The sequence below is a fragment of the Myxocyprinus asiaticus genome, chromosome 26, assembly GCF_019703515.2.
Source record: "Myxocyprinus asiaticus isolate MX2 ecotype Aquarium Trade chromosome 26, UBuf_Myxa_2, whole genome shotgun sequence".
NCBI lineage: Eukaryota > Metazoa > Chordata > Actinopteri > Cypriniformes > Catostomidae > Myxocyprinus > Myxocyprinus asiaticus.
Window position 1 is genome coordinate 27,065,125 of NC_059369.1, and position 72,089 is coordinate 27,137,213.

Here is a 72,089-nt window from a genome sequence, read left to right on the forward strand (position 1 = left end):
AGACTCGTACTGCATTCTTTATCCATTCCCATTTTCACTCAATTGTGTTTTTCTCCTCACTGTTTAATCTCATGAGGTATGATTTATTTATTTCTTTATTTCAGGCACATTCACTTTTTCTCATATCATGGAAATAAAGCTGTATAGTTCATACAATCCTTCTTGGAGCATATCACCCTCTGTCATTTTTGTTAATGCCTATTCTGGATTTTAAGCATGGTAAAAGTTACTTTTTTATATATATACAAATGCAGGGTTTATCACTCAGATGTCAGCCAAATATGTGTCATCTGAGCACATAGCTTTAGCAAGCCGTCTGTTTGCCCTTGCACCCCCTCTCTTTCTTGTCCTCCACCATGTCCAGCATCCGGCTGTTCTAAAGTCATTCTCTGGGTGAAAGCCTATCCCTTGGAAACTAGCAGATCAACGTAAAAGTGATTACCCTTCAAGCATCTGTCATTTTCATACGGACATTGTCATAGCATTGAAAATAGAATGTGTACACAACCATGTAACTATATTAAGTCAAGGTGCATTTTAGGTTGCCAAACATTTATGATTGCCAACAGCCAGGCTGATCAAGGGTCTTAAATGCTAATTCTCATGTGCTCTTCTGGTACAAGTACATGACTCAGAGCAGCCAGTTTTGGTTCTAGCACTTACTAGGTTGAGTTACTTTCTGGATCTCTGCCACTTACATTTAAATTGTCTAATTATATTATCAGTGTTTTGACTGCTTTTAGGGTAAGGTTGCATCATGTAATTACACCCAACAATAAACAAAGTCTAGCTGATACAATTCGTTTGCAAGACATGTTTTGTTACCATGTACAGTGCCCATGTTACACATACTATACTGTTACACATACTATTTTTAAATACAATAGGAATAGTATATACACTACTGGTCAAAATTTTTGAAACACTCATTCTTTATTATTATTTTTATTGCTATTATTATTATTATTTTCTTTACATTTTAGAATAATAGTAGTCATCAAAACTATGGAATAACATAAATGGAACTATGGGAATTATGTTGTGACTAAACAAAATCCAGAATAAATCATAAATGTGTTATATTTTAGCATCTTCAAAGTAGTCACCCTTTGCCTAGAATTTGCAGACATGTACTCTTGACATTTTCTCAACCAACTTCTTGAGGTATCACCCTGTGATGCTTTTTAAACAGTATTGAAGGAGTTCCCATCTATGTTGGGCACTTATTGGCTGCTTTTCTTTATTATTTCGTCCAAGTCATTTTTATTATTATTATTATTATTATTAAATTTTATTTTTATAATGAAATCAATTAATATGGTGGCACAAATATATTTTTGTCTACAAAACTAATTTAAAACATTTAAGCAAACGCCTTCAGATCAAAAGATTTTTAAGATCATGAGAAATATTTCAGTCAAGTGCTTCAAAACTTTTGACCGGTAGTGTATATATAAATAAAAGCCTATTTTAGAACTCAAATTCCTCGTTAGGGTGACATCAAACGTAATCTTTTTCATTTATATTTCAGGCTCGATTTTAAAGACATACCCCAGCATTCATTACATGGCAGTGAGAGGAGTTTTGAGACTGCAGCAGCGTCAAGCAGCGCTGATCATTGTATCATACATTCAAACTAGTCATTTAACAACACTGAGGCGTGGAAACCAGCCAGTGCCATCAACAGTGCTTCCCGGAGGGCTCTTCCTACTAAAGTCCTGAGAGTCAGAGAGAAATTTGAGAAAAGAGCCGAAAAATGACAATCAATTCAAAATATGCGAGGTTTTCTTTTTTATCGTCTGTGTGTCACTAAACTGGTTGACGGATGCTACCTTCATTCAAGAGACCGATGAAAAAAACATCAGACACGCAAGTAAATTAGCAGTCCTTAGATAAAGACCTATCTCGCCATTAAAATGATCGGCTAGTGTCATAAACGGCAAAGGGGACATCATGCAGGGTCGACAGCAGTGTTTCACCTCAACTTTAACAACGATGCTTTGACTTCAATAACATTTCGGATTACTAATACAAAACACGCTTGCACGCGCTGCAATCCGGATTCTACCCACGAGCTTCATCCCGGTTTCGGAAAGAAATACAACCCCAAAGTGTTGAAAAGCTCCATGCATTCGAGAAGGTGGGTAATCGGTTATATCTTATCTACAAATAACTTCTTTAAATGCATACACTCTGTAGCGGTTATTTTATTTGAATAGCTGACTTGTCATCGTCAGCCACTCATCAAATTATATAGCCAACGATAATGTTCACTGCATCATCGGGTTGCAATTTTAAGAGTTACTGATGGTTTGTTTTCAAGTCTGCCTAACATCAAGTAACCCAAACGTTTGGCTTTAAGATGCTTGTTATTGTTATTTTTAAGGATGATTTGTTATTGAGTTAGAAGAGAATGTTTATATATATATATATATATATATATATATATATATATATATATATATATATATATATATATATATGTATGTATGTATGCATATTACCATCACTAAATGTTTTACTATATATTATATAACCTACCTTTGCATTTTAATATTTTAGTCCCTGTCTCTGCCAAGCTAGAAATCATACTTTAAGTTAAATCCACATATGGTTAGACTATATCTGTGTTGAGTTGACATCTGTTAAAACCAAACTGTCTACCTCATTAAAGGTGGGATATCTTATTCTCAATTTTGGCATTATGCATTCAATTCATCCCAGTTATTTTCTCTAACCTTAATAGAAAATGAAGACATTACAGTTATAAATGCGAGAACTATATAATAATGAGAGTGGTGCTTTCAAAACCTAATGCACGAGGACGCATCTCTGGAGATTTTAATTCTCCTCCACTGTGCAAGCGCCATCTATTGGATTGCAACAGCTGATTCTGAATTGTAAAATTAAATTCTGTCATTATTATAAAAATAAAAAAATAAAATCCATATGTTTTATTCTTGGTGGATAGTATATTTACATTGTAGCTTTATACATAAAATGGGAAGCATCCATCATCTCACGTGCATATTAAAAGTTAGTCCTATCAATTTGTTTTGAATAAATGTCTTAGTAATAGGTGTATTAAATATACATTTCATAAGCTTTAATAATGCAACTTATTAAGAATGAAAAGTGATTTGTCAGGCAGACTGAGTGTCAGTGAAGGAAATGTGGTGTGGCACACAGCTGAATATATCTCTTGACTGGGTTACAGCACATTTTATATTCTAAAAAGATTTGTAATGCACATTACTTATAGTAAGTTATCTTACAGAGATTACAATGGACTATTGCCAACAAATCCTGCAATACTGCAATATTTTGTTGGAAGAATAAAATCCTTTAAATAGGGTTGGCTTTGGAGGTTGGCACTGATGACAATGATGCTTTGGGAGGATGCATTTATGTTAACAGAGATAGACCTATGCATGTAACAGGTATGCATGAATAATGGTGTTGCAGTTTAATTATGGGTGGAGTGGCCTTCTCTCCCACTTCTGATTTAAGGTATTTGTTGGGATTATAGATAGAAGCATTTCGCTTATCCCATGCACTCCCTAAAATCAATCTGTTGTTGGTCTACTGCAGTGGTACTCAACCAGCAAGCCAAGGAACACTAATAAGGGCCTTGGCACACTCCCAAGGGGGCCATGAGATGACTTGATATTATTTCATTAGTGATATTGTAACAATTTAACTTAATTAAAATACTAAAACAGCCAAAAATCAAGATGTAGACCTACAACAAATTGCCAGTTCCTGAAATTTCTGAAATAAAAAAATTAATTATTTGAATCTATCGACACTCCTAGTTTCTGGGGAACCTTCGAATATTGTCTTGTACAATGAAGGGGCCTTGGAGTCAAAAAGGTTTACACCACTTGTCAGTTTTCCAATGAAGCCTAACTTGCAATGTCTGTTAATAATCATTTAACATGTTACTTAACTACATTTAGCTCTTTTTTATTGATGAAATAAACTTTGAGAGTCAGATGAATGTTAGTAATTGCACTGATGATTTAAGCAGTGATGAAGGCTCTTTACATTTAGCTTGATTTAAACTTATGGCCTACTATTATGAGTTTGTCCGAATTGAAAATGCATGCTCCTTGCAAAGTAGGCTATTATTCACTTATTATACTTTAGTTATTATTTTGTTATGTTTAAAAGTAATATGTTCAATTTCATGGGTTATCTGTCTACAAGGCGAACGGGCGAACTACTTTTTCAAAGCTCAGGCGTAATTTGAAACTAGTGAAGGGTTGGTGGCGAAACAGCGACTTCTTATTGGTGCGCTTCGCAGTATAGGCTGCACCCTCTTGACACTAGCGAACTGGAAGATCGATGGCACGTTTGTAGTGAGGTTTGGGGAATGTGTGAACACGGAGAACACCTATGACAAAAGCAATGATCTTTGTGCGAAGGAAAGACGGCACGATTTTTCAACAACTCATACTCGAGCGGAAAGTCGCAGCATTGCTCTAATTCGCCTACCTTCACCTTGATGGTTTGACTAGGGAGAGGAGAGGAGCGCTGTCCCGTGCTGGATGGATGGTTATGGGGAAAGGAGCAGGACCATCGGCGCTAGAAGTCAGCGAGTTCCTTGTGGTGTTTCTCTGTCTGTTTCCAGCAGGTAAGAAAAGACATTTGCCATGAAGAATATAATGAATAAGAGTTTGTGGTGTGGAAAATGAAGATATGTTGCATTTAGTTTTAAAAGTGGGGTAGCCTAGTGGCGAACATTCACAGTAGTTAAACAGGTATTATAAGGCCGACAAGCACACTTTATTAGTTGCAAATTAAACACAGTTGGGTGTATTTTTAGTCATCATGACCCAGTTATGTCTTGTAAAAGTTATTTCACATCTAAAACGCATCAGTGTTGAGGAGGCTATAGTGCTTTATAAATATCGTTGTTTTTCTAAATAGTATCATTTCATAGCTTTCGAGCTGTTTCCTACAAATAATGATTTGAAAATGCATTGAAATGGCGCTAAATCGGTCAATATTTCTATCTAAACAGTTTAAAATAAAAAACAAAGAATTGCTGATTTTTGCCGTTTCGTGTGCAACGCGAGACTGTTTATTTAACTGTTTAATTTAGTTGTTTAATAGAGCAGTTGTTCAAGCCGCATGATAAAAAAGCGTTCTAATGATTCGAAAGTTGGGTTCGGTTCTTTTGCACTATAGTGTTTCCCACAGCTCTGGCGGAGACGTGTTGTGTTTGGGGGAGGGGAGGCGAACCCGCTTTACTGGCGCTTTCTCAACATAACATGCCTTCACCGTACTTGTGAAGGCCAAATTTGCGAAAAAAAAAACACAGTAAAGCCTCTTCAGACGGACTTTTGGAATGGTTCATAAATGGGCCAAATAATATAACCTAATCTTACAATCTAAAAATGTCTCTAAGCAATCAAGTTCGGGTGTTGTAAGGTTGTAATTATCATTAGCATACTTAAGTAGAAGTCTATGGTGTGAGTGCCTATAAGCTTATCTCACAAAAACCTTCCTGCAACATTCTGTGGGAAGCTTTTGTGTTAAAAGCAGGCTGGATTTGTTAGGCACTCTCACATGATTATGGGTCGCCAGTGTTTTTGAGAATGTGATAACTGATTCATGTGTAGCTCCCTATAATGGAATTTACAAGTGTTGTTTTTTTCTGTCAAGGTTCTGGTCAATTGTAGGCAGCCTTCAGTTTGATTTCACACCCCTTGTCTTACCCTCTTTCAAGTTATTTAATGCTAATTAATAGGCAATCATGCAAGCGCTAGATGTTGACATCTTAAATTAGCTTATTGTCCCTTATCAGATGGATGATAAATGCACTTTGTTGCTGTTAGGTGGAAGGTGTGTGACAGAGACAGAGAGATATATGAAAAATAATTTGGAAACAACAAAAACAGCTTTCTAATACAGTCTAACAATTGTACTGTGCAGAGTTTTTGGAGTTAAGTAGCATAGAGGGTTTCACACAGAAAATGTAAAATTGTAAGTTTTGGCATGTCTTAGCAAATCTATTCAAATCATAATTATATCAAACAAAAGAGGTCTTCTTTAAATGATAAAAGGATTCAAAAGCCTTCTGCCTTCATTTGAGCCCTTGTAATCCAAGGAAGGGGGAATGCGCTTGAAATTGCTTTTGCCTTTGATTACGGCCTTTTGCTCTGGACAGGTGGCTATCTCATATCCAGTTTGACCTGTAGAATGGTGAGACCTACTCTATGTTCCACCCATTGGTCCTGGAGCTAGTTTCTCTCCAGATATCCTGTTTCTTTAAGGCAGTCCTCAGCCCCCTTCTCCCCTGCCCTGCATGGCTGATGAAACTCTACCTAATCCCTTTACACAGGGCTAATTTATGACTCCGCTGGTTTCTTCTCAATGGCAAATTGCATTGTCTTCTTTCAGAGTCCTAGGAGTACACTCCTCCCACACACACACTACACAAACAGCTACCCCCTTCTGTGAAAAGCCCTAACATTTGCCCTAACTCCTAAGAGGAGGTTGCTGACACCCACAGGGCTTTACTCAAAAGCTGTCTGTTTAGCAATGCAAATAGAGCACCAGGTGTGAATGTGTGTGAATTTGATATGAGATGATTTGCACTTTTAAATTATTGACTTTTGTCATTGTGAATGTCAGTTTACAGACTTTCTTTCCCATTTGTCTTAATGCCGTTCATTTGGGTTGCACATCAGACAGTGTGAAATTACTAATTATCCAACCAAAATTTTGGAATCAATCAATCAAGCTTTCTTTTTTTTTTTTTTTTCAAAAAAGCATACAGTCCATTTGCTAATACAAAGTGATGTAACTCATGGTGCGGTAATGAAGATATATATAAGTCTGTCGAGGGTTCAGTACTTTGTAATGATGCCTATTTAGATGCTTATTGCTTTAGGTTTTCGTATTACAATAGTTGTTGTGTTGTTTTTTCATCCCCTGTTATATAGACATAAAACATTCCATTATCATTTTTGAATGTTTCACATAAAATAAACAAATGTTAATTGGCCTACTTTCATATTTTTGTTTAATTTCTTTTTGAAAAGACAACAAAACAACAACAGCCTTGCTTTATAGGACTACATTAAGACCACTTAGACTTGATGGAAGTTGGCAAAACACAGAACCTTGGAGCTTAGTTTGGATTTTTTTATTTTTTATTATTACTGATGAAATTAAAGCCTCACTTTGTCCAGATGTAGAGAGAATTTATTTGTTAGAAGGGACTGGAGCACTTATAATACACACACACACACACACACACATATATATATATATATATATGGGCATTTATAAACAGAACATTAACTGACCTTTATTTAAAGTTCAGTACTGAAAATAATTTAAAATGTGTGATTATGTTTATATGAAAAGTGTTAAAATGTGCATAAAATTTGTTTTATTTTCTCTGCAATGAGAATAAAAGAAAAACTATAGGAAATTAAAATGAACTGTTCTTGATTGAGTGTAAAAGAAACCTGAAATGTTTTTTTGTTTTTTTTTCAATTTGGAATGCCCAATTCCCAATGCGCTCTAAGTCCACGAGGTGGCGAAGTGACTCACCTCAATCCGGGTGGCGGAGGACGAATCTCAGTTGAGACCATCAACCCGTGAATCTTATCACGTGGCTTGTTGAGCGCGTTACCGCAGAGACATAGTGCGTGTGGAGGCTCATGCTATTCTCCGCAGCATCCATGCACAACTCACCACGTGCCCCACCGAGAGCGAACCACATTATAGCGACCACAAGGTGGTTACCCCATGTGACTCTACCCTCCCTAGCAACCGGGCCAATTTGGTTGCTTAGGAGACCTGGCTGGAGTCACTCAGCACGCACTGGATTCGAACTCGTGACACTAGGGGTGGTAGTCAGCATCTTTATTCGCTGAGCTACCCAGGCCCCCCAAAGAAACCTGAAATTTAATAAAATGGTTTCTCAAATGCCTTTTTATTTAATTTTAGGTTAATGTTTAGTTTTCCGTTTAAAAGCTAAATCAGTTTGTAAGCTACTGCAGTTAGTGCTTATTACGTTACAGATTATCGTAAGCTTTATTTGCTCTTGCCAGTATGTTTATGCTATCTCTCTTTTCTCTTCACAGCAACTCTGCAGTGTAAGATCCTCAAGTGTAATTCTGAGTTCTGGGCCTCCACCTCCAGTTCTGGCCCAGAAGAGGAGTTCTGCACTGCTCTGCGAGCATACAACAACTGTGTCCGACGCACTGCCCGTACATGCCGGGGCGACCTGGCCTACCATTCAGCCCAACATGGTATAGAGGATTTAATGAGCCAACACAACTGCTCAAAAGAAGGGCCCACTACCCAACCTCGTGCATGGACACCCCCTCCCCCAGCCCAGCCAGCACCCCAACCAGACATCCACGTTCCCTCGGATGGGCCAGAGGTGTGCCACTATGAGCGGAGTTTACCACGTCATGCCGCAACTCCCAATTACACACATTGCGGCTTTTTTGGAGACCCGCACCTCCGCACATTCAGCGATGACTTTCAGACCTGTAAAGTTGAGGGAGCTTGGCCACTGATTCACAATAAGTACCTGTCTGTGCAGGTTACGAACACTCCCGTTCTGCCTGGGTCTTCTGCTACGGCGACTAGCAAGGTAACATTTTTTTTTTTTGGCTAACATAAGCTATTTCAGCATTGACAGTAATGAAAAACTCCTTCTCAACCATAAATCAACCAAAGATAGTTGTTGTAAGTTTTCAGCAAGGAACTAGTTAATGGTGAAAGTGTGGTTTTACCAGTGGGAAGAGAAGGCAGGCTTTTGAGTGCAGATGCAAGTCTGCACGTTGTATCTACATTTGGATCTATTTCACAACAGATGAAGACGTGATAAGTGACACAATTGATGAAAGTCTGATAAACGTTTTTAAGGAAATGCCAGCAGTAAAAGAGAGGTAATAACTTAGAATGTTACTAGGCTCCAGCTCCTTCATTTATGTCAGACTACCAAGACTAATGTTACAATATCTGTGGCAGTCCTCACCATTGTTTGCATGCGATTTAAGAGCCTTGTTGTTTTAACTAAGTGCTAAGTCCATACAGGAAACTGCCGATATTTTCTCTGCATTAGCTGGCCCTCATACCTCATAAATTACAGTACATTGGACAAACTAGGGAGCTGCCTTAGAACTGGCCCTCTGTGGAGTTCAAGGTGAAAGGTCTACAAGTTTATGTGTCTGATTGTAGAATCGTAAAATATTTCTTTTGTTCGTCTGATGTCCTTTTTGGCTGCTCTAATTATGTGACCGGGGTTGACCGGGTTTTTGCTTGTGGTCAGTGTTGAGCAGCAGTGAGGATAGGAGGAAAACACAAGAAGTTACTTACTCGCATTTAGAAACAGACCAATTTCCCATCATCAGGTACCTCTAATGATTCACCATTAAGTACAGTTGAAGTCAGAAGTTTACATACACTTAGGTTGAAGTCATTAAAATTCTTTTTTTAACCACTCCACAGATTTTCATATTAGCAAACTATAGTTTTGGCAAGTCTACTTTGTGCATGACACAAGTAATTTTTCCAACAATTGTTTACAGACAGATTGTTTCACTTTAATTGACTTTATCACAATTCAGTGGGTGAAGTGTGCCTTTAAGCAGCTTGGAAAATTCCAGAAAATGATGACAAGCCTTTAGGCAATTAGCTTCTAATAGGCTAATTGGAGTCAATTGGAAGCGTACCTGTGGATGTATTTTAAGGCCTACCTTCAAACTCAGTGCCTCTTTGCTTGACATCATGGAAAATTCAAAATAAATCAGCCAAGACCTCAGAAAAAAAAATTGTGGACCTCCACAAGTCTGGTTCATCCTTGGGAGCAATTTCCAAATGCCTGAAGGTACCACGTTCATCTATACAGACAATAGTATGCAAGTATAAACACCATGGGACCACGCAGCAATCATACCGCTCAGGAAGGAGATGCATTCTGTCTCCTAGAGACGAACGTAGTTTGGTGCAAAAAGAGCAAATCAATCCCAGAACAACAGCAAAGGACCTCGTGAAGATGCTGGAGGAAACAGGTAGACAAGTATCTATATCCACAGTTAAATGAGTCCTCTATTGACATAACCTGAAAGGCTGCTCAGCAAGAAGGAAGCCAGTGCTCCAAAACTGCCATAAAAGAGGCAGACTATAGTTTGCAAGTGCACATGGGGACAAAGATCTTACTTTTTTGGAGAAATGTTCTCTAGTCTGATGAAACAATAATGTAACTTTTTTTTGCCATAATGACCATCGTTATGTTTGGAGGAAAAGGGTGAAGTTTGCAAGCCGAAGAACACCATCCCAACCGTGAAGCATGGGGGTGGCAGCATCATGTTGTGGGGGTGCTTTGCTGCAGGAGGGACTGGTGTACTTCACAAAATAGATTTTATCATGAGGAAGGAAAATGATGTGGATATATTGAAGCAACATCTCAAGACATCAGCCCTGAAGTTAAAGCTCAGTCGCAAATGGGTCTTCCAAATGGACAATGACCCCAAGCATGCCTCCAAAGTTGTGGCAAAATGGCTTAAGGACAACAAAGTCAAGGTATTGGAGTGGCCATTACAAAGCCCTGACCTCAGTCTGAAAGAAAAGTTGTGGGCAGAACTGAAAAAGCGTGTGCGAGCAAGGAGGCCTACAAACCTGACTCAGTTACACCAGTTCTGTCTGGAGGAATAGGCCAAAATTCCAGTAACTTATTGTGAGAAGCTTGTGGAAGGCGACACAAAATGTTTGACCCAAGTTTAACAATTTAAAGGCAATGCTACCAAATACTAACAAACTGTATGTAAACTTCAGACCCACTGGGAGTGTGATGAAAGAAATAAAAGCTGAAATAAATCATTCTCTCTACTATTATTCTGACATTTCACATTCTTAAAATAAAGTAGTGATCCTAACTGACCTAAGACAGGGAATGTTTTCTATGATTAAATGTCAGGAATTGTGAAAAACAATGTATTTGGCTAAGGTGTACTGTATGTAAACTTCTGACTTCAACTGTAGATTGACCTACAGTGGGGCTGAGAGATAATTATATTTTTGTTAAGTTGACTGTGCTTAAATAAATTAGTGGCTCAGAGGTTATTTAGCCAGGACTAAGGCAAAAACAATATTGCAGGCAGATGACACCTGTGCAAACAAGACGCCCTTTGCTTTAAACAAGCCCTTGCTGTACTGCGAAGAACTAGCCTTGGGTGGGGATAATAAGGGGCAGATCACTGACCATTAGCGATTATAGGATGTTTTGGTTCAACTGACTGTCCTCTAAACTCGGACATACACACACACATGCACACAGCATTCCCCTCTCTTCACGAAGATCAGAGCAGCCTGGACATCCTGAGGTCACATATGTATCAGTACCCTGTTGGCCTCCTAATGGCAGCTTGCTGGAGGAGTTAGTAGTAGGAGCAGCCTTCTCTAATTAGCCCCTGTGCAGGCTGTGCTTTCTCTAGCTGGCGCAAGTCCACTCCCTGGAGCTGAATTTGGGGTTCACAGGCTCAAAGCAGCATGAATGGATTGTCTTTGTGTCTGCATACTAAGGCCTACTGTTACATAGACTGGACCTGTGTTTCTCCAGAGTGCGTTTACATTGGCCCCCTGTATCTTGAGCTGCTGATGAAATGTGACATTACGAAAGCTGCTGGGCTTGGAGGGTCTGCACAACACAATCCTCTGGTTTTATAAAGACAAGACTCAGTTATGCAGTACTTAGCCACCATCTTTTGCCATATGCAGTGGTGCATAAACATGTACTGTCCCTGGCTGTTCTTTGTTTATTGAACAAATGTGGTGTGGTTAAACAAGTCAAAACCTTGTGCACTTTATTTTTGTATTTTATTTTTCTAGATTTCCATTACAAAATGCTGATGTTAAAAATGACCTATTTCTACAACTGAATGCGTTTAGTTATTTTTCAGTTCCTGAATTATTGCCATCTCTGTGTTTTGTTGTATTGTTATTATATTTTCAATAGTTTATGGACAAAATAATGATTGCTCTTAATAGAGAGCAACATTCTGGTTCTGGAAGTAAAAAAACATTTTTTTTTTTTTTTATGGGAATTGATTATGAATGATAACTTATGAATCTTTAAAGGTGAACTCAGTAAATTTTTGTTTGTGTCATCTTGGACTTACAGTGATACCTGGTGGTGTGGATGCAGAATCATTTAAAATCAATAGTTTTCATTTAAAGATGCCATTGTAGAACTTTAGTATTCACAGTCAGCCATGATTACTTTAATCAGTGAGTGAAAGTGTCAAATAACAGGACGGTTACTTAGATTAAAAGAGTAGAATTCAGCTGGTCATGTGATTCTAACATGGCAGCCCCTATGTGCGGACCCTCTCTATGTAGAATAAAACAGCTTTTATAAGTTTACTGATATGACTGCAGTCATCATTTTAATGTGAGTGGCTATGATTTCCTACATATATTTGAAAATCCCAATTCATGTCTTTAGGAGTTAAACCTTTTTTTAATGAGGAAAAAAATTACTGTGCATCTTTAAATACAGACCTACCATGAGCTCTGAGGTTGTTAATCAATGGTAGCCTATGTATATGCTTCTGCTGAAGCCATCAGTCCATGGTATTTTAACTTTATTTTATAAAACCCATGTTTAATAGTGGATCTCCTGGTGAAGAACTACACTACCCATTATCCTGAAGGGAAATGTTCCACTAATCAGAGAATCACGGCAAACAAACTGAGGCAAAAGAATCCAGTGGTGACTGCCCACTCCCATGATTATGTAATCTGGTTTTAATGCAAATAGTGCAATCGAGTTGTTCTCCCTACACTCTCAAACTACTTATATGTTTGTGTACATCTGAATATTTTGTAATATACTTTCAATTTATTTGTTATATAGTTATAATGAACAAATATGAAAAAAATAATGGGAAAAACATTTCCAGAACCAAGATGGCTGAAAAAGTGGTTGGGCACTTTTGTGCTCTATACTGCCCAATTTAAATAATCTTACAAATGGTTTATTTTAACTTCCTCTATTTTTCTCTTTACCACAGCTAACAATCATCTTCAAGAACTTTCAGGAGTGTGTAGACCAGAAGATGTACCATGCAGAAACTGATGAGCTTCCAGCTGCTTTTGCTGATGGTTCAAAGAATGGTGGTGACCGCCATGGGTCCAATACCCTACGTGTTGTAGAAAAGGTGCCTGGACAACACGTGGAGATCCAGGCACGCTATATTGGCACCACTATTGTAGTTCGGCAAGTTGGCCACTACCTAACCTTTGCAGTGCGGATGCCCGAGGAAGTGGTGAATTCGGTGGAGGACCAGGACAACCAAGACCTTTACCTCTGCTTGCATGGTTGCCCTGCCAACCAGCTAATTGACTTCAGGACTTTCAGAGTACGGGCTACGGAGAGCTATGGCTTAGGCAGGGGACGGCCAGGCAGCCCTGCCCATGGCTTCACCTACCAGTCAGCCATGGCCAAGTGCAAAGAACGTCTACCAGTCGAGGATTTGTATTTCCAGTCCTGTGTTTTTGACTTGCTGTCTTCTGGGGACATCAACTTCACCCTGGCTGCCTACTACGCCTTTGAGGATGTTAAAATGCTCCATTCCAACAAGCACAAGTACCATCTCTTCGAAAGGGATACAATATTCAACTCGGTCTCCAAAAACATTGGTTTTAGCTTCTTTGTCCTTTTCAGCCTTGTTACCGCAAAGTTGTTGACTGACTTGTGTTCCATTTATCTGTAGTCCCCATTGGACATCCTCATTGTATTAGATGGTTGTAAGAAGCTGTGTGCATGTTAAATGCTGCTCTCATCGTGTTGCGTTCCATCTACTGGAGGCTGGGTTTCTCAGCTAGAACCTAAGTTTCTGCCGAGAGCTTTCACTCTTGTGTGTCTTGTCACGCTTATCTTAGCCATGGACTCATCATGTACGTTTGTTCATCTGGCCAGAGAAGGAGCATTTCTGCAGCTCCACCCATCACTGTGGTGATCATAACTGCACAGTAAAGGAGAAGGCAGTGCTAAGAGGTCCTGAGACAAGGCTCAGATTAAACCCTCAACACTGAAAGGAGAGAGAGGAGGATGATTCTTTGCAGAAGAGTTTGGAGATGTTCTTCAGTTTACTTGATGCCAAGTGAGTGGTGAAGTATGTCTCCCAGAGCAAGGCTGGAGGACATGATAGGAGCTTTTATTAATGTCTCCTAAAGATGGAGGGCTGGCAGGTGTTAACTCCTTGAAGAAGCTCCATCATTGGAAAAACATTAGCTTTCTAGAAGAAGCCCCCTGGCCAAGGCTATGTCAGACTAGTAAGTCATGTTGTCTACAGTGGAGATTAATAGGCCATAACACCACGCCTTTTGTGTAGTTGTCTGTGAGTGTGTGTGAGTGTAAGAAAATTGTGTATTATTGTATGGGTGATTATATGAATGTTTGTGTGTGTGTGTGTGTGTCTGGGTCAAGTGTTTTCTAATAGTTGTATACTGCACCCTAATGTAGCTCTGGTTTGGTGGTCCATGGGTCAGTAAGACGTTTTACTGCCTACATAGAGCTCTTTGCTACATTTTATATAAAAAGTGTGTTCAGTATGTCAATCAAACTGTCAATCAGACTTGCATCCACACTGCTTAGGTGTTATAATCTTGAAAATATTTATTGTATTCTCTCTGTTGTCATATCGGTTGTTTGAATTCAGCCCAAATGAATTTTCAGGCACATAGAAAATTACCCTTTTTACTTTGAGTTTTCGAAGTAAATGCCATTGTTCAGTTGAAAAATGAATTCAAGCCATACAATGTTGTGGTCCACGACAGAGTTGTCTTGCTTCCAAAAAACAATTACAAAATGTAAAAAATAATCATGTCTGTTTGCAGCATGTAACCTAAAAATCAACATATATCCAAGAGAGAGCCAAGTTCCTGATACGTTTCTTCACAAGCTCTGTAGGTAGATCCATCATTCATCCTAACTGCTTCTTAAAGAGTAAGCATCATTCTCAATTTCAAAAGGGTGTCGACATGGCTGTGCTGTAGGCCCTGTTTAACTCACAACTCTGCAGATCTGTGAATTTATGGTGGAGGCTTTTTGCCAAAGAACAAGCCCTAGTGCCAGCAGTTTCCCAAACAGCTGAATTTTTCCTCTCTCACTTTCAAATGGGACCTTTGTGGTTCTCTTCAGTATCTGGGCTCAAACCAGATGTGTATAATAATGGAAGGTGCTGCTAACTACAGTGTGGTGGATGGACTTTAGTGCAGGGAGCTATAGGGGACAGTCTGCCATGCATTTCTTATGACAGTATGAAATGGTGGTATTCTCTTCAGCCATTAGCTGGCTCATGCGTATTGGCACTCAGTATTGTCAATAGCAGTAGCCGTATTGGCTCTCTAAACACATGCTTACACAGCACCACTATTTTGAGGGATGGGGGGGATACTGAATATGGACTTTTTGTCACATCATGAGTAATTTCTCACATCAGTTAACATAAGAAGTAGACTTTTCGGTTCAAGAAATTGTGAAATTTGCAGATATATCATTCTAAAGGCTAAGCACAGAAGTGTTTGCTTTAGTGTAACAGAGCTGTATCAACAGTAATGTTCAAACAAGGCTGATTTGGAAACAACACACTAACTTCACGCTTGGTATTGTCATAGTTTTAAAGAGACTGTTGGAAAAGACTTTGTAAATGAAGCCCAGATCACTTCTGCATGTGGCCTTCATGTCGCATTTTCTCTAAGAACATCTGTCACATTCGTCTCTTAACAGTGTTCAAGTTTCTCTAAATAAGTAGTTTGAATTATGAAATTATGGTTTAGATATTAATAATACTTAAAATAATTATTTGAGAGACATAATTGCTACACGGTAATTTATTTTTACACTGTAAATTTTTTGCGAGCCTTACTACTGCTAAGAAAGCTTGTGTTTGGTCCAGTTCATGGCTTTAAAGAGAAATTTGAAACCATACAAAATTATTGTAATGACGTGTTTAAGTGTGGTTGTATCGTCAGTGCTTTTTGGATTTAAACGTGTAATGTGACATGTATATAAGTTTGTGTGAGTTTTTGATTTGGCAAATAATATTTTGTGTTTTTTTTTTTTTTTTTTTGGTACAGCAGAGGGTATGGTAAATTTAAAGAGATATTGTATACACAAATAGCACAACAACATAGAATAAGGGAATAATTATGACCTAATTTGGTACAAGAGTAAAAAGGAGATATGTTCTTCAAGGTATCTAAATAATACGTAGGAAACGTATGACTTGTGTTCATGTGTTGTTTATTACAAAAAGCACTTTATGTTTCTGTTCTCTTTTAACTTAGCTCTTACTTGATTTTAAATTGATGGTAAAAGAGGTTATCAGATTTGTAATGCTAAAGAATGAAAATGAATAATAAAATTTGTATGTATTAACATTGAATGGGAGATGCCAGTCTGTTTTTGTATGTAGGACTAAAGAGGTGCCACACACCACCTGTATATACTGTAAATTATTTATTGCAGAAAAAATAAAGTGTCTTGTTGATTTGATGTGTGTATTTTTGTGTTCCACTGTTTTTTTTTTTTTCTTCATACAAGTGTTCAAGGCTACACAATAAGGCTTAAGTGCACGTTTAGCGAAGAGTGCCATCTGATGGTACAGTCAGTAAAAACCCATTAGATTGCTGATTTTAGGCAACAACTATAGAGATATCTACAGAGAACACGATTCCTGTTTCTGTATTTGAATATTATATAACTTTGATTGCAGATATTAAAAATTATGTTGTTTTCCGGCAGGACTAGGAACTCATGAGGTAAGACATGGTTTTTTTCCAATACAAGTTAAAGGAATATTCTGGGTTCAATACAAGTTAAGATCAGTCAATAGTATTTGTGGGGTAATGTTGATTACCATATATATATATATATATATATATATATATATATATATATATATATTTCGACTCATCCCTCCTTTTCTTAAAAAAAATAATAAGAAATTGAGGTTACAGTGAGGCACATACAGTGGAAGTGAATGTGGCCACTTTTTGGAGGGTTTAAAGGCAGAAAGTGAAGCTTATAGTTTTTTATAAAAGCTTACATCAATGGGGGGGGGGGCGAGTAAAGACGCTGACCCCTGGAGTCGTGAGTTCCAATCCAGGGCATGCTGAGTGACTCCAGCTAGGTCTCCTAAGCAACCAAATTGGCCCGGTTGCTAGGGAGGGTAGAGTCACATGGGGTAACCTTCTTGTGGTCGCTATAATATGGTTCACTTTCGGTGGGGCGCATGGTGAGTTGTGCATGGATGCCACGAAGAATAGCGTGAAGCCTCCACATGCGCTATGTCTCTGCGGTATCGCGCTCAACAAGCCACGCGATAAGATGCGCGGATTGACGGTCTCAGACGTGGAAGCAACTGAGATTTGTCCTCCGCCACCCGGATTGAGGCGAGTCACTACGCCACCACGAGGACTTAGAGCACATTGGTAATTGGGCATTCCAGATTGGGGAGGAAAAAAAAAACCTTTCATCAATTCTGTTAAATTCAATGCTCGAACTGGCTCAGAGCCAGACTACATTAATAACTCAGGAGATAAGCATCTCTTCACTCAAATATCCCAAGATCTCTTCATTACACTTGCTACAGGAAGTAATCAAGATACAGTACTCAACAGAACTGGAAAGGATGTACTGCAACTCTGTCAAACCCTAGGTCTGTATATTTTCAATGGCAGAATCAATGGAGATTCTTGTGGATGCTTTACTTACAGTTCAGATCTGGGGAACAGTGTAGTAGATTATACCCCTCCTACTTTAATGCATTTACCATCAAAGCTCAATCACCCTTTTCTGACCATAGTCAGATCAATGTTTTCATTAAAAATGAAAACAAATCAGAAGCCCCCCCCCCCCCCCGTATAACCTTAAATCAAACAAATGGACTCATAGTACTGCTGATACATATATTAAAGCATTAAATTAAACTGAAATAGTCAGTTCTATCAGAACATTTAATAACTCAACATATACTTACAATCAAGAAGGATTTGATTTGGCTATCAAACACATTTATGACATTTTGGAAAATACAGCAAGAAAAGCAGAGTTAAGGGAAACAAAATCAAATGAGTACAAAAGAGACACTAAACAAAAACCTCCCAAAAAATGGTTTGACCGTTATTGTAAATCATTTAGGCAAGAACTAAGACTGATTTCAAACCAAAAACACTAAAATCCAGACAACAAGGAGTTAAGTTTAGAACACTCAAAACTTCTTAAACAATACAAAAAGACACTGAGACAGAAAAAACAAGAATACTACAACAAGACCCTAAAGAACATTGAAAACACAATAGACCAGAGTCAATTCTGGAGCCAATGGAATGGCTTAGGCACTATAAAACCACATGAACTAGCCATACAAGATGGCAACGTTTGGAAAGATTATTTTGAAAACCTCCATACCCACCAAATTGGCTATTTAAATTGCCCCAATCAAACAAAAATCCTTGAAAAGTTGAATACTCTTGAGTCATACATCAAAAACAACCAAAATCCACTAGATTATCCAATAACCCAACAAGAATTAATCGAAAAACTGAAATCCCTTAAATCCAATAAATCCTGCGGTCCTGACAACATCAGAAATGAGATGCTAAAAAACAGCTCTCATATATTACAGCATGCATTGCTGAAACTTTTTAACATGATTCTGATGTCAGGTGTTTTCCCTGATGTGTGGAATAAAGGGCTTATCTCTCCAATCTTTAAAAGTGGAGACAAAACAGATCCCAATAACTACAAGGGAACAAGTAACTTAGGAAAAATGTATGTTCCATTATCAACTCACGACATTCATCTTTCATTAATGAACATAATGTCATCAGCAAATCTCAAATTGGTTTCCTTCCTGAACATCAAACCACTGAATATATATTTACACTAAACACATTAATTAACAAACATGTACACCAAAAGAAAAAGGGCAAAATATGTGCATGCTTCGTAGATTTCAAGAAGGCTTTTGACTCCATTTGGCATAAAGGTTTATTATATAAAATTACTCAAAGTGGCGTAGGGGGTAAGGTATATGACATAATTAATAATATGTACACCCAAAATAAATGTGCAGTAAAAACCGGTTAGAAAAGAACAGAATATTTTTCCCAACATCGAGGGGTAAGACAAGGCTGCTGCCTCAGCCCGACTTTATTTAACATTTATATGAATGAATTAGCAGACCTGCAGGACAGATCCGCGAGTCCAGGACTAGAGCTACAAGACATGGAGGTCAAATATTTACTGTATGCAGATGATCTATACATTTTATCTAAAACACCAGAAGGTCTCCAAAACAATCTAGAGATCCTAAATCAATTCTGCTAAGACTGGGCCCTAGAAATCAACGTCCAAAAAAATAAAATTATGATATTTCATAAAATAAATAAAAATCTGGAACAAAAATATAAATTTACTTTAAATGATACCACACTTCAACATACCTCACAATATACTTACCTAGGACTTGCCTTAACCCCATCTGGACATTTTAATTCGGCAATTAAAACATTAATTACAAAAGCCTGCAGAGCAATGCATGCCATAAAAATGAAATTATTCAAAATAAACATTCCAATCAGAGTTTGGACAAAGATATTTGATAGTGTCATACTCCCCATTGCTTTATATGGAAGTGAAGTCTGGTTACCATTAAGTAATTACAGCCATAATGCTTGGGACAAGCAACCTATAGAAGGTCTACATGTAGAATTTTGTAGAAGTGTCCTTCATGTCCACAGAAAGACACCCAATAATGCATGTATAGCAGAACCCGGTCGTCTACCTCTCAACTTAAATATTTAAAAAAGAATGTTAAAGTTTTGGATTCACTTAAACTCTATTTCTAAAGATACACTTTATTATAAAGCACTAAAAACACAAGAACTCAATCCACAAAGTCCTCTCTGCCTATTAGTGTCACAACTCACAAACAAAGCACCCAAAATCAACTCAAAACAACTAATAAGAATAAAAAGAAATAATGAATCTCCAAACTGATATATACATGGAACACTGGAGGGAACAAACAAAAACACAAAGTCGCCTACAACATTACCTTCAACTCAACAAAGGGTATAGACTTGCTGAATATCTGTTCTTGGTCAGAAATATCAAACATAGACAACTATTATCCAAATATAGACTAAGTGACCACCAACTGGCCATTGAAATGGGAAGGCATAAAAAGACATGGCAACTTAAAGAAGATCGAACATGTGTCCATTGTACATCAGGTGAAGTAGAGACAGAGGTACATTTCCTCCACTGTGAAAAATACTCACACCTCAGAGATTCATTACATATAAAATTACAACAACTTATCCCTCAGTGAAAATGACAAACTGAAAATCTTACTTGGTGAAGGACCTAATTCACCCTTAGTGGCCGATCACATTAACAAATGCCACAAACTACGAAATTAACACACATCCAGCACCTGTTTCAGCAGTTTAGTTTAACTACTGTTATTTATTTATTATCATTTCATTTATATATATTTTACTGTATATGTCGAGCACAATTACATGTCTTTGTTTCCTTAGTTGTTTCTTGTCTAGTTTTGTTTTGTCTTATTGTTCATGTCCATTTTACTGTATTCACTTATTTGTTTTTCTTGTAACGCTTTGGCAATATGTACTTACTGTATGTCATGCCAATAAAGCCATTTGAATTTGAATGGAATGGATATGAACCCCTGGTCTATAATAAAGTATAGAGATAAGTGATATGAACAGATGAGGTGTCACTGTCAAAAAGTATTGTGACGCAGTAACACTGGCACAAGTAATACACACTGATGGTTCTGCATCACACAACAGTTATGTTCAAAAATAAGATGTATTACATATTATCTCCAAAACAGCTCCACGTGAGGCATTATAAGCATATAGAACCATGTTTAAAAATAAATAATAATAAATAAAAAAAACATCCCCAAAACTACACCGCTGCCTCCCCCTGGTTGCTATTTCTAGGATAATTTTGGACTTTGTCATTGTTCAATAATGTAGTTTAATTACAAAACAAAATAAATAAAAACTAATAAAAATAAATACATAGAAATTCCCACTGTCTGAATGTCTGACAAGTTCAATTAGTGATAGCTAAATGATTAGTGGTTAAATACTAATTGTTAAATCATTAGTTTAATTAAAAAACAAACAAACATATGGTTCTACACCTTTAAAGAATTGCCATAGCTTTTTACGCCAATCATTTACATATGTAAATTTGACGTCTTACGTACTAAATTCTAAGGCTGCATTCGAAGAGTCCTACTCGCTTTTCTGAAACGAGACAGCTTCGATGACGTATGCGGCCGACAAATGCGACCGCCGGAGGACGTATCCTTCCAAACGAGACAGACACAGCCTTAGCTACATTTCAGCGAGCCTTTGGCGACCTCCCATGAGACATCGGTAACACTTGGAGACGTATTATATTTGAATATTTGAAGAAACCTCACCTTTAGATTGAATATCATTCAGGAACCTAACGGTCATCTCTAAAATATCGGCTTTTTCCAGTTTAGAATAGCAACGGTAAGAACAAACGTAAATAATAATAATAATAATAATAATAATAATGTTGGAGTTCGGCTATTTAAGTATAATTTGTTGCGTTTCTATAATAACAACTTACATATTTGCCTGTCAGAGGGAGAATGAGCGCTTTCAATCGGCTGAGGTTTCGTTGATGCGCGCTCGTCGTGAAGTAAAAATGACTCGTCTCAGAAATTCGCGCCTTTCCAGTCCCAATGCATGCGCCGCTGTAGAACGCGTACGGCGAGCGACCAGATAAGCACACGATAACCATTTAATTTTCCAAGTCCATTCTTTTCCTAAATATCCCATTAAAAACATATTAAGTTTGCATCACTGAGGAACAAGACACTGTCCATGATGTTGTAATGTTTAATACACTTAGGTTTGTATACATATGTACAGTACGATTAAACTGAACAGTGGCTTTTCACAAATTATTTTAAATTGGCTTGTCTCAAAGCTCAACACACATCTATGGTGTGTGAGCAGGAGCTTGAGTGGGAAGGGGAGAAGCATCTTCAGTATTTCAGAGCAGACGTACCCAGATTTCTCACCAGCTCACTTACTCTCGTATTCCTGCCACCATGATCTTTTGGAATTCAGCACAACACATTGCTGCCCACTCACCAGATCTGGCTTAACATGCATCTAGTTAAAACTCCATCCTGGCAAATAGTTTAAATTGTACACAACAGCATAATACTGCATTGTTTCAGACAGCAAGACGTTGTTATCCCAAACCGGTGTTTGAATCTACACAAGAATAAGGCACAAATGGAGAAACACATGACATGAACAACCAATGTATGGTATTATTTACCAGCATGCTAGTCTGTGATTTTTTTTTTTTTTTTTTTTGCCACAAAATCTGGTTCAGCAAAAATTGCTTGTGACACCCAGCCACTCCCTGAACACGCATATGTCCGTTAATACAGTACTCTCATTTCCACTTAAAGGTCAGTGGTATTTACATTTCGGCATACTCATACTGGGAATAGAACTAAACAAAACATAAAAATCAAATTCAGGTAATGTCTACCATTATTACATACTCAAAAAAAAAAGTGCGAGTACTGTCCTTTTTAGTGCAATAAAAAGATGCAACAGTACCAATCATACAAGCACTGATCATAAAGTGAGCTTAAGTGGTGCCATGCATTACAGTCGTAAAGAAATTAAGACAAATATAGCTTATGAGTTATGATTATCTAGTGTTCTGACAAGAAGATCTACACAGAGCCTGAATATTGTTCAGCCTCTTCTTTTAAATAAGACTACTATCCTCTGACAGGGTGTCTGAGCATTACATTATCAAGAAACAGAGGGTCTGCAAGAGCAATGACACATTTAGCTAATTCAAGAAATTGAGGAAAAACAGTAATTCTGTTGAAGTTGATGCTCGTCATCACAAATATTTGTGACTTTTACATAACTGTACATCAAAGACAAAAACATCAATGTAATTACTTGTCTTGACCATTTTGTCCCTCAAAATGAAGTATGATTACGGGAAAAGGGGGTCTGAAAGTTTTGGAGAGCACAATCTACGTGCATAACAATGAATTCACATCTGAAGGTGCAAATAAAATCATTCCTTTTTCCCCCCACACAAAGGCTACTTGCATCAAATAATCTTTTACACAAACCAAAATAACACAAAATAAATGACATGAACATCGATGTAAATTTTTCTTCCAGGACAGTTCTTTTCTGCTAATGATTCTCACAAAAGACCAAATACATGAGGCACTTTCTAACTTCAGGCATATTACAGCACTCAGTCACATCATAGTCCATAGGACTAACCATGCCTTGTTCTTTATTCTCAGTCCAAAATTGCAGACTTAACCTGGTCGCTGAAACCTACAAGAGAGCGGAGGAGACAGTAGATAGGAAGAGCTCCAGAGTTTGGGCCTCATCTTGTGGCTTTGAGGAGGATATGGTGGTGGCTGGTTATGTCCCCTCCATTTATTGCCTTTCTGCCATGTACTCTGGCAGTACGGACTGTCTCTGCTCTTACTACCTATTCACCTCACGTCTTCCTGTTGTTCCAATTAAAGTCTGTCACAGGTTTCTGCCCAGCAGTTCTTTCTGCAGGTGAGATAGGCTCAAGGGGGGATTTCTGGGCCTGAGGGGAACGGGGGTCTATCAGGGGTGGGGGTTTGTCAGGGTGGAAGGGGCGGTAGTGATCAGGCCCAGGTGGGCCATGGTTTCCAAGGGGTCCCCTATGATCAGACATTCTTCTGAAGTCCTGAGGGTGTCCTCCTCCCCCTTGGTGGTAGTTTGAGGAGCGGTATTCATCTGAGCGCCGCCTCTTAGGGTCTGGATGTCTGAAAACAAGAGCTAAAACTTAATGCTACTGCTCTACACAACATTGGGGAAAATGTCAAAGTTTTCGGCAAATTACAAGTCTGAAGGCCACTACTCAAGTTAAAGAGTTTCAATATTACAGTACTGTCTGCTCACCTGTCATAATAGTCTCTATGGCCCCGATGATCTCTATCATTACCATACTGGTCATAGGGTCGTTTGCGAGGTGAGCCACTGTTACGGTATCCTCCTGAGCTGCGATAGTCACCATGTTGCCGGCGGTCACCATAGTGATGGTCCTTGTACCTGTGACTGTCATAGAGGTGATGCCGATCCCCTTGCCATGGCTGATTGCTGTTTCCTGGGTAGCTGTATTTACGGTCCCTTTGCCAATCTCCCCTATCTGCCAAAAGATGAGATGTCACTCAATGTCTGATCATAGAACTAATGATTGAAATCATAATTCAGGTCATTTGTGGTTGTTGAACATCTCCAGCATTTTAGCCAATCAAACTCTTAATAGTTTCTCCTCTCACCATCATTAGGAAAGTGCCTTTTATTGGGCTGGTTGTATTGCTCTCTGTTGTGGCCATGAGGGGGAGGTCCAGGCGGGTGGTTGGCAGGAGGATGGGGCTTGGTTGAGGGCTGGGTGCCTGTTGAATCCCGGCTTGACCCAGATGGTTCAGGTCTGAAGGGCTTCTTTTTGGCAGGATCATCCTTCTTCTTATGCTCTTTCTGTAACAAAATGAGTGAGTGAGTGGTACATGAGGACCAATGTCATTGATAATTGTGGCTAAGTTGGCTTTAAGCTTAGCTTACCTCTTCCTCCTGTGAGCGCTTCTTTTGAGCCATCTTATACAACTTATGAAGTTTCCGGGCACCAAACTCAGTAAATTTGGATACAAAAATCCAGAGGTTTCTAATGTATTAAAAAAAAAAAAAAAAAAAAAGATTTGAATGTAACATTTTGTATAGGTGTTCATAAAGTCTGCATCAATATAAAGCCATGGAAACTTAAAGAGATAGTTCATCCAAAAATGAAAAATAATTTTTTCAAAATCATTGTTTAAAACCCATATGACTTTCTTGAAACACAAAGACCTGTTTACACCTGGCATTAAAATGCATCTCTGGTGATCCGATCACATGTGGTCAGGTGAGACGCTTCAATGTTTACACCTTGTCGTTTAAATGCGTCTCCTGTGACCACTTGTGTTCGGATTTGGAGGGGATGGGCTCTGTTTCATGATGACATACATCAATCACTGTCAGTGTGTCACTGCGTAACATTAAAGCACAACAAAGTCGGAAAAGACAAAGAAAGCACGAAAAAAAGGCATGCTAATTCTACCAGATGCATCTGAAATTTAATCTAAGCACAAACGCAACAGAAATTGAGCAGAAATGCCAATTAATTTAGTGGATTACCTGTATTAATCTGAGCTGCATGTTCCTGCTTCTCGTAACTGCATGTTGGTATCAAACAAACTGAAGAAGATCCGTGAAGTTCTCATGCTTGTGTATGTATCCGCTTTTAAAATTTTCCGATCGGATGTTTTTTTCCCTTTTAAAGCTGCTCGTAAACGGCAAAGTTTAAACTATTGCTTTAGTTCAGCGGTTGATTGACAGGTGAGGAGTGGCACTTCACTGCTGCCAGGACGCATACAGAACAGATTAGCATTTACTCCTCAAATGTGATGCATTTTTGACCACATTCATATGTGATCCAATCACAAAACAGTTTAGACCCAGTTTAGTCCTGTATTTAGTGCTGACCACATGTGACCCCATCAACAAAAATGCATCTTAATACCAGGTGGAATCAGGGTCAAAAGATGTCAGGCAGTATGTCAGTCTCAGTCACCATTCACTTTCATTGCATCTTTTGTTCATACAATGAAAATAATCATCTTCCACAGTACCAGAGAAGAAAGTCATATTGGCTCAGAACAACATGATAATTTTTGCGTGAACTATCCCTTTAAGAGTGGACAATGAAGTCAGATATTTAGTGTGTATATGAGATACCTGCGCCAGTTCTTGACGTGCTCAGGGTCATTGTACGATTTCAGACACTCAGTGATGCGGTCTCCAATCTTCAGCAGGCAGGTACGAGTGTGCTGTAGCTGTTCCTGCACGGACAGACCCTCATCTGGTTTATCCAACTGCTTCAGAGCCTTCTTCACTGGCCTCATCCTCTCCTTACACTGCGCACACACACATTACTCAACATATCATGTTTCAATCAAATAAAAATTACAGTTGACCAGTATTATGTCTTTTCTGAATAATCCAAAAATATTTATCACTTACAATTTTAAAAACAAAGTATTTCTTATGCTACAGTTTAGCTTGAAGAATGACAAAAGAAACAAAGCAATGTGATGGAAAAACTAAATTTAAACACTTACAATGCTGAATGTTTCCTGGTCCAGCTCATCATCTTCCTCTCCAATTGGTATAGGCTCACTTCCTGCCGTGATGTGCACTGGGCCCTGAGGTTTCTTCACTTTACCTCCTAGTTTAGCCTGAAAATTCGAAAGAATATGTTGAGCTGATGAGAAGCATCACATGTAATAGTCCTTTATATCCTACACATGTAGTACTGGGGTTGATGAGCAACTAAATTCTCAAAACGAGTTAAAAATTCTTATATTCATAATATATTGAATTTAATTCTAATACCAGTATAATTTAAGCCTGAATCATTGGTTTGAGTCAACCTGTTGATCCAAGAAACTAACAACTATTGTGCACAGGATGACAGTGTAATATAATACTTAAGTCAATTTTCTAAAGGAAACTTTCTCATGGTGAAACTTAATCCTGAAGTCTCTGAGATACCTTCTCTTTTTTGGACTTGGAGCGCTTTTTGTCTTTGTCCGCCTCCCTTTCTTTTTTAGGAGTTCCTGTTTTTTCTTTGTTCTCTTTGTTATCCTTCTTCTGTTTCTTCTTTGTGGGAGATTTTTCAGCTCCATCGTCCTGGAAAAAAAAAGAGAATTGTTAAAATGCAGCCTGACTGGTTAGTGCTGTGGATTCTGTGTCTGTATATCCCGTAAACACATTTACGCATTAAAAGCAACATACTTTCACTTCTCCTTCTTCTGAAGGGTTGTCAGAGAGACGAGGAGAAGAAATCTCATTCGTCAGTTCATTGTTAGGCGTCTTATTCTTCATTCGAGGTTTCCTCTTTCTGATTTTGGGCTGGTAGGTGTTCAGACAGAGACTTGAAATCAGTCACAAAACAAAGCTTTATATAAAAGTAGAATAAAAAAGTGTTTATATATTTTTATCTTGAAAACCTTTGATTTACTTTAGTTTGAGCTTACATAAACTTTCCTAATCATGATTTGTCTCATTGAATTTTGATAATTTTAAAATGTATATATTAATTTTCTATAAGCTTCAGGCCAGAAATGTGTATTCATGAAAAGTGAGTTAAAAAGTTGACAAGCATGTTAGTAAGCAATGCAGCAATATCCCTGGATCTGCAAAAGTGTGATACTGATGTATCTGAAAATGACCTAGAGTCCTATGATCACCTCATCTCCTGCTTTACCAGCATCTTGGCTTTCCTGTTCTTTCTTCAGCATCTTGAGCAAGTAGTCTGCTCGCATCTGCAACTGCTTTGCCTGAGGTTTCTTATTAGGGTCATCTAGGAGAATCTACAATTAAGGACAACAAGCCATTTGAAGTCAATGCAACTTGTGATTTCGCTCCTTGAACTGTCAGGAACCCTTTAGTTCATTGGATTCAATTTACCTTCTCAGATAGTTTGAGATCTGTATCGGTCTTGATCAGGTCCCAGTTGCCATAGCCATGCTCATAGATACCCAGTAACAACTGTGTGTCATCATGAATATCCCACTCCACATCAAAGTGGGGAGTCTTCACCCGACAGGTTAGCTGAAATCTGGCCATCAAAGAAAGGAAAAACGTCAATCAGTCGACTAGGAAAATCTTTGGTCGGGGGCAGCCCTAGGGGGCTTTCACACTGGGCACGTTTGCTGTGGTCCGATTCTGTTCCCGGTGCCCCCCGCAGCTTTGGTCTGGTTTCACACTCACTTGATTCTATCGAACCCCGTTCCATTTGTGTTCATCTTACGTCATCACAAACACGCATGGAGAACACAATGCGACTCATCATACTTTTAGTTTTTTTGGTGCCATTATGCACAGCAGAGTGAACGACAACTGCGTATATGTGCACTTCCTGGTGTAACTCATCAGATGTCCAGGGGAAGGCGGCTTGCTGCTGCTCGCAAACAGCATTTTTTGAGGAGACAGCTGATTGCTTCCAAGGAATTAATTTGCAATTTTGTTTACAATGCACGCTTACTCACACTCGTGTCCAAGGTGAAGTCATCGCCACTGTCATCTCCTATTATACCCTATATTTATAACCTATAATGGTATTTATATATAGTATTTATAAGGTGTATAGATAGATAGATAGATAGATGTCGTCATCGGCTAAAACGCATGCGCAGGTTACTTTACTTCCTGAACGAGTGCGCACCCGAGTCCGAATTGCTTTCACATTCACGCGAATCGCGCTACAGTTCCATTGCAACCGAATTCAGACCACCTCCTACAGGTAGTCTCGGGTTCGGTACCACGGTGCGCTCCCCGGTCTGCATGACAGCTTTCACATTACCAATTTTTCATGCGAACCGTGCTGTGTTTCGAACTAAACTGCCAGTGTGAAAGCACCCCTAGCTTACATCATGAAATTGAGCACAGTGCTGAGTCAGGAAATATTCTCAAGTGTCACAATTGAAGGAAATACTAAATTAAACAGGAATCAATCTGTAACGCAGATTTAACACCTTTAATATGGACTTACTTGCTTCTTTCATCAGGATTTGAAGGCACAGCTTTATGTAGTGGTTCAAACTCCTCCTCATGCTGGATAATGGACTTGGCATTGACCTGAACTCCCGAGATCTTTATGTTAATGCCTCGTCTTTTCCCTGGGCCTTTAGCTGCAACAAAGATATTACACAAATTAACAAATAATAAAAAATAAATAAATGAAGGGAAAAAATGAAATCACTCATTTTAATCATGACTGCTGTGGTAATATACACACCTTCCACAGGGTTCTCCTTCATGTGCTCCTCATGCTCCTGTACTGCAGTCACACAGCTGTTGTGCACCAGTTCTCCTAGTCGCTTCAGGTCTGCAATGGACTTTTCTACCAGCTCAGAGTCACGGGCAATCGCCTCCAACCTGTATAAAGCATGGTAACAGTTCACTATAGCTTTCACTGGACTACATAATGACAAAGAATGTGAAAATAAAGCAATATATCATGAAACCAATACTAGCCAATAAAGGCAAAATGCAGAAAATACACCCACACTAAAACCAAGAAAAATGGCTTTAAAAGGTTTTTTGTTTCAGTGTGGATTTTATTACAGCAAAATTCAAACTCCGTTTTCTATTCTCTGAATCTGAACATTGCCAAACCCATCTTTCACAGGACAGATTACAGTCTAAGAGACCTAATTTCGGTCATAACTCAATTTTGACTAAATGTGTAGTTAATGCATTTTGCCTTTACATGGTAGAATAAGTAAACCAAATAAAAATATTACAGCTTTTTAAGATTAGAATTACATATTCTTAAATCACAATGAAAAATGGCATGATTCTTTATCATTTCAAACAAGTCACAAACAAAAGCGGTGCATTTCTTACCTCTCAAGTGGGGCTCCAAATTTCTTGTACGCCTTTATGAACCTAGAATGAATCGACAATTAAATGCATGCAATGGTGCAAGAAATGTCTAACTTAAAGGAATATTCTGTATTCAATACAAGTTGAGCTCAATCGGCAGCATGTGGCATAATGTTGATTACCACAAAAATAAATTGACTTGTCCCTCCTTTGCTTAAAAAAAGAAGCAGCAAAAATCGAGGTTACAGTAAGGCACTTACAATAGAAGTGAATGGAGAGTTTAAAGGTAGAAATGTGAAGCTTACAATTTTATAAAAGCACTTACAATTATTCTTCTGTTAAAACTCATGCATTATTTGTGTTGTAAAGTTGTTTAAATTGTCATTTTTACAGTCATTTTAGGGTTTGTTGACTACATCGCCATGGCAACGAAATTGTAAAATTGGCTAGAACTTTACACAGAAAATGTTAGTGATTTTATAACACTTCAATCATGTTTACATGCATATTGTTTATGTTTTGTGGCTATAGTTTTGAAACGGAGTATTTTTAACGTTAAAAAATTGGCCCCCATTCACTTCTATTGTAAGTGTCTCAGTGTAACCCAGATTTTTGCTTTTTTAAAGAAAAGGAAGGGCAAGTCAAAATAATTTTTTGTGGTAATCTATAGTATGCAAGAAATGCTGTTGATTGAGTTTTGTATTGAACCAGGAGTATTACTTCAAAGACTTTTTTTTTTACCGGCGGATCTCTGCATCAGTAAATCCCTCCACGTTGTTTTTGCGAGCTCTCGGTCGGCCTCGCCGCTTGGGCCGTTTGTCATCCTCAGTGTCATCCGTTTCACTGTCAGAGCCTGAGGATCTGTGCTTTAGTTTGGATCCCACATCACTATCGCTGTCATTGGCCTGTGCCTAACACAAAACATCATAATACTCCTTTTACACAACATTTTATAAATGATGTAGCCTTGCAGATTGTACTTCCAAACTACTTCTACATTCAAAATATACTCAGTGCTTTTATCTGTCATCTGCATGCAGAGATTCTCAAAAGCAGCTCTAGGAATATTAAAATAGTGGTTTCACTGGATATTTTATGGACGCCCCAATTCAGCTTTGGTTTAAATCATCTGTGGCAGAAAGCAAGAGTAATGAGCATGTGGCTGCAAACACACTCGCACACAGAACCTTATCGCTGGGGAGTCCACCTTGCTGTAAAAGTTAATGACTCATTTCCAAAAGCTATGATGCCACATACTTGCACATGTGCTGCTATCAGAGGGGAATGCAGCGTGCGGCTATAAAATCTAATGAGTCATTACAGTCTGCGTAAGATATTATAGATTCTGCTCGTGGGAGAGGATGAAAGCGTTGAAAAGCCACAGGGAGCACTTCACACTGCCGTCTGCTACGTACATACTGAATATTAATAATGTACATATAAATGTATGCTGATAAGCACTAATGTACAGTATAAATACATGCTGATAAGTGGATAATTTTCTGTTTACAGTACTATTGCATAAGTAAACTGAAAAAAAAAAAAAATGACATTGGCAAATGTCATTAGATAATCCCACAACATGTACTGTATGTGTAAAGTGCCAATTTACTTTCAGGACGTTATTTTCCTGCTGCTCCAGAGAAATTAGACACACGGTTCAAGGGGTGCACATGACCAGAAATGGCGGCAAGCAGGTTGTGTACTTCCAGGGCTGTGTGTGCCAGGTGAGCAAATGCTATTGAGATGAATGAAAATGCTAACAAATAGCTCTCTCCAAGTATTATAGACTTCCTTGAAAGTGTGATACATTTCTAACTTTATCTTATGAAAGCAGAATTAACATTTTGTTTAAGGGTAATATTGTATTTTATTGGTGCTGAAGAGTCATGGTTTGAAAAGCAATAAATGCGGTACAATAAACGCGATACAATAAACAGCCAACCAACTGGTACTATATTGCTATCCTGCACTACTGTGGGTTCCATAAAAAGTCTGTTGTTTATCACCTTATTACACAATTTGAGCTGGCACAATCCTAGGCAGCACATCAAAATACAGGCTAAGGGTTACCTAGAAGCACTTTCTCACCCTCTTGTTGGAGCTTCTGCTTCTGGGCAGCATGTAGATGTCCTCCATTTCCTTCTGTTTCTGCTCTTCCTCTATCTTGCGCCGCTGTTCCTCTGGAATTATATCATCCCAATCTCTCATAGGCTTCTCCTCAAGCTCTGGGGTGCTTTCATCCATGGTGAAGTTAGCCACCTGCCAGAAAACACACACACAGTTCATGCTTCAGACTAATCATTTGGCTACACATCTGAATTCAAAAATTTAAGAGCTGGTTATTAAAAGCCTACACAAGGAACAATCCTGGAATAAGATCAATTTTCAGTATTTCAAGTACACTACCAGTCAGTTTAGAAACACTGAATTTATTTTTCTCATGATCTTTGAAGGGCTAATGCTGAAATGCTTGATACTAGTTTTGTAGACAAATGTAAATTGTGCCTATATTTGAATTTCTTTAAAAAATGACAATTTTAATTAGATACATAATATATTTATTTGGACCAGATAGTAAAGGAAAAAAGCTAACAAGTGCCCAGCATACTGTATCTAGGAACACCCTCAATACTGTTTAAACACATCCAAGGTGGATACCTCATTAAGTTGGTTGAGAGGGCGCCCAAAGTGTGCAGAGCTGTTATTAAGGAAAAGGGTGGCTACTTCATGATTCCCATCCTTTCATTTGTGTTATTTCATTTTGATGACTTTACTGTTATTCTAAATTTGGAAAATAGTAAGTAGGTAGCAAATAGTAGTAGGCATGTCCAAACATTTGACTGGTAGTTTCTTGCCCATAGACTCTTGTACCTTGAACTGTGACAGCAGCTCATCGGTGGCACTAGATCCCTGATCACTCTCCCTGGTTTCAGCAAGCCGCAAGATCTCATCAATATCCATTTCCTGTGAGAGGGAGAGTTGACTCAGTACTCAAACTATATTCACCATAACTCTGTCTTCGATAAATGTTAAGTTAAACCACCATCTGTTTTAGATGATTACCTGTGGTTCTGATTCCTCCCCCTCAGGTTCCTTGAACAGATCCTCCGCTCCAAACTTCAAGATTGCTGTCAGTTCTTCCTTATTGAAAGGGTTTGAACTGGAAATAGCAAACACATGGGCATACATGTTATTTGTTATATGCTCAGTAACCACAGTACAAAATTAAACCAAATAATGACCAGAAAAATAAGATGATTTTTTTTCCCCAGTCAATTTATTCTGTCTTTTTAGTTCCATTTAAAGGTTCTCACTTTGAATTTGCCGAGCTGTTATCCAGTACAGTTCGTCCAGTGGTGTCCATTCTCTGAATGACTAAATGATCTAGAACCATCTTCTTTTTGGCCCTTTCAATAATGTCCTCCTCAACTGTGCCTTTTGTAACCAGACGATAGATATTTACCTATGCAAGGAACCAAAAAGGATTTCTGAATAAATGTTTCAAATAAATATGCTGTGCTGTTATTTATGAGCTTATGAGTGAGGTTCATACAGTAGGCTATACAGTTGAAGTCATTAAAACTCATTTTGTAACCACTCCACAGATTTAATATTAGCAAACTATAGTTTTGGCAAATCATTTAGGACATCTACCTTGTACATGACGAGTAATTTTTCCAACAATTGTTTACAGATTCACTTTTAATTGACTATATCACAATTCCAGTGGCTCAGAAGTTTACATACACTAAGTCAGCTGTGCCTTTAAGCAGCTTGGATAATTCCAGAAAATGATGTCAAGCCTTTAGGCAAATATTCAATTAGCTTCTGATAGGAGGTGTACTGAATTGGAGGTGTACCTGTGGATGTATTTTAAGGCCTACCTTCAAACTCAGTGCCTCTTTGCTTGGCATCATAGGAAAATCAAAAGAAATCAGCCAAGACCTCAGAAAAAAATTGTGGACCTCCACAAGTCTGGTTCATCCTTGGGAGCAATTTCCAAATGCCTGAAAGTACCACGTTCATCTGCACAAACAATCTTAAGCAAGTATAAACACCATGGGACCACGCAGCCATCATACTGCTCAGGAAGGAGACGCATTCTGTCTCCTAAAGATGAATGTAGTTTGGTGCAAAAAGTGTGAGGCTTGCAAGACAATGAACACCATCCCAACTGTGAAGCATGGGGGTGGCAGCGTCATGTTGTGGAGGTGCTTTGCTGCAGGAGGGACTGGTGCACTTCACAAAATAGATGGCATCATGAGGAAGGAAAATTATGTGGATATATTGAAGCAACATCTCAAGACATCAACCAGGAAGTTAAATCTTGGTCACAAATGGGTCTTACAGATGGCCAATGACCCCAAGCATACCTCCAAAGTTGTGGCAAAATGGCTTAAGGACAACAAAGTCAAGGTATTGGAGTGTCCATCACAAAGCCCTGACCGCAATCCGATAGGAAATTTGTGGGCAGAACTGAAAAAGCGTGTGCGAGCAAGGAGGCCTACAAACCTGACTCAGTTACACCAGTTCTGTCTGGAGGAATGGGCCAAAATTCCAGAAACTTATTGTGAGAAGCTTGTGGAAGGCTACACAAAAGGTTTGACCCAAGTTTAACAATTTAAAGGCAATGCTACCAAATACTAACAAACTGTATGTAAACTTCTGACCCACTGGGAATGTGATGAAAGAAATAAAAAGCTGAAATAAATCATTCTCTCTACTATTATTCTGACATTTCACATTCTTAAAATAAAGTAGTGATCCTAACTGACCTAAGACAGGGAATGTTTTCTATGATTAAATGTCAGGAATTGTGAAAAACTGAGTTTAAATGTATTTGGCTAAGGTGTATGTAAACTTCTGACTTCAACTGTTTATTAGATCAAAGGTCTACTTACTTGCTTTTTTTGGCCAATCCTGTGCGCTCTGGCCTGGGCCTGAAGATCATTCTGAGGGTTCCAGTCTGAGTCAAAGATAACCACTGTGTCGGCAGAGGCCAGGTTAATTCCAAGCCCTCCAGCACGAGTGGACAGCAAGAAACAAAAGTCCTGAGGAAGACACATAAGGACAGTCAGAACAAGGGTCAATCGCCAGTCTCCTCAGTGACAGCTAAATGCTTGAATATAATTGGTGATTCTGACACAATCCATTATAAAAAAAAAAAAAATGTCCTGGTCATATTTAACCCAAATCAATACAAGAAATATTAAATTTTATTTTGCATAAAAAAAATTAAGCCTGCATTTAGGCCTATTAAATATTTGCATTGTACAATTATTTTTGGACACCAAGCATATTTTACCCCCTTGATAAGCAGATCGAAAAAAGAAAACTGATTTCTCTACAAGCAGCAGCAGTGATGAAGAGTTTGTTGTTGAGTTGCTCAACGAGAAAGAAAACATTCGAGACACTTCACTAACTATTTCAGTTCACCTGCTGGACAAGTTGACTGGAAATATTATCATGTGTACACAGTCTGAAAGGTAATTAGAAAGAATCGATATTAATGGTTAAACGTTATCACTTGAAATAAGACTGATTATACTGTATGCCACTGCCAGTATTTTAAATTAAAAAAATTATTCACTGCATAATGCACACATAATGACTGTTGTAACAGATGTTGTCAATCTGAACTACTGATTGTATCTTATTGAATGTGTATCTAGATCAGGGTTTCTGCAGGTTCGAAGGAATTAAATTTAAGACTTTTTAAGGCCAAACAAAAGAAAAATGTAATACCACTTTTGCAATAATATTAATAAAATAAAAAAAAAACACATTAAATAATTCTTTAGCTGGTAAATACAAAACCACTGGGACCACTTGGATGACTCCGGACATGTTTCTTATATTTTATTGTGCATTTAAGTTAATACAACATTAAATGAATTCATTAAGAATGCATGTAGCCCAAAGTATGTAGCCTATATTGTGACCCTTCTCTTTAGTCACTTGCTTTCCAGCAAAACGTGACGCAATAGACCAATGCTTTGGCAATGTCACCGCTTATGTCAAACATGGAAGTGGTGGCAAAAACCATAAACTTTTGAGAAAAAAATAAACTTTTATCGGATTACGTTGTTGAAAAATGATTCCGAGGGCTCTCGTTGACTGCTGTGGCTTCAAGCCATCAACAGAGCTAACTGGACTGAGAATATCATTTCAACTCACAACTTTGCAACAAAAATTTAAAGCGAACATGATTACATGTTTGTTATGAACTCACTTTATTATAGTAATTGTATCGCTAAGAATATGTTTATATTTATGATGGTTTTGTGTCATACTTCCGTTTAATCATCTAATCTGTCAAATCTAACGCAACAGTCAATGGGCTTTCTGCCACCACACTGCACATGCGCTGACATTTTTGTTAACAAGAGGATTGGTCTATAGACCTTATGTTTGATTTTTAATGGGAATGGAAAGGAAGCTGTGAGGGATAGACTTACCATCTCTTCAATGGCATGCATGGTATAAATCTGTAAAAAGCTCCAAAATCCCATCTGATTTTCCACAACTCGTGTTGTCTGGAGTTTTTTGTCTACTGAGTATCCTTGAAAAGATATTTTTCCAATGTTTTGTCTGTGGAACGATCCAAAAACACTTTTAAACTACAGTACAGCCCATTGAAGAGATTGTACGTCTATCCCGCACAGCCTCGTTGTCATTCTTGTCAAAAATTAAATATGGCACTGCTGTGAATAAGGTCTAGCATGTGCTGAATAACATTTATATATTTTTTCTTGGCAGATACCTTTACCAAATACTTTAACAGGTAGTTAAAGGGCAGTTCATTTAAAAATGAAATTTCTGTCATCACTAGTCACCCTTGAGTCTGCATGAACTTTTCTCTGCCATGGAACAAAAAAGGAGATGTTAAGCAAAACGTTTAGTCTCAGTCACCATTCACTGTCACTGCATCTTGTTTTTCATTCAAGGAAAGAGAACTGTGCTGCATAATTAGTTATGATGTACACTGAAAACAGATTATATACTAAATATTAAATATAGATAATATATTTTCATATTATGTATATTATTAATATTATATTTTTTATAATTATATTATATTATTATTATTATTTTGTATATTACAAAAAAAAATTCATTGACTGATTCAGATGGCAGAGAAAATACCTGTATATGTCAGATGGAGCTCAAGAGAGGAGGAGATGAGAGATATAACAGGTGTAACTCTGCAGCTGAGTAGTTCTGTTAGCTTTACAATTATTGTCAAAGGTGATGTGAAATAAGGAAGTGCCATGATTTGAAAGGCATCAAAAGATGCTCCAACTTCGCGCGCTTGCAAATTGAAATGTTGACAGCTTTGTCGATTATAAACAGGAACGACAGTGTTAGCGCATCGCTCGCTTACAGAGATGCAAAATAACGGCATTTGCATTTCTGATTAATGGGTTTATAAAGGTTTATACACGTAACTTCGTAAGTTCAGTAAAAACGCGCTTCCCTGCGCGCGCTCACACTAAACTCAAGTGTCAACTGCTAAATGACAGATGCACAAGAGAGAGAGATGATTTTGATTCTGCTGTTTTAAGCGTCTCCTCTATTCACGCCCCAAAATCTGAGACCTCAGCAAATGAAATTTAAGACTTCTTGTAATTTATTTAAGATATTTAAGACTTTTTATGGCCTTAAATTTTAAAAAGTAAATTTAAGACTTTTTAAGACTTAACGACCCGCGGAAACCCTGTAGATTTGATCAAAACGTGTTACTAATTAAATTTGACTGCATTTAACCGGCCAAAGAGTCTATACAATGCAAGACATACAACACCTCACCCAAAAAAACATCTCAGTCTGACCCATTAGATACTAATACTTGCCAATGACAGCTGTTAACAACTATTTACAATTGCACAGAAATAACGATTTTGAGGAGACGATACCACGTTTTTGGTATACAAAGGCATTTTGATAAAGACACAGTGCACTGCAAGTCACAGTATTCATTTTATTAATATTTGGTGAATAAAAACACTTAAGATCCGTACAGTTGTTTATTAAAAAAGGTGATACAAAGGCAAATATTCTGCAATATATGTTATATTAGAGATATTAGAGAACTCGCGAAAGATTAAATGCAAAGGAAAAAATACAGCAATATATGAAGACGATCCATGTAGTGTAAGATCAGAGAGCTTTTTAAAGGGGATGCAAGGCAGTGATGCAGCAATATCATTTACATGTTACGAGCACCCATAGGAGAAAAAACTGTTTCAGTTTTTCAGGCATTTGTTGGAAATTAAACGCATGTCCTCACTGATCAGTGAGGATTTCCTCAAGAGTTCCTTCAGCTTTTAATGTCGACGGTCAAAACAGCTTTCTGTGCTTTAGCGCCAACTGTTCAGCTGGTTTTGGGAAATGCAACAGCTCCTGGCACGTGATTCACAGCTCAAATTTTACTGGTCGGGGCGTTTCTTCACCGGGCAAAGAAGAGAGAAAAAAAAAAAACGACACACTCAAGTAAAAAAAAAAAAGCTTTGCTTTGTCGGCACGTGATTCAGTGTGGACGTTCGTTGAAGGTGTGAAGAGCTCGTTAGGAATCCATTGTTACCGTAAAATGTTTTAATCGTGGTTAGAAATCACGTCGAAGGTTCGCACTTGGTGTGAAAAGGTCTTTAAACTGGCGCCACACTAGCAGACTCCAAACATCTCGATTTTGGCCAAGGGTGTCACACAAGTGGACTGTTCTGCTGAGATCTCGCTCTCTTCAATCACACTTGCCGATTAAGAATGATGGAGGGGTGACAGACAAACCAACTCACTCTCTGATTCAGTCTCGTGGAGTTTGCCGTAATAACAACAGCAGTAATGCATGAGCATAAACAACTGTAATAGAGCAATTTAGCAATTTAGGAAGCGTTTCATGGAGTAACTTTACCTTATGAAAGTGTGCGATTGTGTATTTATCCCCTCGAGGCTTGCCGTATAATGTGAATGTCCACATTATATGGCAAGTGAGTAAAGAAATGTTCAATAAGACTGTTGTGTCTCTGCTTTCCGATTTCATTAGTCATTTTAGTATAGGAGAAAAACGCTTGGTGACGAATCACTTTGGATTACTATTGCGTTTGTGATGATATGCAGTGGAGAGTGATCACAGATGAAAACGATCAGAACAGCTTGACGTGTCTTGTCAGTTCTTCAGTAAAAGAAGCTCATTGGTTACTTCACGAGAACACAAGATCCCGCCTTGGTTACAATGATTTTTTCAAGCAAGCCTGATGTGCTTTTTCAGTTTTTGAAGCCATTATCTCAGCAAGAAGTTCCAACGGTCAAGTGATTGACAACCTCCCACTGGCAGATGCTAATGCGTGCTTTGTGTCCCTCCACCAGCGATTATGTACAGAGTATTTATAAAGTATTCAGACCCCATCACATTTTGTTATGTTGCAGCCACTCTTGGCTGTGTGCTTAGGGTCACTGTCCTGTTGGAAGGTGAACCTTCGGCCCAGTCTGAGGCCCAGGTTTTTCATTAAGGATATCTCTGTATTTTTCTGCGTTCAGCTTTCCTTTAACTCTGACCAATCCCCCCGCTCACCTCTCTTACCAAGGCCCTTCTCCCCTGATTGCTCAGTTTGGCCGAGCGGCCAGCTCTAGGAAGAGTCCTGGATGTTTCAAACTTCTTCCATTTAAGAATTATGGAGGCCACTGTGCTCTTGGGAAACTTAAATGCAGCTGAACATTTTTTGTAGCCTTCCCCAGATCTGTGCTTCGAAACAATCCTGTCTCTGAGCTCTGCAGGCAGTTCCTTTGACCTCATGGCTTGGTTTTTGCTTTGATATGCATTTTCAGCTGTGAGACCTTATATAGACAGGTGTGTGCCTTTCCAAATCATGTCCAATCAATTTAATTTGCCACAGGTGGACTCCAATCAAAGTGTAGAAATATCTCAAAGATGATCCAGAGAAATGGGATGCACCAGAGCTAATTTTAAAGTGTCATAGCAAATGGTCTGAATACTTATGTACATGTGATATTTCAGTTTTTTATTTTAATAAATTTGCAAAGTTATCAAAAATCTTTTTTTTTCTTTGTCATTATGGGGTATGGAGTGTAGATTGATGTGATTTTTTAAAAAGCATTTTAGCATAAGGCTGCAACAAAAATGAAGGAGTCTGAATACTTTATGAATGCAGTATACATGAGGCTCACACCTGAAAAATCACTAGAAAAATCAGCTAGTGTGGCGCTGGCTTTACTGTATTATAGTAAAATGATGCTGTATTACAATGATTTTTTTCTCCAATTAAAATCATTAAAAAACAAAAGAAAGTACCAAGAGAGTTGTACTACTATGATGTATAAATACTTTTCCATGTAGCTGTAATGAGAATATCAAAATGACCATGCTTTATCACATTGCGATTATGAGAATTATGTAGTTAAATGTGCGTAATTAATGAAAATAATGTCACAATGTAAAATCTCAATGGCCCTACAAATAGGCTTTATTTTTTATATGCTAAATTTACATTATTTGTTTCTTTTGAATTTTGAGTAAAATAGGACCAGGAATTTTTTTGACAGGTTTTGTAAGACATTCAACAACCAATTAAAAGATTAATCAAACTTATGGAACTATAAATATACTATATAAATGTATTTTAAGAGATTGATAATTGTTTTGATATGTGAATCACACAAGAATAGTTTTGATTCCCATTACATGTCCTCTTACATTTCCAGTCTCCTGATAATTGCACTAGGCCTGCATTTCCCATGCATCAAGCCTTCCCAGAACCAGCCTTGTCAACTGAGCTCTGACGCAGACTCTTGACTGGACCATCACAACCATAACAAATGTCTCTCGACAGTGAAGCTCTGCTAAAAAACAAACTCAGTTTTGGTTCTTACCTCAGAGCCTTCGGCATTAAAGTGGTCCAGTGCTTGTTTTCTGAGCTCTCCCTTGATGGAGCCGTCCAAACGCTGAACATTAGAAAAAACACAAATACGGTTAAGGAATATAAAGCCTGGCACTTTGACCAAACTAGGGCACCACAGATAGATAAGCTCCTACAAAATCCCTAAACCCTTCTTAAATCTTAAAGTCACCAGTTTATTGGATATTAAGATGGCACTGAAGATATTACGCCAGACCAAAACAGCATTTAGAAGCAAGCTGTGCTAATGCTCAAATCAGTGGTAATCAAAAAATAACTAGTGGATAAAAATAGACTCAGGAAACTTGCTGTCTGAACTTACATACTGCGAACCTGACACATGATTCCATAAATCACCCAAGCCAAGTGCTAGCCAGTTTCATAAAAGCCACACCTCTGAAACTCTCCATACCCATTACTAAAAGATCTAGCTCAGAACAGAATATGATGGAAACTGCAAATGACCAATTGCATGTGGACATCTTCATTACTTCATTAAGTAATTAATACACACTGTATGCATGTGGTGAAACTTGACTTAAAGGAGTCATTTTTGTGCTACTCACAGCACCAAACTGAGCCACTTTTCTGGGAAAGCCACCTACAAATGTCTCACTTATGGTTGTCTTTCCATATAAGGCTATTACGACTTTACTTCTGAAACGGTACAGATAAAACCATTTAACAATTTGCAGTGCAGTATAGATCATACCTGAAATGGATATCGTTTCATAGACAAGTAATCAGCAAGAATGTCCAACATGCGGACCATCTGGGAAAAGATAAGTACACGGTTGCCTCTCTCTCTCAGTCGTGTGAGCAGCTTATCCAGGAGAACCAGCTTCCCGCTGCCACGCACCAGGGCCTGAAACAACCAACAAACATCCTTAAAATGACATTCTCCAAGGAACAAGCTCATTCTGTTTCAATACACTAAGCCAATCATACCTGTAGGTGCTCCTGTGGCTTTTCATTCTCACCATCCTCTGGCTGTTTGATAAGGAAACCATGGTTACAGCACTTCTTCAGCTCCATTACAATATTGAGAAAGCCGGAGGAGCTGCCTCTGGTGCCTTTGGACAGGGCTTTGTAGTTTCTTGTTAGGATCCACCTTAAAAAAATAAATTAAAAAAATAAACACTTTAAGGTTGACAGATCCTTGAAACAATTGCATTCCAATTGCATGCAGTCATGCATTCAAGATTGTGCTTAATCAAAGCATTACCCCTTCATTTAGAGAGCTACGTTATCATCTCAAATAACCAAGCACAAAGACTTGTGAAGTGGCATGCAATCAGATGAAACAGTGCTTACTTGTAGAACTGTTTTTGTTGGGCAGACATATCGACTCGGAGGATTTGCTCCACTTTAGCAGGCAGGGATTTCTCCACATCTTTCTTGACACGACGCAGCAGGAAAGGCTCCAGAACTTTGTGGAGGCTCTGATAACCATTATCCCGGCCTTTACCATGCTCATCCTCAAAATCCTCCCAGGACTCAAACCTGATGAGAGGCAGAGTCAAAAGCATTATCGCATTATAAACACTCACCTACTGTCATCTAAACACATTTCAAAGTAAAACCATGCAAAAGAGACCAGCGTGTGAGTGAATGAGAGTGGCAACCAGAGAAAATTATAGTTTTGTGATTTTTAACTTTAGCAAATTAAACTCTAGTATTCAATTTGTTATCTGTTGTTATCTGTACATTTGTTTATACCGATCAGCCACAATATTAAATCCACCTGCCTAATATCATGTAGGTCCCCCTCGTGCCGCCAAAACAGCTCTGACCCATCGAGGCATGGACTCTACTAGACCTCTGAAGGTGTCTAGTGGTATATGGCACCAAGACATTAGCAGCAGATCCTTTAAGTAGCGAGGTGGGGCCTCCATGGATTGGACTTGTTGGTCCAGCACATCCCATAGATGCTCAATCAGATTGAGATCTGGGGAATTTGGAGGCCAAGTCAACACCTTGAACTCTTTGTCATGTTACTCAAACCATTCCTGAACAATTTTTGAAGTGTGGTGTCAGTGGTTTTAATGTTGTGGCTGATCAGTGTATATGGATATAGTGTCTTATAATGCATTGTAAATTCACACTCAAGTTTATCTTGCCATTAAAGCTTGATATGAATCTGCCCATTTGATCCTATAATAAAGTCCACTGGAAAACGACAGAAAATTTAGCCTAACGTTTAATTACAGCATGCCCACTGATTTAATGGCATGTATACACATACTTGTATCAAAGATTTATACCTGTAAAAATGTGGCTAATTTATCGCAAATATTTTTTATTTTTAAATAACAAAAATATATGATGACTAACCAATTTCTTGCAAGTTCACTGAGACAAAATGTAAAGAAAATATATCAATGATATTTGAATGTATCATGATTAATTACAGAAAACTGTGCACTTAATCAATTAAAACATTTTATTCGATTCACAGCCCGATTTTTTCAAATTAATTCTAATGTTTGTTTTGTTAGTGTTTGTTACAGTCTGATTTTAGATTTTTAAGACAATTTTCCTCCGATTTTCTCCCTGACCCTTAGAATAAAAGGCACAGCATTTTATATATATATAAATTTGGGTGGTCAAATGTTGTTGTTAGGGTTTTGTTGTCAGAAATACCAAGATTTCAGAATGAATGTTTTTTGCAGATTAGTTTCATGAAATGCTCTTTATCAGCTGGGGAAAATGTATTAAGTTCTAAAAGTTACAGTGTATTTTCATAGGACACCAAACTCTAATTTCAAATCATCAAGGAAGTTTTTTTCATGATCATGACTGAAACCCTTAAAGGAGCATTTTCTGCAAAAATCCCATTTTCATATATTCCTTAAAGCCCATAGCCTTTATATTGCTGCTATGTTGTGTAATGCAATGAAGTCAATATTGTAGGGTAACTTGTTTTAATAGAGCTATGAGTTACAGATGGACCAAACTAATGACAAATGTGAACCTGTTTTTTGACGATCTGAACTTTGCTCTCATCAAATTCAAACAAGTGATTGATGCAAACTATAACTGAGAGCACTTACTTGTCAGGCATAAGAAAGTGTAGAAGGGACCACAGCTCTTTAAGTGAGTTCTGCAGAGGGGTCCCAGTGATGAGCAGCCTGTGGTTGGATCTAAAATCAATCAGAGTTTTGTACAGCAGCGAGTCATCGTTCTTAAGACGGTGAGCTTCATCCACACCAAGGAAGGCCCAATTTATATTCCCCAATACTCCCTGCACACACAGAAATCGCCTTTACTCAAAAATCTGCTATGACAGAACAACTAATTTCAATGACACACATGGTGGTTACACTAGGCTGAATCGATGACATTGTTCATACCTTGTCTTTCAGTAGAATTTCATAAGTGGTCAAAAGTGCATTGAACTTGATTCTTTTTGTCTGCTGGTGGATCCATTCATAGTCACGGATCTGGTCAAAAACAGATCATTAAACACCAAACTAAGCCTCAAAATGGCACTGTAAAGTTGTTGTCAGTATCTGAGGATAGGTTATCTCAGCATATGAGAACTGGCTTACTGTCTTTCTACTTATGACATCTCCTAGATAGACCACTACATTCATGTCAGGGGCCCAGGTATCAAACTCCCTCTGCCAGGAGGTGAGGGTTGACAGCGGCACCACCAGCAGGAAGGGTCCATAAAGCAGGTGCTGATGGAATAGGTAGGACAGGAAGGAGATCGTCTGAATGGTCTTCCCCAGGCCCATTTCATCAGCCAAAATAACACTGTTACACCTACAGAACATAACAGGGATCAGAGATTTGTCTCTTTGTATGGACGTTTGAATTCAAGGATCCTTCCGAGATCAAGAACTCATATAACAGCATAATAATACAAAGTATTCAATTTGAACAAAATCTTGACCAAAAATTCAACTTATATGTTGCGTACCTGCACCAGGAATGTGCAAGCCAGTTCAGTCCATCTAACTGGTAATCTCTCAGTTCAAGGTTCTCATCGCCAATGTAAGAAGGCTGCTTCTTCAAGGCAACAAATCTTGGCCTCTGTTTCAATACCTTTCATTTGGACAGAAAAAGATGATAGGGTACACATAACATTGTATGGTTCAAAACGCAGATTTGGAACACCAGACATTCATAAAATTAAAACTAATTAATTTGGCCAATCTGATTATGCTTTCAGCAACCAATAATATAGTACTTTCAGTTCAGTTTAATAGATTTTACATATTTAAATCCATTCCACAGAATTCCACATATTGTCTGTTAAAATCAGAACATGCAAAAAGTCTGTAGATTCTGTGTGGGCCAAGCCATTCCCAAAATATAACACTGATAAAAATAAAAGTTTCATTAGTAAACACTTCAAGGCTAAAACTAAAGGAATCTCTTACTTACCTTACAGTCTTTGGAAGGGACTGTCTTAGAGCCATTTCTGTTTTGGAAACTATCAATGCAGGACTGGAATTTCTTTTTAATTACGGCTTCATCCTCCCAGGTGCACTCGGCATAGGGCAGCCCCATCCACTTACACAGGTACTCTGGCTCACTGGAAGTGGTTTTATGGGCTGTTGCAACATAACAGACAGTTATTAGTTAATATAGTAAACATCTCCTTTAACCATGTAGAACTAAGATATTAGAATTATGAATGCAATGAGTTACAATGAACGTACAGGGAAAATCTGAAGATACTTGTGACTTCCCTGTTCTTGTTGCTGTTAAATGAGAGAAAAGGAAAATTCAATATCAAGTCATAATAGATAAACATTAGGTGCGTCCCAAACCATACACTTCTGCTATTCTACGTTATTTTGTAGTGAAAGTAGTGCAACTAGTATGTTAACACTGAAAATGCAACAAAGTGTACTATGAGTACCCGGATGACGTACTTCTTCAACTGTCAAAACAGAGTGGGGAATGCTGGACACTTTATGCACTCAGCATTTGCGGCTTGCAGTGTGTAGCAAAAGGGGTGGAGTTACATGGCTGCAATGCGGTCTGACAAAACAATTGTAAATAATGGAGAATGTGGCAACTCGCAAAACTTCAGTGAAGACAGCACCTTAACAAATGTAAGTTGAATGCGTTGTCATCACCCCATTCCTTGTGAATGTGATCATTATTTTACATACAAGTGTTTTACTGACTTTGGCTAATGTGCTAAAGCTTCTGTCAACTGTTAACCGATGAATGCTTCCATGCATAAATACACATTAATTGTTCCATTTGGGACAATCCTACACTTTGAAAATTCATACACTACATGGCTGAGTGCATAGTGTCCAGTGCATCATTGGCAGTAAACGTAATTATTTTTTTAATTTTTTTTAGCAGTGCATGTAATACAATTTGTGAGAGTTATCTGTGATGTATCACAAACAAGACGTACCAATGATTCTCTCTACTATATGGAATTGCTTGCTCAGGTCATTGGTTAGTTCTTGCTGGCAGTTGTAATATTCCAAATCCTCAAGTGATGCTTTCTTCATCCTATAAAACACATAACACATGAAACACATAGTTTGCAGCTAACAGTTACAATTAGCTACTTTTAGAGATCACATATAATGGAAGTGCAGCATCTCATTCACCAAGCATTGAGCTCATCATTTTTCTTCTTGAAGTTGTCCAACTTCTTAACCCCTTTGACTTTCTGCTGAGTGAGGGAATCCACACTCTCCCAGGTGTTGTGGATGTAGGACCAGCCTTTCCACTTAATGAGAAACTGGGTTTCCCCTTCATCTTTCTCAGAGTCAAAGTCTGCTCCAGGGTCCCCGTTCTCTTCAATGGCATAAAGGGTTGTGGAAGCTCCAGTAGCTGTTAACAAGGAACAACGGAACTCTGAATAAAATCAATACACAAGACTGCCTTTGTTTCAATACAAATGAAGGTTGATGAAGATGTTAGGCAGAAAGACAGCTTCAGTCACTCTTCACTGGTCATTCTGCCTTTCATGTGTTCCATGTAAGTAAGTCATACGGGTTTGGATTTGGAACAGTGAAGGTGAGTAATGAGACTGTATTTTAAGTATGATGGGAAGAAACTAACAAGAGAGCTCTTACCTCCTTTCTTGCCAGTTCTGGTCTCAAGGACCTTCTCAATGGTCTCACTGTCATCGTCCTGTTGCTCCTCAGCTCCTTCTGCCATTTCGATAAGGTCATCAGAGTCAGTCTCAAAATCATTCTGGTCCTCCTTATAACTACAAACATGTACTTCATCATTACTTTTTCACCGAGCCATTATACAGTACTTTATGCAAATAATGTAAACAAACATGCTGTTAACAATGGCACAGTGAGACACACCAAATACTAAATGGCAAGGCATCTTCCATTCACACAGACTGGATGAAAACAATCCATACCTGACTTTAGTAGCTGCTCGGCGCCTTGTTTGTCTTTTTGGGGTATCCTCATCATCATCATCATCCTCATCTTCCTCATCGGAAGACTCCTGCTTCCTCTGTTTACGTCCCTTTTGTGACTGCTGCTGCTTGCCTGCAGAGGATTTGGTCTGTGGTCTGGGAGAAGGAGAGCACACACGTATCTATATATACATATCCATGCACTCAATTACCATGCTTGGCTTCTTGCCTTTTATTCTGGGTCCCTGATCTGTTTGCTAGTGTAGCGATACATTTTCACGCCTAGCAGTCTGACTCATGAGCCAATGGCCTTGAGACAGCTTTTCACACATTTAAACCAGTTCTAATCAGAGGTAGAGCTCATATAATTTTAATCATTGGGCCAGAAGTAGAATATGTTTTAACAATTTATGATAGAGCAAAATCACACCACCAATTTCAGTACAAGCATAGCATTTAATAGATGAGCCCATGAATTAGTTATAATAGTTCTACCATCATTTAAATAGACAGCAGTTATGGCAGCCCACTTATAAATTCATCAGCGCTGTCTGAAGGCCAGGCTTCGCTACACTCTTACCTTCTAGCAGGAAGTCGTCTGGATCTAACTTTTTGCTCTTCCTGCTCACTATCTGAACTGCTGGCCTCTTCCTCATCATCATCCTCATCGTCATTTGAGTCATCTTTCCAGTTATTTCTTTCAACACAGAAATACCACAAGTTCACCTATTGGACCTCTAATGGCTTCAACTGCTACGCCATCATAATGCGGCAAGCCAGTCAGTTCTACACATTACCGACCATGCAGGCAGTTCAAAATGCTGAGAGATACTGCATTCTATTATAATGAATTGTATTTTTGCAGAATGTGAGTATGGGTAGTGAAATACATTAAACATATTGCATGGGTAGTGAACTACATGACATGTCTTGTAGTGTGACATACGGTACTCCATCTCAACTACTTTAAACAGCATTTTGCTATTTCTTTTATACAGCCGAAACCAGAAGTTTGCATACACCATAGTCAAATACATTTAAACTCAGTTTTTCACAATTCCTGACATTTAATCATAGAAAACATTCCCTGTCTTAGATCAGTTAGGTTCACTTTATTTTAAGAATGTGAAATGTCAGAATAATAGTAGAGAAAATTATATATTTAAGCTTTTCTTTCTATCATCACATTCCCAGTGGGTCAGAAGTTTACATACAGTTTGTTAGAATTTGGTAGCATTGTCTTTAAATTGTTTAACTTGGGACAAATGTTTTGGGTAGCCTTCCACAAGCTTCTCACAATAAGTTGCTGGAATTTTGGCCTATTCCTCCAGACAGAACTGCTGTAACTGAGTCAGGTTTGTAGGCCTCCTTGCTCACACACGCTTTTTTAGTTCTGCCCACAGATGTTCTATCGAACTGAGGTCAGGGCTTTGTGATGGCCACTCCAATACCTTGACTTTGTTGTCCTTAAGCCATTTTGCCACAACTTGAGGTATGCTTGGGGTCATTGTCCATTTGGACGACTCATTTGCGACCGAGCTTTAACTTCCTGGCTGATGTCTTGAGATGTTGCTTCAATATATCTACATAATTTTCCTTACTCATGATGCCATCTATTTTGTGAAGTGCACCAGTCCCTCCTGCAGCAAAGCACCCTCACAACATGATGCTGTCACCCTCATGCTTCACGGTTGGGATGGTGTTCTTCAGCTTGCAAGCCTCACCCTTTTCCTCCAAACATAACGATGGTCATTATGGCCAAACAGTTCAATTTTTGTTTCATCAGACCAGAGGACATTTCTCCATATAGTAAGATATTTGTCCCCATGTGCACTTGCAAACTGTATTCTGGCTTTATGGCAGTTTTGGAGCAGTGGCTACTTCCTTGCTGAGCAGCCTTTCAGGTTATGTCGATATAGGACTCGTTTTCCTGTGGATATAGATACTTGTCTACTTGTTTCCTCCAGCATCTTCACAAGGTCCTTTGCTGTTGTTCTGGGATTAATTTGCACTTTTCGCACCAAACTACGTTCATCTCTAGGAGAAAGAATGCATCTCCTTCCTGAGCAGTATGATGGCTGCGTGGTCCCATGGTGTTTATACTTACGTACTATTGTTTGTACAGATGAACATGGTTCCTACAGGCATTTGGAAATTGCTCAAGGATGAATCAGACTTGTGGAGGTCCACAGTTTTTTTTCTGTGGTCTTGGCTGACCCATGATGTCAAGCAAAGAGGCACTGAGTTTGAAGGTAGGCCTTAAAATACATCCACAATAATTGTCTAAAGGCTTGACATTTTCCAAGCTGCTTAAAGCCACAGTTAACGTAGTGTATGTAAACTTCTGACCCACTGGAATTGTGATATAGTCAATTAAAAGTGAAACAACGTCTGTAAACAATTGTTGGAAAAATGACTCTTGTCATGCAAAGTAGATGTCCTGAATGACTTGCCAAAACTATAGTTTGCTAATATTAAATCTGTGGTGGTTAAAAAATGACTTAAAAACTTCAACCTAAGTGTGTGTAAACTTCTGACTTCAACTGTAAGTATTATACATGCAGCTTGTGGTCTCATACTGTACTGCATGGAATATTTGCACTTTTAAAGATCCATGTGTCACACCGCAAGACTAATTAAATGCATTAGTTAAGGCAAGGTGTTAAAATGGTGTTTGTTTATTTAGTTTTAATGCCATGTCAGCAACTAGGCTATTCTCATGGTAAACAAAGGTTCGTCAATAAATATTTTTAATATTAGATAAGACACTTTAAGTTTATACAAGATAAAAACTGTAAAATCTGTTCAGATGGCACTTTTTAAAAAATGTTTATTAAGGAAGTCTCTGTATAGAAGCGTTGTCTGATAGTTCCAAAAGTTTTACAGTTCAATAGAATGTGCTTGATGGTCATAGGGGTTTGGCAAGGTATACATATGGGAGGATCTTCACCAGTCAGTAAAAACGCATGTTAGTCTTGAATGGCCCAGTCGGCATCTGGTAAAACACTAGTTGGTCGTGCTTAGATTAAACATTTTGAGAGTAGTTGCTTTGGACCCTGGGGTTTATTTCGTATAGTTTATTGCCGTCGCACTCACTCCATTCTGATTGCCACTTATTGGTGATATACGAGTTTATTAATGGTCTGAGGTCAGAAGGTGGTATCAGACACTCTGAGATCTCCAATTTTAATGCCTCTTTTGCAGCTGTATCTGCTTCATTTCCTGCCAGACCAATATGTCCCGGCACCCAACAGAAGATAACGTAATCCTTCTTCTGTAATCGATGTATTTTAGTCAAAATGTTTATGATTATGGGGTGATCGGTCTCCATGGATTCAAGTGCTTGAAGGCAAGACTTTAAGTCTGTAGCGATTAAAAAGTTTCCTCCTCGGCCCAGCTCTATGTTTTCCAATGCCAGTAGCAGCGCTCAGGCCTCAGCTGTGAAGATAGAGCTCTGTTCTGGAATACGTATGCCATATTGTTGATCTCCAGTCACTACTGCTGCTGACACACTGTTATCCGTTTATCCGGAGTGGGAGAGTACATTTCAGTACCAAGAAATCCTGTTGATACACGTTGGGGAGAGTTTCTGCCTTTTTTAGTTGTGCCAATGCCATAGAAATAGTTGGTTTTTTCAAGATCCAGGGGAGAACAGCCCAAAAATTATACTGTTTTATGTTGTCCAGATTGGTGTTCAAGTTCTCCAAGTATGGTTTAATCCATATTCCAAAAGGTTTGATCGCTTTAGGTCTAGCTTCATACAGATGAGAACATTCTGGTTGGAATACTGGTATAGAGGCCAGATTACTTAGATTTGCTTTGAGTTTGACTGCGTATTATAAAGCCAGTTTCAGACGCCCATTCTGGAGGGAAGGTTCACCGGCTTCTTTATAAAGGCTTTGAATGGGAATTGTTCTGAAGGCTCCAAGAGCTAGACGTATTCCCTGGTGGTGTATTTTGTCAAGTGTTCCTTATATGACTTCCTTGCCTGACCATACACAGTACTCCCCTAATCCAGTCGGGATCTAATTAATGTTCTGTAGAGACGTAAAAGAAAGAATTTGAAGTCATTCACTACTTTGATGGGTTCTCCCTTCATACTCAACTCCTGGGTCGGGGTGTAAGGAACGGAGAAGGCAAAAATGCATACACACTGACTTTGTTTTGGAAAATCTGAATACGTTCTTTATTGACCAGTTGTTTATTTTATTTATGCATAGTTGTAGCTGTCGTACAATTATATTCATATTTTTCCCCCTATAGCATATGCATAGGTCGTCAACGTATAGGCTCCGAAAAATGTGAGGGTCAATAACTTTGATTATACTACTGATTTTGATGCTGAATAAAGTCACTGAAAGGATGCTCCCTTATGGGACTCCTAGCTCTTGTACATGTGGGTTTGATAGTGTAGTTCCTACTCAAACGCGAAAACATCTGTTTGTCAAGAAGTTGGAGATAAAGATGGGTAGGTAGACTCTGAGCCCAAGTTCATACAAGTCTTTGAGTATCCCATATGTTAAAGGCACAGTTTAAAAAGGCAGTTGTCTAATGAAGAGATCTTTTCGAAAGATTTTGCTAGAATGTTGGTTATTTCTTGGATCGTAGTTACAAGAGAGTGTTAAAATGGTGAAAAACTTCAGAGAAATTGTACATTCAAATACATTTTTACCTAAAATCTTTGCTAATAAAAAGTGTCAAATATCTGTACACATCCTTTTTAGGTAAAGTGACTTTATTTAATACCACAATTAAAAGTTTATTAATTTCATTGCATTACATAAAATACCAAACCAAGTGGCATCTGCAACCGAACAATACTAGACCTTTTCTCAGCACTAACTTGCAACCATTTTGCAATTGCTTTTAACCAACTGATCCCAAGGTCATTTTAAATGGATGCAAGTAGTCATCTGCATCCACAGTTGAGTTCCTGTAGAATCCACAGTCAAGTTCCTGTAGCTCAACTTGTACAGCATGGTGCTAGCAATGCCAAGATCATGGGTTTGATTGCCAGGGAACACACAAACTGATACAATGTATACCTTGAATGCACTGTTAGTTACTTTGGATAAAATCTGCCAAATGCATAAATGTAAAAAAACGTTAAGTGTTCAGTTCTCCATAAATGTATACACCACAGGTGTAGTTCATCACATAAGTTTCCAAGTTTGAAAACCAGCAAGTGTCCCAATCCTACTTATCTTAATTATGAACAGTCATTTTCAAATGAAGTATTTATTTCAATTTAAAACTTAACACACATCTTGTTGCAAAATAATTTGCTTTAAAAAATGCCACTTGATTTTAAAATGTTCTTATATAGTATAATGGCATTCATATATTTCAACTGCTGCTTAACTGAAAATACTTGTAGGATCCACAATATATGAATATAAACTATGGGCCACATGAAACACGAGCAGAACAAATGTGTAAATCATTATTAAAACCATTCTAATGTAAATTTAATTCAATGGGATAATTTATACAAGACACAAATTTGTTCTGCTTGTGTTTCATGAAAAAGGCCCAATGTGTGAAGAAAACAAGGTCAGAAGAATGTGGGTAACTTTATGATGCAAACAAAAATCAAAATGACAGAGACATTTTGGAAAGAAAATTAGATAATAAGCACACACATTTCTAAGTAAATATGGAAAACTGTGGTCGAGTCCCATTTAATGCATTTACTACTGCACTTAATGTACAAAAAAAATCCTTGTCTGTCTCTTTCTTCTGTGCTAGAATCTTTACTACTCAAGCCACTGTGAGAACTTGGCAATCCTATACTGCAGATGTTGTTAAACTATGTATGACAAATTGCTTGCTATGTGTTTCATTTATAAGTCGCTTTGGATAAAAGCGTCTGCTAAATGTAAATGCATTCAGTACACTTACTCTTTCTTTTTCTGCCGTAGGCCTTTTCTTTTCGGACTTTCACTCTCTGAATCACTGCTGCCCTAAAAATCCATGAAAATCCATTTTGAATGTATGGCACTCAGATTAAATGGCTTGAAAATGTAATGTATCATTTGCATCAATGTCGAGAAAGCTTTAAATACACAGAAGCATGTTTACACTACTACTTAGACTGTCAAGCCTGATCAGGTCTGGGTTCAGGCCCAAACATAAATGTGTTTACATTTTTGTAAGCAACCATGTCAGAAATTACTTAAGTCCAAGAAGCAGAACATCATGTCAACTTGCTGCAAATGTCAATCTAGTTTTTCAGCTACTGTAGAGGTAGCATGAAAGCCACCACTAGGAGTCAGTGTTGACAATGAATTCTCCAGACAACCAGCATACCTCGGCTCCAATGTTGAGGCGGGCAGGCTCTTGTCTGCTCCGACTGGATCTTCTAACTCCATAAACATCTGGATGTTCCTCCCACATCTATGATCATCAGGGATACAATTAAAGTAATATAATAATATATTAAACATTAAATCATCAAATAAATATTATCTCCACGATTAAATCCAATGCAAATGTTTCAGTATTGATCTTAAAATTTAATGAGCAAGCTGGCCTGTTTTTGTACCATTACCTTCTTCACATCTGCCATGTTGTCTTTCTTCCTGACTGGTTTGTCTTTGACCTGTGCTGAGGTTTGAAGGGACTTGGACCCAATGGATTCATTCTCAGACTCAGAGTGACTCTCAGAATCAGAGGTGCTGTTGGACTCAGAATGGCGGGAAGGGGCCCTTTCACTTCCTTGCTCACTCTCTGACTGACTACCAGACTCTGATCCAGAGTGGTTAGATTCTTCTGATGCAGAGTTGCTACAATAATAAAGATGTGTATGTTCAGAAAGAGTTCATAGATCTCATGGTTGGTGTTCCTAAATATTGTGACTGACCTCCATTAATTTACTAGGAATTATATTAATAGATTTCAAATGAACTGTTATAATGAATTGACTGACAAAATAATCAGTGCCCCAAGTCTGTCTTTTGATAATCGCCTAGAAAATCCCAGATTCAGATATTAATTTTTAGTGTTTTTAACTCCTCATTTTACTCTTAAAGCACTAAATCTTTGTATTAAAATGGCAACCAAGAGACCATTATGTTTAGAGCAATCAAATGGTTGCTTCAATCATTGCTTGTTCACAGGGCCGTAGCATGGAATTCAGGGCTCCCTGACTCTATATTGCTCTGGGCCCTTCATATTAAAAAACACAGTTAAACACACACACAAACTAAACTGAAACTAGAAAACAGCAACTAGTCTAAAACTAACAAAGTGTGAAAATGACTGAAAACTAAACTAAACTGCCAAAAAGCTCGGAGGATCATCAGAGACTCCAGCCATCCGAGCCATGGGCTGCTCTCACTGCTACCATCAGGCAGGCGGTATCGCAGCATCAGGTCCCGCACCAGCCGATTTCATGACAGCTTCTTCCCCCAAGCAATCAGACTTTTGAACTCTTGATCTCTCACGATCAATATACATCAGCACTGCACTTTATTAATCTCACACTGGACTGTCATAAATTATATTCTCTCTTAACAACACACTGGCAACTGACTGTCAACCGACAGCCTGAATGTCAATACAGTACAATACAACCTACTGTACATTTTATATATACTATATATAATTTTTTTTTTTATTATTGTATAATGTGTATTCTATATTGTGTGTATTGTATACTATACATTGTATTTTATTATTTGTATATTGTGTTATATGTAATTATGTGTATACTAGATTTTAAATTGTGTTGTGTTAATCTGATGTTTATTGTAAATTGGTATATGTCTCATCACTGTCACGACTACTATGTTGCTCGGAACTGCACCCAAGACATTCACACACTATTGCACTTGTGTAAATGGTTGTATGACAATAAAAGTGAATTGATTTGAAATGTAATCTTAAATAGATATCATAACTAAAAAAATACAAACTATAATAACCCTGGCATAAACTGAAATTAACCACTAGTTTTTAAAAGAATGCTAATTTAATTAAACACCAACACACAAATGACAACACCTTTAGAATCATTCATTTAATTTACAGATTTAAGAATACCTTATTTTTGCAGTTACATTGAGCATGGGTGAAGAGACATTTAAATATAATACTGTTTATTGATGCTTAAATTCAGCTCTTGTGTGGATTTGGCAAAGGTATCTTTCAAATGTACAAATCCAAAAAAATTTAAAATTAATATTAACCTTTCACAAAAACTTTTTGATGTACAGTGATCTTCCCACTTAAACATATAGACTGCAGTTAAAGGTTTACATAATCTTAGGTCATCTTGTGTCAGACCACATGATCTGCTGTACTTTGCCCTTTGAGTCTTAAATTAAATGCAATGCCTTGTGTTTTAAAGGCACTCCCCTTCCTACTATAAACGAAAATCAATCTTGAAATACAGAGCTCATGACTTCCTTACATGGTTAAAAGTTAGGCTAAGCAACTATTATGTAAAGTATTATTCCAAACTATGATTACTGTATTTTATCATATGACACAACTCAAACATACCAAAATGTTTTCGTTATGCCTCAACTGAAAATATTTAATTTGATACATTCATGGGAACACATAATGCTGAGCTAAACATGAGACCGGGCACATTAAGTGATATGTTGGAACGCTGCTAGAAACTACCTCCCCCTTCATTTGCTAGGGGGAGCACAACAGCTGCTGATGAACCAGCCATACCAGCCAGACTGTCCTTATATGGCTACTGACATCACATATGGGCAGACCTAACCTCTCACCTGAATTCTCATTGGCTGCATATCGCTAGACAAAGAAAGGCCCAATCAAAACTCAGTATGAAGTCATATGACCTCCAAAATACTTCCTGCTTCCACTGCCTGTAGTTCCAAACACCTTTTATGTAATGCTGCAACTAATACAAGCTATGCAGCATAAAGCAAGAGCCATTTTGTGACTTTGAGGCACTCCAGCCATAAAATTAAGACAGTATCATACAGGGATTAAACATAATAGCATTTTATGTTGAACTAAGCTATGTGATAACATAAAATATAAAGCATATAGGCTTTAGCATTGAAAAATAATGCATCTATAAAATCTCTTTCAGCTCTTACAGCTTACAGTAATGTGTAGAAAATGGCTGCCTGGGCAAAACAACAGTAAAGCTATGCTTTAAGTGTATCAAATTGATAAGTGCTCTTATAAGCATCTTTAACACAGAAGAAATTACTTTCTTTCAACCTGTAAATGTTGGCAAACATCTTTTGAATCCAGGGCTATATGTCAATTCTAGACAGTGTTGGGTGTAATGCATTATTAAGTAATTAATTACTGTACTTCATTGAAAAAAGGGATTACTCTTAAAGTTTCAGTAATTTTGTTACTTCTGATGTAATTGTGTTAAATACTGTATTGACTATAGAACAATTCTATATAAAACAATAGTGAATATAAAATCTAAATTTAACGTCTAATGTTAAATGTATGTTTTCTAATTTAATGCAGCCCCCTTAAATTCTTTGGCCAGTTCATGAATAATGTATTTGATTTTATATGATTTATTTGAAAGAATTAAAAAGAACAATTTCATGTCTATCCTTGTATTTTTCATCTGGTCAAGGTTGATAAGGGTTTTAGAAAGTAATTAGTAATAAGTAATGCAATTACTTTTCAGAGAGTAATTAGTACAGTTATCTAATTACACTGTAGAAAATGTAATTAGTAGTTAGTAGTTACTTTTAGAGTAACTTACCCAACACTGATTCTAGAGAACCTATACACTGGAACTATTATATCAAATCACTGCATTAAGCTTGTGTAGAAAGTTGTTAAGGTTTTATTTTTCCCCCATTTAGAATGTATCAATTCAGAATAAAACTACTGACAGGCACAGCCATATTAATTGGACAGGCCATAAGCCCTACATAACTTAGTACATCAAAACATTCCTGTGTTCAATTATATCTTTTTTTAGACAGATATGATGTCCACTTCTATATAACAGGGTAAGGGTCGTACCTTATATTTTATGAAAATTATAAAAGCTACATTAATTCTGTATGCAGATTTATAAAATACTACTCAAGGTAAATGACAATTCCATGTTGCAATTATGGCTGTGTGGATACATACTTTCATTGCCATGTGTTGACTTATGGGTACTTTTTCAAAAATCCACTGAATAAGACAGATAGACAGACAGATAGAGAAATATCTGGGAAAGATGAGCTGTGCATAAGTTTGTGATAATATAACCCAGTGTTGAATCTTTACAACTCAATAGTTCAACAGTTCCTGTTTTCTTATGTAAATGAGCATAACTGTGATTGTAAAGTCTAGTGGTCGACCGATATATCGCCCAGGCCAATAAATCGGCTGATATTCAGAATTTTTTAATTATCGTCAACGGCCATTACATTTTCCCGTTTGCTCGATTTGTTCTTGAGCAGTGAGAATCACCTGCTTGCATGTGACACGACTGAGACATGCAAATGACCAGTCATGGTTCATTTTGTTGTTACGTGCCATCGTGTTACTACAATAGACCGGTGTGCAACACAGTCTCATTTAAATGGACTGCATATCAGAGCCACGGCAGACACGTTTGAGCTCATAAATGTGAAAGTGCTCACCTGTTTCATTCTCCCTCTCTCTCCTCAACAGTTCCCTGTAACTTTTAACTGTCTTGTCTTATGATAAAAAGGCAAATATCAATAAAACTAATATCATATACCTTCTGCAAATATGCGCATATCTACTTTAAACAGATTCACGAACCTCATGAAAATCCAGCATTTTCTTCCTGTCGAGTGCTCATCTAATATCTTTCTCTGAAGCGTGTATTCTATCAGCCAGAATCAAAAACTTCAGGATCAAAAGTTCCTCTGTTTCACAATTTATGACTGTCAGTCCGTGACAATCCAAGCAGGCAATCCAGGCCGTTTAAACTGTCAGGAGATTGCTATTGCTCACGGTGGATCCACATGAGCACGAGTGCAACTTCAAGGTAAAAGCGTTTCACAGGTGCTATGAGTAAATGTCTTATTCGCTGTGCACTGTATGTACAATTGGTTTTGATTCTGTATTTTTTGAGAAAATGTGATTGTTAATGCACACATGCCATTCATGGTTGCTGGACTACTGTGTGTTCTGTTATTTCCTTCTTCCTAATATATAAACAATTTTTTCATGTGCAAATAAATTACAAATATTTGATGACTAAACAGAAATCAGAAGAAAATGCTATCTACCACTTAAAACAGAATATTTGTTTTTTAAATTTTTAAGTTAAAGTTTTGTGTGAAATTGAGTAAATATAGTGCTAAATAAGAGTTTATTAATTTTTTTACCAATTTTATGTTTATGTTATTTACTTTATAAAATTGTGTAATGTACCGGCCACCCTGCTTTCTGGATATCGGCATTGGCTATATCGGTCGATCACTAGTAAAGCGACCGTAAAAATGTTCTTCCACTGCATTTTCCAATAAGAACAGGACAGTCTTTTTCTTTTTTATTTGGTGTGAGGGGACAATTAGGGTACATGGTTATTTACAATAGATCATTTGTATTGTTGTATCATCAATTGTCTTTTAGGTGCAAACAAAAATTTTGTTTTGTTGGAAACCATTATGACTCAAACCTACAATTTTGGTCATCAACAATGGGGATAATTAATTCATCTTTATTTTTTCATTGCAAAAATATGCCAACATATTTTTAGGAACATTACTTATTATATACAGTATTTTATTTATTTTTCTCAAGTGGTTTTAGTTTTGGAATAAATGTGTTCAGCATGTAATGAATTAATATGATAATATGAGGTAACACCACATGTCATTAGGTAATTCTACATAAAGATATGATACCTTTAACCTATAATATATAGATCTTAATTTACACAGGTCCAGGTTGTGTGAGACCAAACAAATAACACTTAAGGATGGGACACCATCCTTTTGTTATTTTATAAAACACTGTCAAGTAAAAGTAATTAAACTTCCTGCAAATGTAATGGCCTGTCAAAAAGAAAAAAAAAAAAAAAAAGGGCAATTGTACAGGCAAAATAAATAAAATAAAAAAATATAATTTATAATATAATAATGTCAAAAACAAAAATCAAGGTTATGTTAAACACACAGGCCCATGTGTATACATATATATAAAAATAAATAAATAAATAAACTAACTTTTCTAAAATGTGATACTTTAAACACTGAAATTGTATGTTGTGGATATCATTAAAATGGTAAATTCCAAAATTATTGGCTCTGCATAAAACTGAACAAGTCCTGTATATGGGAAATGCTACATTAATTTATAGCTATCAATTGCTCAACTGTTTCTAAACACGTGTGATGTGAGAGAAAAACTGTTTAAAATGTAATTAACCTCACATAGAGTGGTGCAATGCAGCACATACTAATCAGACAATGTCATTTCATACAGTCACTTTAAAACTGAAAATATTACAATTCTAAGTACTGCTCAAAACTCTATAAAAACACTGGGCATCTTAAGTACAGATTTTGGTAAAGTCCATCAGTAAGGCCCATAGGCCTTGTATTCAGTTTTAAAAATGCAAGCAAAATTAGGGTGAGGCTATTCATCTATGCCAAGGTCAATGATCCGAAACCCAAATATTTCACGGACACTGTGGTTTAAACAATTGCACAGGTGATCAATCATGCTTGTAAAGGTAAACAATCAAGACACATGTTAAAAAAGGAGAAAAATATGAAAGATCGTACCTGGAAGCATTGCTTTGGGTCGAGCCTTCGTCTTCCTGCTTTTTATTCTTATTCTTCATCATGATTTTGTCTTGGGTTTTTGTTAATGATGGTCTTTTGTCCAGGTATTAACTGTCAAAAGTTGAAAGTGGGATGAACCACCGAGTCAGTCGGCTTTTAAGGACAGCAAAAAAAAAAAAAAAAAAGTCCTGCAGTTGCGGCATATGGAAAAAAGCAACTTGGACTCAGACGATTTAAAATAATGTTACATTATTTCTTAAGGTATAAAGCACCGGAACTGAAATGACACCTGCTTGACTCTATTCGTTGTCAAATAACACACGTGTCGATGGCATTTCAAGGCAACAGATTCACACAGGCACATGCACAAATTCTTACTGCGTCATCAGACAAAGGACGATTAAAACATCACGATGAAACAAAATCAAATAGACAATAGAAAAGAAACAATGTAAACATACCTATTCCATTGACAGGAGGATTGTAGCAGTACATTCAAATCTGACAAAACAAATCGCTTTGTTTGGCCATTAGAACAAAGCAAAAAAAAACATATAAAATATTCCATGACTTCGATGAAAATAATACTCGGAATAATATTCGAAACGAAAAATAGTAGCAGTAATCCAAGGCTGGCTATTTCACTGGAGAGCGTGTGTGTGTGTGTGTGTGTGTGAGAGAGAGAGAGGAGCCCAGCAGAGCGCACTAAAAATGGAGGACCGCCATGGCTGCCAGTACAAGGCAGTGAAAACAACGACTGGCCACTCTACGCACGCAGCAGAGCATGTTTCGACGAAACAAAGTCACAAAATCTAAATTTTAGATTCCAAAACGTAAAAAAATGAACGAATTCGCGCGACTATGGTGTCCTGAGCGGAACTCAAAGTTCACCAAAGTTGAGACACAAGTGCTAAAGAGAGCCGTGCGAGGCTCAACGCTCTCCCCTTCCCAAGGTTCATCCGCCATCTAAAGCGCCTTCCTAGCTCTGAGAGCTTCAGCCTTTGATTGACGTTCTCTCCATTTACCCAGAGCTCAGGTGATGAACCAAAGTCCCACCCCTTTTATTTTAAATAAAAACTAGTTGTTTTACAGATAAATTAAAGGGTAAAGGTAATGCTAAACAACAGTTATAGTATTTGAGTAAATGATTAGTAGGCACCAAGGGCAGTTTTATCCTTTTTCTTTATGATATTAATATTTCTGTGAGCCTTCACTTCCTGCACAGACAGGAAATGAGACACAAGGAGCCATTTTGCAATGTTGGACTACACTGGACACCATTTGGACCATTTTAACCCTTTGCATGTGTATGTATGTGTAATTGTATCATTATGTTAAGTCATTTTAAAGAGGACAGTTGCAGGTACCGAAGCTTTTGCAGGCAGCTACTTGAGCAAATGCGTAATTGTTTTAATTAAACAAGAAATGTGTGGTTGTATCCTTGAATGCAATAGATTATGCACCATAAAACCTGAAAATATTTTGCATGTTGCGTACTTAGCGTTGGGACACAACGAACAAATTTATCTGCCCCCTCAAAAAAATATCTGAAAGGCCAATTAAAGACTGAACATAAACCCTTTAAATTAATTTAAATATCAGCTAACTACTGCTAGCTTGTCAATAAACTTTAAAAATGTATAGTAACATAACAGATCAGATGGTCAGAGTAAAAAATTAATAAATAAAACCTGGACTTTGTATTAATCTTTTATATTTAGCACAAAGATAAAATGTAAATATTTTGAAAAAACAAATAATTCTCCATCCATAAACAGCAAGTGGAAATTGTTCAATCATGAAAATTTTATTTAAAAAAATCAAAATAGCATATTGAAAATTTGAAATACAGACATAATTTCATCGATACAAACACGAAAGTAGAAAAATATGAGTGAGCTGAGGAACATGTAAAATACATACAATTGTTGAGCACATAAATCAATTCGAATATCAGAGCAAATCAAACAAATGAAATGTGTCTTTCCAAATCCAAAAGCAAAATCTGAGCCGCCATCTTCCTCATAAAGCAGAAGTCTCCACTTCACTGTCCAGAATTGGTTCTTAATGAAATCAAAAAGAAGGAAAAACATGTAAACCCCCAATGTATTCTTCATGATGATGTGAATTTTAAATGTACATCTATGGTATGGCTATGTACAAAATTATTTCATAAACCTGTAGAATCCTTTTTTTATATAGTTCTTTAGCTAGTCTAGTGATTAAAGCTCAAGAAAGTTTTAGACAGATGCCTCATCACTCGAGGTAGCTTTAAATCATCAATTAGGGTGACTTCAACATTGAGTGGCATGCACAACTCCACCATTAAAAGCATTATGATAGTCAATTATAAAAAAAAAAATATATTGCATTGTTCTCAATATATGCATGTTGGACGATAATATCCTAGCAATAGCACACTTATCAAGGTGTCACAGACACTTTTACGACATTTCATTACTTTCACCTAAAAATGTTTGCGAAAGATGCACTATTCATGCAATTTCTTAAGCATTATCAAAAACGCTACATAAACAATTTCAACTAGCAGAAAACTATATCAAGTCTCTATATCAAATTTACTCATTGATAGTCAAAGTTGCTTGACGATAGACCCGCATTTCAGATGATCCCAACATGTATAACAAGAATATACGCACCACATCAACTATTTTAAAACACTGGACTGCTAAAACATGTCTGTCATTTAGCTTTATTTTCTGTGGTTAGCCATTTCTAGCTATAATTGTTTCTCAAAAGGTATCTTCTCATGTATTATTGGCCATTATTGTTGATGATGCAACAACATTGTGGCATAAAAAAAGTCAAGTCAAAAGTTGAAGAGCTACAATAGTTGAGGTCAAAGTATACTTCGGTTGTCCGCCTTGCTGATTGGAACACGCGAAGTACGAGTGACGCACATTTAGTCATCAGCACAGTCTGCAAGGACTGTCCGCATTTGGCCCATTGTCGGCACATTTTTATACTGTACTAAAAGTGTAAACCAAAGTAGTCATAGTGCGCATGTGAACATTCATATTAGCTTGCGGTCAATAGAGCACAATCCGAAACATGAAAAACGAAGTGTATCTAGGCCTTTAGCATTGCATTGAAATAGCAATGAAATGAATGGCTGAAACGACATGTCCGTACTATGTAATAACATTGTTATTAAAGTTTACAAACAAAGTTTGCAAATCAGATTAGTCTTTTGTATTCAATGGCCATTCATATGAAGACTCTGGGGTATGAAGTAAATTTCATAGAAGCGACTGAAGTGACCAAATACCCTTAAATGGAAACTGCCAAGTGAAGACTCAAGCTTGAATGAAATTAGAACTTCCTTCTCAATGAATGGATGGCATTACTCACTGCTTGAAAATGTCACGAAGCCTAATGCTCATAATTTATTGTAAGTGTCGAGTGATGAGCCAAATTAAAATTCTACTTTAAACATTGTTTGGAACACCTTCCAGAATCTGGCATATTTCAAAGTAAAAAAAACAACAAAAAAACATTTTCAACGAGAAGGACAGACTTGGTTTTATCCAGTGGGAATTGATTGGATAATGAAAAGTAGGTGTTATATACTACAGTTGAACAGCTGGTTGAAGGGGAGGGGTTAAAAAGGTAACCGATTTGTGACAGTCTGAAAAGTCATGTCGTTTTAGATATGAATTGTGCACAATAATAAAAGGAACGTGCATTGAAAATGTGACATTATTCGAAAAGTCACATTGTTTCAGACATGAATTACTTTCAATAAAGACCAGGAATGTGCATTGAAAAAAAATGACATTATCCGAAAAGTCTCATTGTTTCGAACCATGAATCGTGCAGACCAGGAACTTGCGTTGAAAAGAACTGTGCACAAGCCGACCAGGAATGTGCATTGAAAATGTAACCGATTTGTGACGTAGTCCGAGAAGTCAGTTTCAGAAATGAATCATGCACAATAAGACCAGGAACATGCATTGAAAAGGTAAACAATGTGACCTTGTCTGAAAAGTCAGTTTCAGGCATGAATTGTGCACAAGACGACCAGGAATGTGCACTGAAAACGTAACCGATGTGTGACGTAGTCCGAGAAGTCAGTTTCAGAAATGAATTGTGCACAATAAGACCAGGAACGTGCAATGAAACGTTACATTATCCGAAAAGTTGCGTTGTTTCAAACATTATGTTAAAAAAGAAAAAAGAACAGAAATGTGCATCGAGAACATGACATGATCCGAGAAGTCACATTGTTTCGAACCATGAATCGTGCACATTAAGACCAGGAACCTGCATTGAAAAGAATTGTGCACAAGACAACCAGGAACACGCATTGAAAATATAAACGATTTGTGACATAGTCCGAAAAGTCAGTTTCAGAAATGAATCGTGCACAATAAGACCAGGAGCGTGCACTGAAAACATGACATTATCTGAAAAGTTGCACTGTTTCAAACATGAATCATGTACATTGAAAACCAGAAAAGTGCGTTCAAAAGAATTGTACACAAGACGACCAGGAAAGTGCATTGAAAACGTAAACAATTTGTGACAATGTCTGAAAAGTCATGTAGTCTCACACATAAATTGTGCACAATAAGACCAGGAATGTGCATTGAAAATGTAAATGATTTGTGACATTGTCCAAAAAGTCACATAGTTTCAGACATGAATTGTGCACAATTAGACCAGGAACATGCACTGAAAAGTTAAAACAGAGTCACTTTTGACAGAGATCATGTTTTGCATTTCCTTTCGAAGGTTATGGTTTTGAATCTCCTTTCACCATTTAATTTCATTACAATAACTAGGTCGCAGCTCCAGTTAAACAGCCACTTTATGTGTAGGACATGAGACCAAAGACTGGAGAAGGAACACTATTTCATGTGCAATGGTAAGAGACCAAGTTTTCTGTTACTTCAAAGATTTGTGTCGGCAGTACAATGTTCTTCAGTGAATCCATCCCAATCCCAAAATCAAAAGCAAAAAATTGAGCCCAATTCCACCCATGTCATACAAGCAATGTACATGTAATGCACAACAAGGTATGCAACAGCCAATTAAAAAAAAAAAAAGGAGATCAATTGTGGCACAGAATCAAGAAACATGTAAAACAAATTTCACAAAAGCTGAACAGGCTCCACAGAAAAAGACCACCGATCAGAAGTTGTTGATCTCAAGCAAAGTTTCCACTGAATACAAGATTCAATAATGAGAGCACCCAAGCATGCCCCAGGTTATGCCCAGGTTCTAAAGAAAAGTAAATGTGTCATCATCAATACAAAGTGAAAAAGTGGAACATATAGCTGTAACAGGAAGCCCTTTCCCAATAAACATCCATTGTGCATTAGAAAGGTTCAGGATTTTTATTGACTTTTTGTATAAACTTTAGAACAGAGGTTTTCAATTGGTGAGGCGCACCTCCCCTGGGGGGCGCCAGAGCGCCCCAGGGGAGGCGCAGCGCGGGGGAGAAAAAAACATAGTTCACGTCTGTACACATCTGTCCTGCTAGTTTGCGTGTTAAAGTGCGCGTTATGCATATGCATGTTGCAAAATGGGTCGCTTTGTAGTGTCTACAATACAAAAGTCTACAGGAGAGGAGGCAGATTCCCTTCACCTCCACTTATGTAAGTGCGGGTTTTCCGCTTTGACCGAGCTTAAAAGCAAATACCGATCAAGGTTGCAGGTGAAGGACGATTTACGTTTATTCCTTTCTACCGTGCAGCCCCGCATCGATCACCTGTGCGCATCAAAAAGTCGGACTCATTGTCCCCACTGATGTAGGGGCGATGAAAATGAAGAGGCAAAATCGGCAATCAGATTTTCTTCTTTTTTTTTTTTTTTGGCTTAACGTAGGCCTATATGGAAGTGATTTTTACACAATTGATACTGCGACAAAACAGCGCTGTCCATCTTGCTGATGTTGTTTGATGTCTGATGTTGATGTCTTCAAAGTTGAATTGGCTTAAGTAGCCTAAAATCTCCAAAATAGCTCTTATTCAATTGAGATAACGTTAATAGCCTGTGGCTGTTAATGAACATGTTTCCAGTTTAGTTATTTGACTGTCGAGGGTTATCTGTTCAGTGATCAGAAAAAAGAGCTGTCCATTGTGCTGATTTCGTTCTATGTCTGATTTTGTTGGCTCTTTGGTTATAGGGATGTTGAGAATATTTCATTTAGTTTTTTGACTGTGGGAGTTTCTATTCAGAAGGCTAATTTTAACAGTTTCACAATTGCTTGAATATGGTAAAAATGTGTTGTAAAGTATGTGTTCACAATATGTTTTAAAAAGAAAGACGAACGTGTTTGAAATGTTTTGAAAAAAATATAACCTATTTCAAAATCAAACTGAATTTAAAATGGAATGTTGATAGCTTAATAAAAAAGTTTCTTAATTAAAAAAAATAACGTATGTTGATGAAACTCATTTTGAGTAGAACATAGCCTAAAAGCAATACTAATAATATTATTACTACTACTACTAATAGTAGTAGCCTAGTAGTACCAATAATAATAGTCTAATTAGTGGTTGTGGAGGTGGGGGGCATGGCTGTCTTAAAGTTCTCTAGGGGGAGGCTCACTTTCACCCAATTTGAAAACCCCTGCTTTAGAAGAAACTGCATCAACTCTTAATTATTGTGACAAAATGTCAATTTTGTGTGGTGTACAAAGCTCAAAACCACTCCAGGCCAAATTATGAACTTGGGTCTTAATTGAAGCAAAATGACAGACATGTGGGGTCACGCCATTTTAATACATATAACACTGCAAGGACTTACAGAGTAGTCTTCTCTTCCTTGGACAATTGCTGAGGTATCCTCAGGCAAAGTTGATCTGCAAAGAGAAAGACAATCACTGAGATCAGAGGCATAATCAGAATACCTGTGAACCTTCTTTCCTCTGAATTGTATTAAATTGTGTGAAATGTGAGTAGCATGATTAAATTATAGTAAAACATGATGTCATCCATTTGGCAGTGGACAGCGCAAGCGTTCGGGCATGGATACAGTGAGCAGCAATATAGATGGATACTGGCATCTTTGGTAAAACACACTGCAGAAAACTTAATGTGTCTGAAATGAATCTGACCATTCAGCTAAACCAGGATTGTGATAGGACGATGTGCTTCTAGATCGCCTTTATAACGTTTTTTCCGTCTAAAATTAGCTTTATTAATCAGCACGTTTCGAGTCTTTCACAGATTATTTTTGTGAAAATTAATCAAAGATCATCTCTTGCATAAATGGCAAGAAATACAACCAAAAATGTGATTTTACTAGTAGCATTGTGGAGTTCTCATGAGAAAGTTTCCATTATTTGATAGTCTGACCATTTATAGGCCTACTTAACTTTAGCTAACAGCATTTTTAAGATTCACTACTGTGCTGTAAATTGTTTGCTGTTGGTAGATTTTCATTTTAAGGAAAATATAAAAATGGTCCATTCAGACTTTTATATTTTCAAAATTTTCTCTCAGGGGATACCCCTGAACCCCCAAACAATATATTTTCTTAATAGTCACAAGGCTTCCTATGCCCCTGGAGTATCTAAAAATATCAACTGGACTGTTGCCATTCAGCTTCAAAACGAACAGTTGCTTTTATCTTTTTGGAATTTGGAATGCCCAAATCCCAATAGTGCATTGGGAATTCCAAAAAGATAAAAGCCCAAGTCCTCAATCCGGGTGGCGGAGGACAAATCTCAGTTACCTCCGCATCCGAGACAGTCAATCCGCACATCTTATCACATGGCTTGTTGAGCATGTTACCGCAGAGACGTAGCATGTGGAGGCTTCACGCTATTCTCCGCTGCATCCATGCAGAACTCATCATGCGCCCCACCAAGATCGAGAACATTATGTTGACCACGAGGAGGTTACCCCATGTGACTCTACCCTTCCTAGCAACCTGGCTAATTTGGTTGTTTAGGAGACCTGGCTGGAGTCACTCAGCACACCCTGGATTCGAAATCGCGACTCTAGGGTTGGTATTCAGCATCAATACTCGCTGAGCTACCCAAACCCCAGTTGTTTTTAACTTTTAATATTTATAACAAAGTGCTCTCGATTGATGAACTCATTGAAATATTTTAAACTTTTGGTAGAAGATCCCCCAAACCACACTACTTTCACTTTGTCTCTGGAGCCCCAATGTCCTAATCCTTGCCCAGATTTTTTTTCCTCCTCCTTCTTTTACAAAAGTACTATTACTGCCAACTTGGAAATTCACAATTAGGTCTACTATTTCAAAAAAATTGCATTCCTTGTGTCATTTCATAGCTATACTGACTAAAGTTATTGTCCGGAACTTTGCTGGGAAGGAAATCTAGAGACCCGATCTCTTGGAACATTAATTGAATACCCCTGCTCTAGAGCATCTTCATGATAGCAACAGCTCAACTGTTAGTGATGCCACCTTGTGGACCAACTAATAAGTGCAAATAATTCCAGGTGCATGTGCCTATACAGAGTAGTTCAGAGTAGTGGTCGACCGATATGAGTTTTTTTAATGCCCGATGCTGATATCCAGTGTGCCCGATACAATGCCGATATATCACACAATTTAAAATAGTAAATTTAAAAAAATAATAAACTCTTATTTACCACTATATTTACTCAATTTCAAACAAAACTTTAACTGTAAAAAAGAACCTAAAAAATTATTTTAAAATGGTAGATAGCAGTTTCTTATTATTTTTGTTTAGTCACCAAATTTTAGTAATTTGCTTCATGTGCAAATAATTGTTAAAATATTAGGAAGAAGGAAATAAGAGTACACACAGTAGTGCAGCAACCATGGATGGCATGTCCACATTAGCAGTTGCATTTTCACAAAACATACCGAATCAAACCAATTGTACACACAGTGCATAGAAAATAAGACATTTACTTATAGCGCACGTGAAGCGCTTTTACTTTGAAGTTGCACTCGCGCACTCTGAAGCAATCTCCTGACATTTTAAACGGCCTGGTTTGTCTGCTTGGACTGTCATGGGCTGCATCTGAAACCAGGAAAATGCTGCCTTCGGAGGCTGTATACGGAGGCAGGATGAAAATAAGGTGTTTTTCAAACTGTTAGGAGACCATTTTCCATAAGAGTTCCATTCATTCAAAACAGTTGTCAGTTAAGCCATTAACTGTTTAAAGGTTCAATATGTTTTTGCTGTAACTGCAACACTAAGTAATGTTATCTTAGAGATGGAATCCAGCAAACGTCCAGCTCCCAGCACAACACCGACTCCTACACAAACTCAAGAGTAAGCCCCCCACCACCTAAAAAAAAATAGAATGTATATACTGAATTCTGTCTGGCTAAGCGGGAAAGTGATCGTGGTCAAGCGGAAACTAAAGTGAACATCGGCAGGGCATTTGATAAGTAGTTTTAGTTTAGTCTCAAAGTTTGTAGTAAAACAATCGTAACTGTGTAATTTTAATTATGCTACCTCATCTGTCAGCATGATGCCGGTGAATCACGTTCAGCCTCTTTGTACTTTACATCATTGTTTTGGTCGATGCTTGCTCGCGTCCCTATGGAGTGTGTGCACGAGCTAGAGCACGAGCAACAGGCAGCTGGCTGCAGTTCACTTAACGGCCACAGCTGTCATTAATTACAAGGGTTTCTGAATCTTACATACTGCACCTTTAAGCAGCAAGGCAGCAAGTCAGCTGCCTACGTTTTTGGATGCAGCCATGGAGTGACCGTCATGATTTGTGAAGAGGAACTTTTGATCCTGAACTTTTTGATTCTGGCTGATAGAATACGCACTTCAGAGGAAGATATTAGATGAGCGCTCAACAGGAAGAAAACACTGGATTTCCGTGAGGTTTGTGAATTACATCCATTTAAATGAGATATCTACATATTTGCAGATGGTATATAATAGAAGTTTTATTGATATTTGCCTTTTTATCATTAGACAAGACAGTTAAAAGTTACAGAGAACTGTTGAAGAGAGAGAGGGTGAATGAAATAGACGACCACTTTAACATTGAGCTCAAACGCATCTCTCACGGCTCTGATATAAGGACCGGTGTTGCGCGCCGGCCTATTATTGTAGTAACACGATGGCACATAATAACAAAAACCATGACTGGTCGTTTACATGTCTCAGACGCTTTGTGCAAGCAGGCGATTTTCCGCACCCTCAAGAAACAAATCGGCCAAAGGGGAAAATGTATTGGCCAATGCTGATAATAAAAAAAAAATCCTTAATATCAGCTGATTTATCACTAGTTCACAGTATGCATGCTTAGAAAAATTGGGCCTTACGCATTCAGTGCACGAACACTCTGCTGAGGACGAAATTTGCATCACAAGTCCTGTACGCAGTCGCCTAGCGTTTACGTCTGAACGAAGTATACTTGGCACTTTAGGGTTAGGCCCAGTTGCAAGAAACCCTTTAAGATAAGAAAAAACTTAGACAATTGCAGACATGCAACATGCTTATGGTGTTTAGAACAAACCCCTAATCCAAATATGAGCAACAATAATAATGATGCTTGCCTTGTCAGTCATAATAATTACTAATGGAGACTCCATTACATAATTTTGCACTATACAGAATTACCATAAATATTACCATATTTTATCTCAAACGGAGAGTTGGAGCAGATAATGCTGCACTCGTATCACATTTCCTGAACTCAAGGCTAAACTTAAAGATGTTGTGCAGCCTTTGCTGCACCTGAGGTATGTTGGCAAATTTACAATTACAAGATTAATCAAGTTTCAACTGAATGTTTAATGATTTAACATTTGAATCCTACGTCTAACTGTACTTGCTAGAATGCTATTGTATGTATGTAAATGCTATTAATGGTAAATACTTCGGTACCAAGTTGACACTAAATAAAAAAATATATAACAATACCAGTGTTTCTACAGTACCGGTAGTACTGAGCATGGACTCATTTCGGTCCTCATGCACTGTCAGAATAACACACGGCTGCTTTTAAATGCTTACATGCTCACATGCGAGTGTGTGTTCTGGTACTCCTATTACACAGAAATGGAAAATTAATCAAATTAAAATTGTGAGATGTCCTAGTGTTGTGATGTCCAAGTGTGATTATTAAAGCGCAAATGGATGCGATTAAAAAAGATATACAGTCTGCATGTGCAGCGCACTGCAAAGTGAATGTGTGATGCTGCTTATGCTGAAACCCCACATTTTATGGGCATCACGCACTGTTTTTATTGTAGTAGATGACAGAAGAGAGCGTTCATTTACTGTGATGCGTGCAGCGCCTACAGACTATAAATTTATAATTAAATCACAGCATTTTGTGCTTCAGTCACACTGGGTCATATAACCAACGTCTTACCCAGAAGTGTGAAACTACTGTTAATTTTGATGATGAAATTGAATTAAACTTGGAAAAAATAGAAAAAATAGAATTTTGGAAAAAAATAAAACTGATTTCACAAGTTCCCACTTAAAAAATGTAAAGCAATGTTTACTTTATTGAGAAACACTCAAAGGAAACATGCAATTGTTTTAATTTTTTATTTGCATTGAAATTTAACATTTTAATACGCTAAAGGAGTGTGTTCAATAGCATATTAACAATTTATTCTGTGATTTAAAAATTGGTATTGGGAATCGTGAAAATTTTAAAGGTACGGTATTATTTACTAAAATTCTGGTATAGTGACAACATTAGTAGGCACATTAAAGAACTTTTAGTAGTGTGGCAAAAAGTTTTTCATAACCTGCCCAATTAACTATATTATGCAATACATGGCAGGTTTAAATGTTATTCTATTAATAACTGCAAGATTTAACTTCAAAAAGGTTTGTATAAAAACTTGTTTCACTCAACAAATGTTAGCTAGCAAGTAGCTAAACATTAACTTCACGTTAACAAAAAGTTATGGTAAAGAAAAAGCAAGTTATGGTTGCCACAGCAAATGTAAATTCTAGATTTCTTTGACAGGTTCCATATTTAATATCTGGGGCGGGAATATGTGTGCTTCAGAATTTATTGTTGCTGAATACTTTTTGAAAAATGTAAATGATTGAGATCACTCCTACTCTATAGCTAATTTGATTGTTTTGTGGTCACGTTGTGGAAAAAACTGCCATGTTACATATTCCTGAGGCCAAATTCAGGCATTTATGGACTCAAAGCATACAAAAACATAGCGTATAGTTAGCTATAAAGTAGCTAAAACTAAAATAAAGCGTAAAAGAAAAGCAAAGAAATTTACACTGCTTTAATGCATTTTCAAAGGGTTTCTTTACATCGCAATACTTACATTGGAAATCCTTTTCATTGTCAGTCTTCAATGCAAGGTAGATCACAAACCTTAAGTGACAAGGATTTTATTAGATTTGATTCAAACTACTATACAATTTAGAGCACACCCTAGTGGTGATCAAATATAACAAGGTAACTAAAGCGCACAGGATTGCGCAAAGACCATCTACAGATCATACTCTAGAAACTAAAGTACATTATTGACACTTACATTAACAATGCATGACAATCAACCAAACTCCCATCATCCTTCATC

The 72,089-nt window shown here is 37.6% G+C and overlaps 2 protein-coding genes across 8 annotated transcripts; one reads left to right on the forward strand and one right to left on the reverse strand.

Moving 5' to 3' along the window:
- The first annotated feature begins 1,654 nt into the window (after positions 1–1,654).
- LOC127417423 (repulsive guidance molecule A-like) lies at positions 1,655–16,522 on the forward strand. 2 transcript variants are annotated; one of them, XM_051657473.1, is made up of 4 exons: positions 1,655–2,140; positions 4,521–4,636; positions 8,106–8,623; positions 13,047–16,522. In XM_051657473.1, the coding sequence occupies exons 1-4, from the start codon at positions 2,127–2,129 to the stop codon at positions 13,746–13,748; spliced, it is 1,350 nt and encodes a 449-aa protein (XP_051513433.1). In that variant the 5' UTR covers positions 1,655–2,126; the 3' UTR covers positions 13,749–16,522. The 2 variants fall into 2 exon arrangements, with proteins under 2 accessions (XP_051513433.1, XP_051513434.1); XM_051657474.1 differs by lacking the exon at positions 4,521–4,636.
- A 5,424-nt stretch (positions 16,523–21,946) lies between these two features.
- Positions 21,947–60,584, reverse strand: LOC127417418 (chromodomain-helicase-DNA-binding protein 2-like). Of its 6 annotated transcripts, none has more exons than XM_051657464.1 (39): positions 60,041–60,584; positions 59,580–59,690; positions 53,411–53,645; positions 53,170–53,256; positions 52,762–52,823; positions 47,441–47,557; positions 46,861–47,016; positions 46,559–46,695; positions 46,088–46,313; positions 45,886–45,986; positions 45,170–45,211; positions 44,892–45,061; positions 44,425–44,549; positions 44,051–44,267; positions 43,853–43,942; positions 43,553–43,743; positions 41,814–42,002; positions 41,448–41,610; positions 41,212–41,364; positions 40,474–40,545; positions 34,488–34,637; positions 32,901–33,049; positions 32,650–32,746; positions 32,458–32,550; positions 31,675–31,845; positions 30,325–30,494; positions 29,605–29,646; positions 28,994–29,133; positions 28,748–28,886; positions 27,664–27,814; positions 27,444–27,566; positions 26,989–27,105; positions 26,746–26,883; positions 26,313–26,429; positions 25,930–26,108; positions 24,721–24,820; positions 24,438–24,636; positions 24,058–24,304; positions 21,947–23,921 (listed from the first exon to the last, which is right to left on the reverse strand). In XM_051657464.1, the coding sequence occupies exons 2-39, from the start codon at positions 59,639–59,641 to the stop codon at positions 23,624–23,626; spliced, it is 5,415 nt and encodes a 1,804-aa protein (XP_051513424.1). In that variant the 5' UTR covers positions 59,642–59,690; positions 60,041–60,584; the 3' UTR covers positions 21,947–23,623. The 6 variants fall into 6 exon arrangements, 4 of the variants coding, with proteins under 4 accessions (XP_051513424.1, XP_051513425.1, XP_051513426.1 ...); XM_051657466.1 differs by having other exon boundaries at positions 23,762–23,934; XM_051657465.1 differs by lacking the exon at positions 47,441–47,557.
- Positions 60,585–72,089: the final 11,505 nt, after the last annotated feature.

Bases quoted from the DNA above. Each gene is read 5' to 3' on its own strand.
- LOC127417423 (XM_051657473.1), top strand. The intron at 4,637-8,105 runs GTAAGAAAAGAC...TTCTCTTCACAG, and splicing joins TCTCTGTCTGTTTCCAGCAG to CAACTCTGCAGTGTAAGATC. The intron at 8,624-13,046 runs GTAACATTTTTT...TCTTTACCACAG, and splicing joins CTGCTACGGCGACTAGCAAG to CTAACAATCATCTTCAAGAA.
- LOC127417418 (XM_051657464.1), bottom strand. From the start codon at position 59,641: ATGATGAAGAATAAGAATAAAAAGCAGGAAGACGAAGGCTCGACCCAA. The intron at 43,943-44,050 runs GTAAGCCAGTTC...GTTTTTGACCAG, and splicing joins ATGTCATAAGTAGAAAGACA to ATCCGTGACTATGAATGGAT. The intron at 28,887-28,993 runs GTGTGTATATTA...TCTTTGTTGCAG, and splicing joins GAAGGAGAACCCTGTGGAAG to CTAAAGGCCCAGGGAAAAGA.